This window comes from Haliotis rubra, unplaced genomic scaffold (assembly GCF_003918875.1).
Source record: "Haliotis rubra isolate DU_JTF1 unplaced genomic scaffold, ASM391887v1 Scf391, whole genome shotgun sequence".
Classification (NCBI taxonomy): Eukaryota; Metazoa; Mollusca; class Gastropoda; order Lepetellida; family Haliotidae; genus Haliotis; species Haliotis rubra.
Genome location: NW_025767070.1, coordinates 628752 through 684646, shown reverse-complemented (window position 1 = coordinate 684646; position 55895 = coordinate 628752). Strand labels below are relative to the sequence as shown.

The 55895-nt window shown below is 41.9% G+C and overlaps 1 protein-coding gene across 1 annotated transcript; it reads left to right on the top strand.

Moving 5' to 3' along the window:
- Positions 1 to 25002: 25002 nt before the first annotated feature.
- On the top strand, positions 25003 to 55084 carry LOC124286795 (cytochrome P450 3A29-like). Its single transcript, XM_046723232.1, has 14 exons — positions 25003 to 25136; positions 29204 to 29300; positions 29713 to 29762; positions 30062 to 30158; positions 30840 to 30956; positions 32028 to 32116; positions 32656 to 32807; positions 33156 to 33292; positions 34081 to 34162; positions 35120 to 35277; positions 49642 to 49730; positions 50173 to 50310; positions 50723 to 50879; positions 54682 to 55084. Exons 1-14 carry the CDS (start codon positions 25066 to 25068, stop codon positions 54757 to 54759), a joined length of 1512 nt encoding a protein of 503 aa, XP_046579188.1. The 5' UTR covers positions 25003 to 25065; the 3' UTR covers positions 54760 to 55084.
- The last annotated feature ends 811 nt before the right edge of the window (positions 55085 to 55895 follow it).

The window sequence follows — 55895 nt, the reverse complement described above, 5'->3', positions numbered from 1 at the left end:
TGTGCGTGCGTGCGTGTGCAGTGTACGTATGCGTGTGCGTGCGATGTGTGAGGGACGGTGGTGGATATATGCTCACTTCAATCTCCGACCTTAAAAGTTTTCAGAAATCCTCTTTTATTTTATAATGTGATTTATGAATGACATCGGAATTACCTACCGCTTCATTTCAACCTAAATCTTGTTAACCTTTCATTCCAATTATAGCGTCTGTACCTTAGAGAACACAGTCATCTTCATTACTGCCCTGGGAAACTTTCCACCCACTTCTTTAGCATCTCCATACAGAGGGAGGGCGAAGTCACCGATATACCCATCGTACCTGAAATTAGTGACCACAGTTCACGTGAGCATACAAAATGCTCCTGCTAGCGACAACTTTGTATATGTGCACGACCGGATAATGAATAAAATAGGAAGTCTCATATTTTCCACCCGTGTTATGTGAAAGAAAAACTCTCTCACGCTTACAAATAAACGCTGGGCACCGCCAGTGATGTTTCTACTATACCTGCTGGAGTTCCAGGTCGATGTCATTGTGAAAAGTATGGACCAGCATTCGTCAGGGACAGCCCATGTATGATACATCCAGGTCTCAACAGGGTCATATTTGCCACTGGAAGCTATCCACCACCCACGTTTGGGCAAGAGCGGTGTAAATTGACCCTCAATAACTCCAGGTGTGATATAGTCGCGGATCTCCTGATGGTATCTGCTCATATTAAGAAGCATATTAAACAGTAAGTGGATGAGTCTGGATATACCTACCGCATTTAGGGACGCAAGAAATGGGTTTCCTGCACTATGCTGATATGTGGAAATCGAACCCGAATGAAAGGATCCGCTGTAGACCACTGGTTTGTCATTTGAAGTTATACTAGCCTATTGATTGGGTAATATTACCCTTTTTGAGAGATTTGGAGAACATTGATCTATTGAATTACTGTTGATTTATTGATATATGTTTAATACAAGTAATTATGTATATTTTTGCTAATTTACCCCTACATCTTTAGTTATTAGTGCGTAAACTAAGTGATTATTTTTCCACATCCAAAACTGTCCCGGAAGCCGACATATGTAGATAGTCATACTATCTTACGCAGACACCATACACCAACTGGACCATCGCAACCAGTGCCTGCTGAGACGGACTTCTCTTGAACTTTAACGTCCATTTGATTTTGCTGAGGCGTAGTATATTTGTACAAGATGGCGAAAATATAGAATTAGTCTCTGTCATAATGTTTACTTTGATGTGTTTGATTCATTTTGTACATATTGTTCTCCTCCGATAATACATTGATTCAATCAATTACGGAATCAATCGTAGTACAGGAAATAGATAGAATACATTTGTAATAAATATATAGACATATGATTAGACGATCTTCAGAAATAACGAAAATCACTGTCATTATGTATGCTACCTCTGATGTCCCACCTGGCTGTTAGATGAATATATATGGAGACGTGGTTCGTGTACTAATAGTGGAGTGACATACCTGTGTCTTGAGGTCGCTGTACTTGGTCAAGAGGCATTTTGCACTGACTTGCTCACATTCTTTGAAACCCAGTCTACTGCTTGTCTGGGGTAGGTCAACTTTAGGACGGACCAGTTCTCCTGTGTTGTCAGTCCATGATTAACTTTTGGCATGTCTGATCTGTACAGCCGATTTAGGAATTCCAATCTTTGTATCTGTCGTTTGTTTACCATTCATTTTCAGCTTTCTCCATACCACGAAGAGCCCTTTGATGCATGGGTCTTCACTTTTTCATATTTTCCAAAATGCACCCCATTGTTGCCTGACTGGACTAACGACACTTCATCATCACTTGCTTCAACCTCCTGGGGTGTTCCATAACTGACAACAAGACATCATACTGGAGCTCCCCAAAGAAACTTCAAATCTTCCGAGTTATCTGGATCAATTGTTGTACCAGCCTTGAGTAGAGCAAAATCGAGTCGCGTCCCAAGATACTGCTCTTCAATGTCATTGAGGTGGATGTTGATTGCCTGATCTTTTTTCTTTTGTGGTTTCCTCTTGTCCCAAACTCGTGTAGATAGTGTGTGAGACGTTCGGCATATCACCCTACGTAACAGGTCACATTTCCTTGTCAACCTGACATCAAGCGTCACATCAGCTGACCTCGACGTGTTTTGTAGGATAATACAGGAACAGTGGATGGTGGGTAATCAGTCGCCATATTGCTATAACACAAACAGTACAAATCAGAAGAGTTCGCCTTTGACGGTAATTGTTGAGTAGGTGAGTGATAAAATTGCACCTTCGCTGTAGTGATTGCCTTGTACAGAGATTACTAGATACTGAAGCCTCGCCAAAGATTTTACAACAGTTAGTAAACATTTGTTTATTTACTCAATGATAATATGTGACATGATGGATTATTTCTTCTGTAAAGACGTTACGTCTTTGGGAATTTCAAGATAAGGAAGTAGAAGACGTAAGACATCTCAAAGAGCGCTAACTGTAGTGATTCTTTGCGCTGAACCTTTTCTTTATGCAAGAGACTCAATAACATATGAAAAGCATAAAGCTGCATGCAATATGTCATCCGCGGTCTGTTCCCTTATACGTTACTTACACTAGCGTTTGCTACTCACTCGAAAACTCGATAATTCCGGTTCGATGGTGTATCTTCACTCAGTCACTTATTAATGAGGAGCTACTTTAAGAGTTATTTTCAAAACTGCAGAAAACTTTTTCTGATTATGGGCCGAAACTATGGATTCCATGGCACCAGAAAGGCATATAAAGCTATATAATTATATTATTACATACTGCACATTATGTAATGTACATATATTATATAACTATGTAATAATCATGTAGTAATGTGACTTTGAGCCACACCATCTGTGGTCTGTACGATGTTCATATATCGGGGAATGGTACTGCGACAAACCCAAATTTGATTATGCGACAAAACAAAACAAGCTGTGAAGGGCAGAGTATTATGAATGTATATAAACAGGATGACACACGTATTGAGCAGCTTGTGGAGGTGAGGTGAAATTGGGTTTAACGTCGTGCTTGAGAATATTTCGCTCATATGACGACGTATTGAGCAGAAGACTGGTATAATGTTTACCTTTTGGTAACAGAGACGTGATAGTAAAGCTAACTCGCTATAGATCTTACCTTACCCAATGAAACAACACATACCATTTACCAGACTGTGTATTTATCTGCCGCCCATGACAATAACACTTCTAGGAATGTGCGTCACAGCTTCAGTTTCGTTTAAGATCAATGGAAAGGGGAAATAACTCCACACTGTCTAATTCATAACGAATGGGCGCAAACAGACCGCCCTCAGGGTTCAAGTTTTGCCTTTAACCACACTACTGTTACTACTGCTACTACTACTACTACTACTACTACTACTACTACTACTACTACTATACTACTACTACTACTACTACTACTACTACTACTACTACTACTACTACTGCATTTCTTGCTACAACTTCTCTAGTTTCTACACCTACACTGTTACATCTGCATTAACTGATGCATTGTCGACTGTATCCCGGTTGGTTGATTGTTGTTTAACGCCGCACTAAGCAATATTCCAGCTATATGGCGGCAGGTCTGTAAATAATCGAGTCTGGACCAGACAATACAGTGATCAACAGCATCAGCATCGATCTGCGCAATTGGGATGCCATGACATGTGTCCACCAAGTCAGCGAGCTGGACCACCTGACCCCGTTAGTCGCCTCTTACGACAAGCATGGGTTACTGAAGATCAATTCTAACCAAGATCTTCACGGGTAGGTTTCAACATAGACAAGTCATAAGTATATTGACCATAGGCGGCAGTCTGATTTCCCTAGTACATTCACACTGGTGCAGAAATTATGTACGTATGTGCAATGGCAGTATGTATAAATGTGTATGTATGTATGTATGTATGTAATGTAATGTAATAATGTGCAATGACATGTATGTATGTAATGTATGTAGCAATAATGTAATAACTAATGTATGTAATAATATGTATGTATGTATGTATGTAGCAATGTATGTATGTATGTATGGCAACATGTATGTATGCTTGTAATGTATGTGTATGTGTATATGTATGTATGTATGTAATGTGGCTGTATGTATGTATGATATGTGTATTATTATTGTGTGTAATGTGTGTGTGTAATGTATGTGTATGTATGTACCTTATGTATGCTTATGTATGTACTATGTGTAATGATGTATGCTTATGTATGTATGTATAACCTTCAATAGCATGCTTCTTGTGTGTGTGTGTGTGTGTGTGTGTGTGTGTGTGACAACTTCTTGTGTATGTGTATGTGTAGCTTGTATGTAACGACAACATGTATGGCTTGCATGTGTAGCATGTATGGCAATGGCAATAGCGTAACGTAGCGGCAACAACCTTGTAGCGTGTGTGCTTGTAGCGGCGGCAACGTGTATGTATGTATTGATGATGATGATGACTATTGATGACCGTATTGTTATTGATGATAATGTGTGACGTGTCTTATGTGACAATATTGTGTATGTATATAATACAATGTATGGCAATAACTTGTATGCTTAATGTAATGGCAATGGCAATAATGACTTAATGTGTATGTATGTAATGATGATGATGACGATAATAGCAATAGCTTTAATATAAGCATGTAGTAACCTTCTTGTGTGCGTGGCAATGGCAATGTATGTAATATTATGTGTGTATGTCATGTATGTATGTATGTATGTATGTATGTATGTATGTATGTGACAATGTATGTATCATGTATGTGTATGTGTGTGTGTTATTATTGTTATTGTTCATTATTATTGACAATGTATGTATTATTAATGCATGTATGTATGTATGTAACATGTATATTGCATCTATGGTAATAATATAATAATAATGTCATAACATGTATGTATGTATGTATGTATGTAATAATATGTGAAAATAGCAGCAATAACTATGCTTAATAATATTATTGTATTAGTATTATTATTGTAATAGCCATGTATGCTTAATAATATGTGTGGCGAAAACCAATATGTATGTAGCTTAATAGCAGGTTATTATTAATAGCAATAACGTATGGCAATAGCAATAACATGTGTGTGTGCAATAGCTGTGTGTGCTTCGTAGTGTATTATTATGTATGTACCTGTATGTAGATTATTGGCAATATTATTAACTAACTAATATGTATGTGTGGCAATGTATGTATAATGTGCGTAATGACAACATGTATGTATTTCTTATGTGTGTAATGTATGTGGCAATAATAATGGCAGCCCGTGTATGTATTGATGATGATATGTATGTATGTATTATTATTGTGTGTGTAATGGCTCTTGTCCAGTATATAATGACAACTAATGTATGTATTGTGTAATAATGGCAATAACTTGTGTGTGTATTATTATTGTTATTATTATTGTTGATGACATGTGTATGTATTATGTGTAACTAGTGGCAATAGCAATGTATGTATGTGCGTATTATGTATGTATGTAATAGCTTAATGTATGTCTTTGTGTATGCGGCAATGGCAATAATGACGTATGTAATGGCAATAACGGCTAATGGCAATAACCTTGTATGTATTATTATTGATATTATTATTGTGTGTGAGTTATTGTGGCAATAGCGGCGTGTAATAAGCGGCAATATGTAATAACCCGTAACTTAATAACATGTAGCAATAATAATGTAATAATGGCAATAGCCACTTGTCTTGTGGCAGCCTTCTTCAATAATGTAATAACGAAGCGTAATGGCAATAGCGTAACTTAATGTATGGCAATGGCAGTAACCGTAATATGTGTGTATGGCAATGTATGTAGCAGGTTAATGACGTAGCAATGGCAATAATATGTATGCTTAATATGTATATGTATAGCAAGGAACATTGTGGCAATAACGGCAACGTAGCGTATTGATGTGACAATGACAACCTTGTGTGAGTTATTGTGTGTGTAATGTATGGCAATAACCAACATGTGCTTGTATGTATGTAGGTAATAAATGACGTAGCAATGGCAATAACGTGTATGTATGGCAATGTATGTATGTATGTATGTATGTATGTATGTATGTGGAGGTATGTTAATATGGCAATAGCCTTGTCTTGTGGCACTACTTTATGGCAATAATAACTATGCTATGTATGTGGCATGTGTATGTATGTGACTATATGACTGACATTATTGAGCAGAAGACTGGTATAATGATGTTTGCAGCACGGTAACAGGGACGATGATGATAGATAAAGCTAACTCCGTTATAGATCTTATCTTACCTGCAATGAAAACAACACATACCATCTTTACCAGACAGTGTACATGTCTGCCACCATGACAATAACACTTCTAGGAATGTGCGCGACAGCTTCAGTTTCGTTTTAGATGAAAAGAAAGGGGAAATGAATGCATGCATTAAACGCCCAGTACATTGGCAATAAACTTCACAAGCGAGTGAACAATACATTGATCGTTACGCGGCACACAGAGTATATCAACTTTCGTGGAGAGAATGAATAACAGCAAGTGGACTGTGTGAGAAGCATCTTGATGTGCAGTTTGGATGGTAACATTATTGTGTGTGTGTGTGTGTGTGTGTGTGTGTGTTACATAGATAGATAGACAGACAGACAGACAGACAGATAGATAGATGATGTAATGGTTAATTTGGTTATGATTTTGTCTGCTGACGTGCCAAACCCAGTCACATGTCCGTTATACAAGAAACCTCAGAAACCTAGTCTTCATGTGACATTTTGCATAAAATATGTTTAAGAAATCGTACTTTCCCTGGCAAAATATGCTTATCTACGTATACCGCTCTTAGCAGTTTCTTTCTATGACGTTTGTGATAGCGTTATTATTTCATTTTAGATGAAGGAGATAATTCTACAACAACACCCTACGAATGGGTGAAAATGGATTTTCCCGTGGACCCTTGATGTATTCTTTACTGTTACTAACGACTTGGTACGTTTCTCACTTCGTTTAATGCGATATATTTAGATATATAAGAGTGATATATTATATTTGATATTTCACAGTACAAATTAATTGCATGTTGAGACGTTTATATATGTATGTATGTATGTATGTGTTCATGTATGTATGTATGCATGTATGCAATGTATGTATGTATGTATGTATGTATGTATGTATGTATGCGTGTGTGTGTATGTATGTATGTGTGTGTGTGTGTGTGTGTGTTTGTGTATTTGTGTGTGTGTTTGTGTATTTGTGTATATTTGTGTGTATATATGTGCGTGAATATTCATTCATATGCTGAACCACAAAGCGAAGGTCTCCAACTTCAAAACCAAATGCAAAATTTTGTTCTTACAAGGTGGTGTTTTATTATGCGATTGTACCGTTTTCTTTAACATGTTTTCACTCCAAATTGACAGTTATTTACCAACATCAGTGCGTTTCTTCTGATAAAAACATGTCGACCAAACACACACTCAAAAAGGCAGTGGTAAAAGGTTTCGTATGACATTCGTGAACATGAAAATGCACGCATATCGTGACAACCTTACCTATGACAGCGAGTCCCTAACTCGCCTGAAATCATTCTTGTTTTAACCTAATCGTCATGCCACGACTTACGAGTGATTAGAGGAACCAAGCCTTGGGACGACTGCAAATTAGGCCAGACTCGCATGGAGGGTAGCCATCATTTCAATGTCCATGTTAGGACAATCTACCGACAGCAGGAGCGGTACCAGGCCACTAACAGCATCCGAGACCTTCAGTAACATCACAACGTCAAGTCAGACAAATATTGTCAACTATCTGCAGGGTCGCTTCACCAGAACGACGGAAACAGCACCCCAGACCATTGGGACTCACAACAGACCCATCGGTGTCGATACACAGTGCCTTGACGTTTTCGAGGAAGAAACATCTGCTGTCACAGACCATATCGTGGTCCTGTCCTCACCGCTCGTCACGCCACAACCGATTGCGTTATCGACAACGAAGAACTGTGTTTTTTCAGATGAAAGACGATATTGTGTTTCGACAACCGATGCCAGAGTGAGAGTAGGGCAAAGGCGTGGGAACGGTTTCCCAATGGTGTATTGCTGAAAGAGACTCGTGGGTGGATCAAGCATCATAGTGTAAGGGTGCAATCGGTCTGAACCCCTTCATTAAAACTACTCTTTTCGATCTTTAATTCCCTTAAATCGACCTTTTTGACAAAGTGCACAATTCTCACCCGCGTACGAAATTTCAACCAATCAGAGCGGGACGTCTCTGTGACGTCATATGAGGAATAGATATGTACATTTCAGGGGGTATATTATCTCGTTTACAGGTTTGTATAAACCTGAAATCGTGACAACCTTTGTGAACGAAAAATGAAAGCTATATGTTCTCACAATCTACTGTCATTTATGTTTGTCTCCTGCTTTGCCTAGTTTCCGAGTTACAACTTGTTTTCATAGACGATTCTGTCAAAATCGCTTGGTGTCGCTAGGCCTTATTTGTTCGAGCCAGACGCTAGTGATAGTGAAACGATGATCAGCCTCGCTCATCACGGTTACGGTTAATTTCTTCAACCTAAACAGTGCGACATTAAGAAGGGTGGATGCCCATCAGATGCAGTTATTTGAAAATATCCCCGGTAGTTCTTGTCTGATTGTAATAAAGTATCAAAACAGTGTGGGCTTTTTCAGGTTTTCTAATGCCTGGATGGTACAATGACTGATCCAAATTGATCCCATTTCTGTTTTTTTTACCTCGATATTTAATCATGTCATGTAAAACATGACGTCTATTACGAATAATGATAATAGGTAAAATTGTTTTACATTTGAACTTATATATTTCTTATGCAACAAACCATAAGAACAATGCAGCATTACCCTACTTGGATCGGATTAACCGATGGTCAGTTAATGAATTTATAACACGCTGATTGATTCATTACGTTTATCTTGCAACAGATTTGTCATTACGTTTATCTTGCACAAAGGTCCAAAGTGTTTATGTATGTAGATTTACTAATCTATACTGAATGCACTCTGTCGTGTCTATGTAAAAACAACGTCCTTCTTTCAAAGGATTAACCGCCAATACATTGATTGATTGCTCATTATTGGCTAACGAAATAACTTTTTTTAAAGAATGGCGGACATTTTGCAATTAGTTGCCAGGTGTGCTATCTTGGGTGACCAATGAGACTATACACCAATGTGAAAACGCAGTATACAAGCCAAAATAGGAACTTGCCTTTTATTGGTTACTGCAGTGGCATTAGTCGTACCTTCGGCCTTTCTAAGGTATACGTTTTCAGGGAAGCACTCGAGGGTACAAATCTCTTCGTCGTGTGACATATTGTTAGTTGTGTGCTTGTCTAATCATAATGTGTAATCTCTACTGTACGGTCAAACGGGTGGGTGTGCTTGTCTAATCATAATGTGTAATCTCTACTGTACGGTCAAACGGGTGGGTGTGCCTGTCTAATCATAATGTGTAATCTCTACTGTACGGTCAAACGGGTGGGTGTGCTTGTCTAATCATAATGTGTAATCTCTACTGTACGGTCAAACGGGTGGGTGTGCCTGTCTAATCATAATGTGTAACTCTACTGTACGGTCAAACGGGTAGAGTGTGCCTGTCTAATCATAATGCAATCTCTACTCGTACGGTCAAACGGGTGGGTGTGCTTCTGTCTAATCATAATGTGTGTAATCTCTACTGTACGGTCAAACGGGTGGTGGTGTGCCTGTCTAATCATAATAATGTAATCTCTACTGTACGGTCAAACGGGTGGGTGTGCCTGTCTAATCATAATGTGTAATCTCTACTGTACGGTCAAACGGGTACGGGTGTGCCTGTCTAATCATAATGTGTGTAATCTCTACCGTACGGTCAAACGGGTGGGTGTGCCTGTCTAATCATAATGTGTAATCTACTGTACGGTCAAACGGGTGGGTGTGCCTGTCTAATCATAATGTGTAATCTCTACTGTACGGTCAAACGGGTGGGTGTGCCTGTCTAATCATAATGTGTAATCTCTACTGTACGGTCAAACGGGTGGGTGTGCCTGTCTAATCATAATGTGTAATCTCTACTGTACGGTCAAACGGGTGGGTGTGCCTGTCTAATCATAATGTGTAATCTCTACTGTACGGTCAAACAGGTGGGGTTGTAGTGATGCCAGTTTGTGCGAGGCCAAAAGGCTCGTCTCATCAAATTAAAGCACTGAGGAGATGTTGTTCTTCTCGCGTGTAAACCCACATCAAACTTGTGTACTCATCTATTTCCTTATTGGAATAGGGAGTGAAACTCACAACTCGAATCAACTCCGGATAAAAGCTACTGTGAACATAGGGTTGTATCTTTGAACAGTTATTTTCTGCGATTTTACTGCTTGACATCTTGGTCCTGTCCTGCATGACCCTTGTAAAAATCCTCAAGTATGGTGATGATGAACTTATAATTATAGTCATGTCTAATGAAGGATTCGAACCCAATATCATCGGTTTCATCACGGTACGCATCTGCGCGGACAAGTGGACCAGCCTTGCAGCCCCAGCTTTAAGAGGTGATATTTTAACCTCTAAAATAAACTAAACAAATGCAGCAAATGTTGGATATCAAGAAGTTAGTTCCGTTTGCTTTGTCGTGCTCAGTTGACAGTATATACAAAAGCAACATTACTCACAAAATGGTAGGAGCCAGACTGCCAGAGTCTTGATGGCAACTGAACTATCAACAATTATATATTGTTATAATCATTTCATAATTCGTCCGTGAAGAAATATGCCTCAATAACATTACGGAAACATCTCGACAAGAATAGGTCTCAGATTCGAACCCAGGCTTTCCACGTGATGATTGAAGTGTTATGACCATGAACAGACCCCGCAGTTCTCATAATAATAATGATGTCACAAATGCAGCCATCTTTGATCACAGTTTGTATGTTATTTGGGTTCAGTTGCAAAACTTGCAATATAAAACTATGAAATAAACATAATAATTCACCTGACACTGTTGACATGTGTAAGGGGCGGTGGGGTAGTCTAGTGGTTCAAGCGTTCGCTCGTCACGCCGAACACCCAGGTTCGAATTCTGGTGTTGCCCGCCGTGATATTGGGGGAATATTGTTAAAGGGGCGTAAAACTAAACTCAGTCAGTCACTGACAAATTTAAAGCTAACAGAAGACAACTTGGAAGTAAAGCTTCAATTCCACCCGTATATATATTCTACTCAAAACAAGTTAAGGGTCATGCGATATCATCATGTAATGTTACTGATGAGGTTGGCTGCATTACATATGAATGAAATTTTTACATTCCGTGTATGGTACGTCATTGAAAAACATTGCAGAACCTGGATAAAGGCTGCAGATAACCGTGGAGCCAATAGTCATCATGTAGTAGGGTTTTAAAAAATGAACAAATTGAAACATCGAGTACTTCACAAAAACGCCACCGCTGTGCATGTTCGTGGAATTAGTGCTGTGCATGCTTATTTTCCCTATAAAACTTGCAATTGTCACATTGCTATTGTCACTTGAAATTCAACAAGGGCAAGGCGTCAACTGAGCATGACAGACAGAGGAAGAGTTCTTGCCTTGCTTCAAGATGGTGAAACTCAACGCAGTGTGGCTCGGAGACTTAATGTGAGTCAGAGTGTCATTGGAAGGTTATGGCAACTGTTTCGTGTGACTGGAACTCTGAAAATCGACCACGTTCTGGCAGGTCTCCATCAACAACTCCTAGAGAAGAACGATACCTGACAAATATGGCCGTCCGACAACACAGGGTAACTGCCAGACAACTCCGTGACCAACTGAGAGCTGCCACAGGTACCCTGGTATCTGATGAGACCGTCAGGAACCGACTGAGGAGGAACAATCTCCGGGCACGACGACCAGCAGTACGACCTTCACTCCATCAGCGACACACGACGGCAAGACATGACTGGTGTAGACGCCATGTCCGTTGGCAACGTGCTCAGTGGGCATCAGTTCTTCTCTCCGACGAGTCTAGGTATACTCTACAGTTCAATATGATGGTAGAACTTGTGTGTATCGGCGTCCAGGAGAGAGGTTTGCTGACGTCAACGTCAACCAACGTTTGCCATTTGGAGGCGGGGGTATCATGGTTTTGGGTGCATTCTCCTTTCATCAAAGGACATCTCTCTATGTCATTAATGGTAACCTGACCGGAAATCGCTATCTACGGGAGATTACCAGGCCCCTTGTTTTGCCATGTTTACAACGTATCGGAGTTGGATCCATATTCCAAGATGACAATGCCCGACCACACCGTGGCCGTGTCGTGACTGACTTACTTGGACAGAACAATGTTCAGCACATGGAATGACCGGCATATTCAGAGGATTTAGCCCCTATTGAACATGATTGGCACGAGTTAGGACGTCGGCGTTGTAACAACCACGCCCCTCCAAACAACTGTGCAGAACTGGCCCAGTATCTCATTCCAGAATGGCAGGCCTTCTTGCAACGTCTGGTGAACAGTATGAGACAGAGGTGTACTGCTTGTCTTACTGCTCGAGGTGGTTACATCCGTCATTAGTCCAATGTTGGCGTTTGAATTTTCACTTCTGACAGTAGGTCACTTTGACCTTATTGATCAGCAATAACTGGCATTCCTGCTGTTTTTGTCTCCCGTTGTTGTTATCATGAAATGTTGGCTCGAGTTGTTATATGATCGCTACCTTTCACTGTTATTTATATTTGTAGTTATGGCCATTAAAAGTTGTGACCCTTAACTTGTTTTGTGTAGTATATATGTCATAACACAGCATTTTAAGCAACTAATATAGCTGGCGCCAGTACGAGCCACTAAATTACTGTAAACAATCATCACAAACACATGCAAAAGCAAGCCAATTATTCACCTGAAAATTTCACGAGAATATATGGTATAGGTCAAAATAAGGAATTGCATCGAACATCATTTTCGTCACCCAAGCATCAAATTTGGAAACGACTTGATCATATTTACAATAAAACCTTTTGAAAACTGTCATGGGACCATCAATGTTGTAGGTCAGACCACAAAACCTTTAAAGAGTATGACGCCTACGTGTATAAGAACATAGTATCTGGCAGACAAGGTGTCTACAAACAGGATATCAGACAAATATGCTGTCTACAAACAGGGTATCTGACAAATAGGGTGTCTACAAACAGGGTATCTGACAAATAGGGTGTTTACAAACAAGGTATCTGACAAATAGGGTGTCTACAAAAAGGGTATCTGACAAACAGGGTATCTGACAAACAGGTTGTCTGACAAACAGGGTATCTGACAAAAAAGGGTATCTGACAAACAGGGTATCGGACGGATAGGGTGTGCAGCAAACAGGGTACAAACAGGGTGTCTACAAAAAGGGTATCGGACAAATAGGGTATCTACAAACAGGGTATCGGACAAACAGGGTATCTGACAAACAGGGTATCTACAGACAGGGTATTGGACAAACATGGTATCTGACAAACAGGATATCGGACAAACAGGGGCAGCAGGGACAAACATGGTATCTGACAAACAGGATATCAAACGGACAAACAGGGTATCCGACAAATAGGGTATCTACAAACATGGGTATCTGACAAACAATACAGACAAACAGGGTATCTGACAAACAGGGTATCTGACAAATAGGGTACCTACAAACAGGGTACCGACAAATCGGACAAACAGGGTATCGGACAAATAGGGTATCTGACAAACAGGGTATCTACAGTCAGGGTATCGGACAAATAGGGTGTCTGACAAACAGGGTATCTACAGTCAGGGTATCTGACAAACAGGGTATCTGACAAATAGGGTGTCAACAAACAGGATATCTGACAAATAGTGTGTCTACAAACAGGGTATCGGACAAACAGGGTATCCGACAAACAGGGTATCTGACAAACAGGTATCGGACAAACAGGGTATCTGACAAATAGGGTGTCTGCAAACAGGGTATCGGACAAACAGGGTATCTGACAAGCAGCGTGTCTGACAAATAGGGTATCTACAGATAGGGTATCGGACAAATAGGGTATCGGACAAACAGGGTATCGGACAAACAGGGTATCGGACAAATAGGGTGTCTACAAACAGGGTATCTGACAAATAGGATGTCTGCAAACAGGGTATCGGACAAGCAGAGTATCTGAGAAACAGGGTATATTACAAATAGGGTATCTGTCTCGGACAAATAGGGTATCGACAAACAGGGTATCGGACAAATAGGGTGTCTACAAACAGGGTATCGGACAAACAGGGTATCTGACAAACAGGGTATCTGACAAACAGGGTATCGGACAAACAGTGTATCTGACAAATAAGGTATCGGACAAACAGGGTATCTCAAGACAGGGTATCGGACATAAGGTATCTACAGACAGGGTATCGGACAAACAGGGTATCTGATTAATAGGGTATCGGAGAAATAGGTATCTACAGACAGGGTATCGGACAAACAGGGTATATACGAATAGTGTATGGGACAAAAGGGTATCGGACAAACAGGGTATGGGACAAACAGGGTATCTGATTAATAGGGTATCTGAGAAATAGGTATCTACAGACAGGGTATCTACGAATAGTGTATGGGACAAACAGGGTATCGGACAAACAGGGTATCTACGAATAGGGTATCTGAGAAACCGGGTATCTACGAATAGTGTACGGGACAAAGAGGGTATCTGACAAATAGGGTATCTACGAATAGTGTATGGGAGAAACAGGGTATGGGACAAATAGAGTATCTGACAAACAGGGTATCTACGAATAGTGTACGGGACAAATAGGGTATCTCACAAGTAGGGTATCTGTGAAGAGAGTACCTACAAACAGGGTATCTACAAACAGGGTATCTGAAGACAGGGTATCGGACAAACAGGGTATCGGACAAATAGGGTATCGGACAAACAGGGTATCTACAGACAGGGTATCGGACAAATAAGGTATTTACAGACAGGGTATCGGACAAATAGGGTATCGGACAAATAGTGTATCGGACAAATAGGTATCTACAAGCAGGGTATCGGACATACAGGGTATCTACAAATAGTGTATCGGACAAACAGGATATCTGACAAATAGTGTATCGGACAAATAAGGTATCTACAGACAGGGTATCGGACAAATAAGGTATCTACAGACAGGGTATCGGACAAACAGGGCATCTGACAAATAGGGTATAGGATAAATAGGTATCTACAGACAGGGTATCGGACAAACAGGGTATCTACGAATAATGTATGGGACAAACAGGATATCGGACAAACAGGGTATCTACGAATAGTGTATGGGACAAAAAGGGGATCTGACAAAGAGGGTATCGGACAAACAGGGTATCTACGAATAGTGTATGGGACAAACAGGGTATCTACAGACAGGGTATGGGTGAGGTGAGGTGAAATTGGGTTTTACGTCGTACTAGAGAATATTTTGCTGATATCCCATGCATGCTTATGTATGTGTATGTGCGGCTATGTCACCCAGACTTAAGCTGGTTTTGCAGTGCTATCTCACTGAGATGCCATGCCGCAGTGAACCATGAATACCCCACTCAGACACATTATACTGACTCCGAGCCGACCAGTCCTTGTTGTACCCATTAATGCCGAGCGCCAGACAGAGACCAACAAGTACCATATTTTAACGACTTTTGGTATGACGCGACCGGGGATCGAACCCGCGACCTTCCGCTCTCCGGGCGGACGCTCTAACCACTACACCACGGAGGCGGTCAACAGGGTATGGGACAAACAGGGTATCTCACAAATAGGGTATCGGACAAACAGGGTATCTACAAACAGGGTATCGGACAAACAGGGTATCTCACAAATAGGGTATCGGACAAACAGGGTATCTACAAACAGGGTATCGGACAAACAGGGTATCCGACAAACAGGGTATCTACGAAGAGAGTATGGAACAAACAGGGTATCTACAGACAGGGTATCGGACAAACAGGGCATCGGACAAATAGGGTATCTACAGACAGGGTATCTGACAAATAGGGTATAGGACAAACAGGATATCTACGAAGAGAGTATGGGACAAACAGGGTATCTACAGACAGGGTATCGGACAAACAGGGCATCGGACAAATAGGTATCTACAGACAGGGTATCTGACAAATAGGGTATCCGACAAACAGGGTATGTTTACAAACAAGGTATCTACAAACAGGGTATCAACAGACAGGGTATCGGACAAACAGGGTATCTGACAAATAGGGTATCTACAAACAGGGTACCTACGAACAGGGTATAAAAAACAGGGTACCTACAAACAGGGTATCGGACAAACAGGGTATCTACAAACAGGGTATCGGACAAACAGGGTACCTACAGACAGGGTATCTACAAATAGTGTATCGGACAATTGGGGTATCTACAAACAGGGTACCTAGAAACTGGGTATCGGACAAACAGGGCATCTACAAACAGGGTATCTACAAACAGGGTATATTCAAACAGGGTACCTTCAAACTGGGTATCGGACAAACAGGGCATCTACAAACAGGGTATCTACAAACAGGGTATATTCAAACAGGGTATCTACAAACAGGGTACCTACAAACAGGGTATCGGACACACAGAGTATCTACAAACAGGGTATCGGACAAACAGGGTATCTACAAACAGGGTATCAGACAAACAGGGTATCTACAAACAGGGTATCAGACAAACAGGGTATCTACAAACAGGGTATTTACAAACAGGGTATCTACAAACAGGGTATCGGACAAACAGGATATCTACAAACAGGGTATCAGACAAACAGGGTATCTACAGACAGGGTATCTACAAACAGGGTATCTACGAATAGAGTATGGGACACACAGGGTATCTACAAACAGGGTATCTACGAAGAGAGTATGGGACAAACAGGGTATCTACAGACAGGGTATCGGACAAACAGGGCATCGGACAAATAGGTATGTACAGACAGGGTATCTGACAAATAGGGTATCGGACAAACAGGGTATGTTTACAAACAAGGTATCTACAAACAGGGTATCAACAGACAGGGTATCGGACAAACAGGGTATCTGACAAATAGGGTATCTACAGACAGGGTATCGGACAAATAGGGTATCGGACAAACAAGGTATCTACAAACAGGGTACCTACGAACAGGGTATAAAAAACAGGGTACCTACAAACAGGGTATCGGACAAACAGGGTATCTACAAACAGGGTATCGGACAAACAGGGTACCTACAGACAGGGTATCTACAAATAGTGTATCGGACAATTGGGGTATCTACAAACAGGGTACCTAGAAACTGGGTATCGGACAAACAGGGCATCTACAAACAGGGTATCTACAAACAGGGTATATTCAAACAGGGTACCTTCAAACTGGGTATCGGACAAACAGGGCATCTACAAACAGGGTATCTACAAACAGGGTATATTCAAACAGGGTATCTACAAACAGGGTACCTACAAACAGGGTATCGGACACACAGAGTATCTACAAACAGGGTATCGGACAAACAGGGTATCTACAAACAGGGTATCAGACAAACAGGGTATCTACAAACAGGGTATCAGACAAACAGGGTATCTACAAACAGGGTAGTTACAAACAGGGTATCTACAAACAGGGTATCGGACAAACAGGATATCTACAAACAGGGTATCAGACAAACAGGGTATCTACAGACAGGGTATCTACAAACAGGGTATCTACGAATAGAGTATGGGACACACAGGGTATCTACAAACAGGGTATCTACGAATCGAGTACGGGACAAACAGGGTATCTACAAACAGGGTATCTACGAATAGAGTATTGGACAAACAGGGTATCTACAAACAGGGTGTCGGACGACCAGGGAATCTACAAGAAAGGTATCTACAAACAGGATATCTAAAAACAAGGTATCGGACAAACAGGGTATCTACAAACAGGGTATCAGACAAACAGGGTATCTACAGACAGGGTATCTACAAACAGGGTATCTACGAATAGAGTATGGGACACACAGGGTATCTACAAACAGGGTATCTACGAATCGAGTACGGGACAAACAGGGTATCTACAAACAGGGTATCTACGAATAGAGTATGGGACAAACAGGGTATCTACAAACAGGGTGTCGGACGACCAGGGAATCTACAAGAAAGGTATCTACAAACAGGATATCTAAAAACAGGGTATCGGACAAACAGGGTGTCGGACGAACAGGGAATCTACAAGAAAGGTATCTACGCTCAGGATATCTACAAATTGGGTATCGAACAAACAGGGTACATACAAACAAGGTATCGGACAAACATTGTATTTACATTTATAACAACAGAATATCGGACAAACAGGGTATCTACAGAGTATCTACAAAGAGGGTTTGTGACCAATGGGGCGAGCCCGAACCCACACAGCAGATAAACAAGCCTGACAACGTTGCAGTTACTCCATGGTTTCCAGGCAGCTGACGACTGACCTCACGGCCGAGCGAACACGAGACTATTGTTTACAAGTGATTCGTGACGTATGAACACAAGGGGTCGTCTCAAACGTTATCTGTGCGTATTATGTCAACACACTTTGTAAATAAGTTCGTAAACAAGGACTGTGTTAGTTTGCTGAGATGAAATAACGTTCATTGTTTCACTACTATAATGACGTGCATTCACGTGTGTTTGTACAATATTAATTGTGTATAAACTCTTCGAAAATCATGTTTTTCTTTTATGCCCATAGACCGCCTCCGTGGTGTAGTGGTAAGAGCATCCGCCCGGAGAGCGGAAGGTCGCGGGTTCGATTCCCGGTCGCGTCATACCAAAAGACGTTAAAATATGGTACTTGTTGGTCCCTGCCTGGCGCTCGGCATTAATGGGTACAACAAGGACTGGCCAGCTCGGAGTCAGTATAATGTGTCTGAGTGGGGTATTCATGGTTCACTGCGGCATGGTATCTCAGTGAGCTAGCACTAGAAAACCAGCTGAAGTCTGGGCTAGTACAAGCAGCCGCACATACACGTACACACGCATGCGTATGAGCATATGAGCGGAATATTCTAAAGTACGACGTAAAACCCAATTTCACCTCACCTCACCTTTTATGCCCTAAGGGGCGGTGGGGTAGCCTAGTGGTTAAGCGTTGGCTCGTCACGCCGAGGACCCGGGTTCGATTCCCCACATGGGCACAATGTGTTAAGCCCATTTCTGGTGTCCCCCGCCGTGATATTGCTGGAATATTGCTAAAAGCGGCGTAAAACTCAACTCAGTCAGTCAGTTTTATGCCCATAATTAGAAGTTTTATGGGGAAATTACGCCACAGTGTGCGTCGGGTAATGTACATACTCCGATTATTATCAGATAGTGCAGATACTGCAGATTGCAGACAATGTGTCATACAAAAACACCCGTCAGTCAAATATTTCTACTATAATTATGTCATGACTAAATATATATCACATCAAGTTACATTCTAGTTACTTATCCCATTGCATTTGAGAGGAAGAGACTATGTTGACGCGGTTATAATACAAGCGAATAAAGCAATAGGCGGATCCAGAGTAGGTTTGGGTGTGTGGGTGTGTGTGTGCACGGGTGCGCATCCCTCCCCCTCCCCTTTGTCCTAGTTTATTAAATGACCGATGAAACTCTCATGAAAACGGGTGAAAATGAACTTACACCCCCACCCCATGAGCAAACCCATTTGGTTTGTGAAAGGTAGAGCAGATGTAGGCTAGTGCACGTGCATTACATGACGATGAAATTGCTCATAAGAATCTCACGTCGGAGTAGAAAGTCACACTCCACTTGATCGCGTACAACCTGGGGCCCTTCGCTCACAATGGCAAGCGTCAGTGGGCGGTACTCATACATGCTAATACGGGTCAATTGTCAGGTCGGTGCTCAACTCATCCTTGCCTGCCAGTAGAGGTAGATTAGCTCGTACCAATGTTGGTATATCACTGCACTAATATATATTGGCGGATCCACGCACGCACGCGCGCACGCACGGCTTTCAAACTTCCTGGATCCGCCCATGTATATGAAGAGTAAGATACCTAGTCTACTTCTTGTCTACAGGATGAAGAGTGCATTGTGAAGGTAACTGATACTATACCAGCTGTGACATCAGTGCAGCCTATACAGATTCTGTCTCACTTATGCATACTGAATTACGTAAATGTGCTTTGCCTTAAAACTTTACAAACCTCTGTGATGTGCAGAATTACAGTGTCAGTGGGACAAGGTTTGTGTTTCTGAAAAACTGTGGTTACATTGTAAGTTCCAGATTAGAATAAAATCTCTTAAATGATCGTATGTTCTGAAAGAAAATGTTTTGATAAATTGCTACGCATATACCATTATATCAGTTGACTGAGAAGTAGCGCCTCGTCGATAGTTCAAATGGATGTGGCTCCCTCAGCTTATGGCATACCGTAGGTCAGTAAAGCATTGCTAATGATAGATATAACGGTACCCATTGCACAATGGAGTGTTGCCAACGGATAGGGAGGGTGATTATAGCTTCCTCCGTCATTTCCACAAGGTATGTCGTGTGCTCGACAATAACATAGTGACGACTGTCTCCGCAATCGACACCTGTGACCTTGATTATCCAATTACTAAGACAGAGGTCGAAAACGCGGTTGCACGTGATAAACGTGGGAAGGCTGCAGGATATGACCTATTCCCAGCGGAGTCACTGAAGAATGCGAGTATGTTCCGAAATTGTATTTAGATTGTTTACATTACGGCTTGAAAACAGCGTTTCCCCTAAGACTTGGCGTAATAGTACATAGGAGGATCCAGAGCGCGTGTGCGTGCGTGCGTGCGTGCGTGCGTGCGTACGCCCACCCCCTCCCTTTTGTCCTGAAAGTTTATTAAATGACTACTGAAACTCTCGTTAAAGCGGATGAAAATGAACTGTGCATTATTTGTTTTTGATTTAGAGTGCAATTCATTGGGAAAGTTTTGAGTCAAAAGGAATATTTTTTTACTGACCATGTCCATCTTGGTTATCGGGGTATCTCTCAGCTTTCGGTACCTGGTAAGATGTATTCAGAGATACTGAATGCCAGGCTTAATAATTGGTTGGAAATCTTTAGTCTGTATGAGCAAGATGGTTTCCGTAGCACACAAGAGCACATTTATAGTGTATTTCCCTGTTATTAACAATAGATAACTGTCAAATCAGTCAGCCTTATTTTGCTACATTGATGCCATGAAAGCATTTGACAAAGTAAACCGTAACTGATTTTGGTACATATTAATAAAACTTGGCATCAATGGTAAGCTTCTTCATGCAGTTCAATCTATGCATGAAAACATTTAGTCATGAGTTCGCATTAACAACTGTAATGCTGAGCGAGGACGATTTTATGGGTATAGAACTTCTTCATTCTGTACAGGCGAGGTTTCGACATCGATTCTAATCTCGTGGTCTGGCAAGTTGCTTTACTGTCACTGACGGGGTCTTAACGTAGTACCCCGTCAGTGACAGTATATTCCTTGTTGGCAGTTTTTATAGTACTAGGAGCCCATCAGTGACAGTATATACCCCGATGGCAGTTTTTATAGTACTAGGACCCCATCAGTGACTGTATATACCCTGATGGCAGTTTTTTTATAGTACTAGGAGCCCATCAGTGACAGTATATACCCCGATGGCAGTTTTTATAGTACTAGGACCCCGTCAGTGACAGTATATTACCTTGTTGGCAGTTTTTATAGTACTAGGAGCCCATCAGTGACAGTATATACCTTGTTGGCAGTTTTTATAGTACTAGGACCCCATCAGTGACAGTATATACCTCTGATGGCAGTTTTTATAGTACTAGGACCCCGTCAGTGACAGTATATACCTTGTTGGCAGTTTTTATAGTACTAGGACCCCGTCAGTGACAGTATATACCTTGTTGGCAGTTTTTATAGTACTAGGACCCCGTCAGTGACAGTATATACCTTGTTGGCAGTTTTTATAGTACTAGGACCCCATCAGTGACAGTATATACCTTGTTGGCAGTTTTTATAGTACTAGGACCCCATCAGTGACAGTATATACCTTGTTGGCAGTTTTTATAGTACTAGGACCCCATCAGTGACAGTATATACCTTGTTGGCAGTTTTATAGTACTAGGACCCCCGTCAGTGACAGTATATACCTTGTTGGCAGTTTTATAGTACTAGGAGCCCATCAGTGACAGTATATACCTTGTTGGCAGTTTTTATAGTACTAGGACCCCGTCAGTGACAGTATATTCCTTGTTGGCAGTTTTTATAGTACTAGGAGCCCGTCAGTGACAGTATATACCTTGTTGGCAGTTTTTATAGTACTAGGACCCCATCAGTGACAGTATATACCCTGATGGCAGTTTTATAGTACTAGGACCCTGTCGTCAGTGACAGTATATTCCTTGTTGGCAGTTTTATAGTACTAGGAGCCCATCAGTGACAGTATATACCTCGATGGCAGTTTTATAGTACTAGGACCCCATCAGTGACAGTATATTCTCTTTGTTGGCAGTTTTATAGTACTAGGAGCCCATCAGTGACAGTATATACCTTGTTGGCAGTTTTATAGTACTAGGACCCCATCAGTGACAGTATATACCCCTGATGGCAGTTTTATAGTACTAGGACCCCGTCAGTGACAGTATATTCCTTTGTTGGCAGTTTTATAGTACTAGGAGCCCATCAGTGACAATACAGTATATACCTTGTTGGCAGTTTTTATAGTACTAGGACCCCATCAGTGACAGTATATACCCTGATGGCAGTTTTTATAGTACTAGGACCCCGTCAGTGACAGTATATACCTTGTTGGCAGTTTTTATAGTACTAGGAGCCCATCAGTGACAGTATATACCTTGTTGGCAGTTTTTATAGTACTAGGACCCCATCAGTGACAGTATATACCTTGTTGGCAGTTTTTATAGTACTAGGACCCCATCAGTGACAGTATATACCCTGATGGCAGTTTTTATAGTACTAGGACCCCGTCAGTGACAGTATATACCTTGTTGGCAGTTTTTATAGTACTAGGAGCCCATCAGTGACAGTATATACCTTGTTGGCAGTTTTTATAGTACTAGGACCCCGTCAGTGACAGTATATACCTTGTTGGCAGTTTTTATAGTACTAGGAGCCCATCAGTGACAGTATATACCTTGTTGGCAGTTTTTATAGTACTAGGACCCCGTCAGTGACAGTATATACCTTGTTGGCAGTTTTTATAGTACTAGGACCCCGTCAGTGACAGTATATTCCTTGATGGCAGTTTTTATAGTACTAGGACCCCGTCAGTGACAGTATATACCTCGATGGCAGTTTTTATAGTACTAGGACCCCATCAATGACAGTATATGCCTTGATGGCAGTTTTATAGTACTAGGACCCCATCAGTGACAGTATATACCCCTGATGGCAGTTTTTATAGTACTAGGACCCCGTCAGTGACAGTATATACCTCGATGGCAGTTTTTATAGTACTAGGACCCCATCAATGACAGTATATGCCTTGATGGCAGTTTTTATAGTACTAGGACCCCGTCAGTGACAGTATATACCTTGATGGCAGTTTTTATAGTACTAGGACCCCGTCAATGACAATATATACCTTGATGGCAGTTTTTATAGTACTAGGACCCCATCAATGACAGTATATACCCTGATGGCAGTTTTATAGTACTAGGACCCCGTCAGTGACAGTATGTATACCCTGATGGCAGTTTTATAGTACTAGGACCCCATCAGTGACAGTATATAAACTAATGGCAGTTTTTATAGTACTAGGACCCCGTCAGTGACAGCATATACCCTGATGGCAGTTTTATAGTACTAGGACCCCATCAGTGACAGTATATACCCTGATGGCAGTTTTATAGTACTAGGACCCCGTCAGTGACAGTATATACCCTGATGGCAGTTTTTATAGTACTAGGACCCCATCAGTGACAGTATATACCCTGATGGCAGTTTTTATAGTACTAGGACCCCGTCAGTAACAGTATATACCCTGATGGCAGTTTTATAGTACTAGGACCCCATCAGTGACAGTATATACCCTGATGGCAGTTTTTATAGTACTAGGACCCCATCAGTGACAGTATATACCTTGATGGCAGTTTTATAGTACTAGGACCCCGTCAGTGACAGTATATACCCTGATGGCAGTTTTTATAGTACTAGGACCCCGTCAGTGACAGTACATACCTCGATGGCAGTTTTTATAGTACTAGGAGCCCATCAGTGACAGTATATACCCCTATGGCAGTTTTTATAGTACTAGGACCCCGTCAGTGACAGTATATACCCTGATGGCAGTTTTTATAGTACTAGGACCCCGTCAGTGACAGTACATACCTCGATGGCAGTTTTTATAGTACTAGGAGCCCATCAGTGACTGTATATACCCCGATGGCAGTTTTTATAGTACTAGGACCCCCGTCAGCGACATATACCCTGATGGCAGTTTTATAGTACTAGGACCCCGTCAGTGACAGTATATACCCTGATGGCAGTTTTTATAGTACTAGGACCCCATCAGTGACAGTATATACCCTGATGGCAGTTTTTATAGTACTAGGACCCCATCAGTGACAGTATATACCCTGATGGCAGTTTTTATAGTACTAGGACCCCATCAGTGACAGTATATACCCTGATGGCAGTTTTTATAGTACTAGGACCCCGACAGTGACAGTACATACCTCGATGGCAGTTTTTATAGTACTAGGAGCCCATCAGTGACAGTATATACCCTGATGGCAGTTTTTATAGTACTAGGAGCCCGACAGTGACAGTACATACCTCGATGGCAGTTTTTATAGTACTAGGAGCCGATCAGTGACAGTATATACCCTGATGGCAGTTTTAAGCGTTGCAAGCTCCTGTGGCATGTTTATAGAGAACTATCCTTTCATGACCTGTTTATACAGCGCACGAGACACGTAAATAGAATGTTCTTCTTCCTAACATGACCCACTTTGAGACGACCCCGAGCTGTTGGTTCAGTGATTCACTGCGCAGCTGAAGGCTTGTGAGGAGGGCAGACAGACTGCGAGCCACCACGTACTACCCCAGCAATGGAGGTCCTGGGTGTTGATCTTACCCTGCCCCTGACTCTACTCGCGGGGTTCCTGGTGTTTGTATACATGTAAGTAATGCATCATTTGATTACAAAGTTGTCACATGATTATCAGTTGTTGTGTATGTTGGAGACAGATCACCGACTGTTGGTCGACTTGGTAAGAATAGTGTCAAGTGGCTGTGTACAATCCAACTGTGTACAGTATCGTACGATTCATGGGCCTCAAGGTGTTCAGAAATCACGTTCAAAGTTTAGTGTTGCTATAGTGGCTTGGGGAGAGAAGTATATTGCAGGTGCAGGTGTACCCGAGGTCGGATTATTGTGACGGGTGTCCAAGGCCGGGTCAGGGGTCTCTCCTCTGCTGACTCCGTCGGGATCTGGCTGGAATATTGCCATGCTATTGATATTCTCAGGTTGTGTAGTGAGATTAAGCTTTGGACGAGTACAGGTGACACAAGAGGCCATGTTGTCGGACCTGTTCAAAGATGATACGGATACAATACGAACTAGAAGCCATGATACAGGCTGAACTATTGAAGGCTGTCTGGTACAGTATATATACTGGACAAAATAAGTTAGGGATATTTGTATGTTTAAGATTGATATTTTATCAGTGTGTCAATGCATAAATAGATCATTATTCATAATTTCAAAAGTTACATATATCCCTAATTACTTTTGTTCAGTATATTAGAAGCCAGGTCAGAGGCCGACCTATTGAAGGCTGTCGGGTACAGAACATACTAGAAGCCAGGTTAGAGGCCGAACTATTGTAGGCTGTTGTTTACAAGTCTATTGTTTACAAACAATGCTTCAGAACGTACCGGCCCAAAACAGTCACACTTCATTGCTTACATTCTTGCAAACAGATGGAGTTAGACATAATATGTTTTATCTCCTTCCAAAGTCAGTCGAAATTCGCGTTTCACTTTTGAGACTTTTAAATCTTGACAGGCTATGGGAAGTACTCATATATAAGTTGTAGGAGTGATATGGGCGCGCATCTGGGCTGTCAACTCAATATCCGGGCTTTATAGAATTGGGGACTCAAGAATATTGTTATATTTAAATGGGTATGATTTTGCCTTTCTGTATATATGAAGCACTTGTGTGTATGGATAAATGGTTCATATAATGCCCACGATAATGCGACGTTATATCCTAACACACGTGATGACTAAAGTCCCTGTCGTGTTTTGATCAGATTTAGAAAGACAAACGTGTGTGTTTTTCCATCACGCCAGTACTGTATAGCGCTACGTCATGCACAGGACAAAGGAAGGCGGGCCAGTATTTACTACGCTCTCATCTGTAGCCAGCGAGTGAGTCAGTGGGCAGGTTATTGTGTTAGTACCTACACCGAAACGTCGCACTCACTGCAATGAAATAGCTGACTATCCATAGAACTTGCTTTTCCTTCACGTTTACAACTTCTAAAATGCTTATCAATGAAAAAAAACCTTTTATTGGGACAGCATTATTTGTAAACAACAGCCGATAACACCAAAGGTTACTTTGCTCTGCTCGTATTTTTCCGCGAGAGAAGTTTCTACCCCAGTATCCACAGTGAAGGTATTTCACTGTTCTAACTTTCCCATTGCTGTTAAAAAGAGTTGTAAGTGTAAACCGACGGGCCAAATACAAGCCTGTCGCTGCTGGTCACATATTGTTTACACTCGGTAGTTAGTTTATGCATGCAACCGTCAACATACTGCCTTTCTAAAGATTTCAATACGACATATATCTCATGAATAGTTCGTCCTATGCCAATGGCGCTTTACTTTTATTGTATATCTGTAATGTACTATAGAGTAAGGATGTATATAGAAATACCTGACAATGTCACCCACAACCCCTCACAAGCTTCATCGATACTTGACTGCATGAATGTTTGGTATTAATGGAAATCGGTTGGTCACTCTGTAAATGAACATATACGAACATATATAAAACGTATGTAGAATCACCAAGAAAACGATATAAATGCAGTTATTTTTATGTTTTATTTTTCTACATATTATTTGTCAAGCTCAAGCAATTTGGTTTTGCTATGTTCCAGTCTCACGATCCCCATTTTGTTTTACCTTTTATCTTGGTACCCTCAAAAACGCAAAAGCTACAATAAATGCATCAAAAACTTCAGGAAACAAAATATGCAAGAAATATTTTGTGTGTTTGAGATTGATAGAAGTCCCCTAGAATCACACTTAGATATTAAAGTTCATAAAAAAGCAATTTGAAATTACAATCGCTTGTTAAAGTGACTCCACCCCACCTTCATGTTGACTGAAAGAGCTTGTTTGGAGACACTACCCATCCCCTTTCAGATGACGTAATCATAAGGGCATAGCTTATTCTAATGTTTTCACTTATGCATACATGATGCCAAGGGTTCAAACTAAATACTGAATGGTCACACAAGTGTCAGCTCACAATATATTGTAAACAGTGCCAGCTTGAATATCTGGACACAATGTTTTTGAAAGATTAAAATGGGGTGTCCTTAAAAATAGCCCCAGACAAAATATAAATCAGGCAATCCAAATCTTTGACTGTTGATCATGACGCGAAGTCATCCAATACTATACTGAACATATTTTATATGACATTATCTGAGGGCGTACCATTATCCAAGAGGTACCAAAAAGACAAACCGTTTTTCATTTTCTGCAATTTTGTTAGAAATATTATACCCCAATGTGTTGTGATGACAAATATCTGGTTAACCACATTACCCACACATGTGAAATTTTGGATATGGGTTTGCTAACGGTTCCTTCAAAATATAATGGAAGCTTTTCAAACATTGGACATCGACAATATAGTTAGGCTACGTACTTTTTGATCGACCCTCGCATATCATAGGCGGATCCAGAAGGGGGAGTGCGCACTCCCATTCTGTCCTGAAAGTTTATTACAAGTGACAATTTATTTCGGTATGGCGGCCACATGGCCGAAAGTACATTTAAAGTACAAAGTTATTGTGCACAGAGGTACATGATAAGGTCGAGTTACAGTACTGTGGAAAATCTATAGTTCATATTGGTAGATTTCTTTTTAGATAAATACTTAAGGATAGTATATGTTCCTCATTAGTTGATGATAATAACTGATAATACTTGAAAAGTGATGGGTCCACATGATAGTAAGATGGAATAATCTTCTGACGACTTTCTGCATAATAAGGACAAATAAGCAGAAAATGATACTCATCTTCAATTTGCTGTAACTGACACTTAGAGCAGACTAATGCATTTCTATCAACATTCTTATTAAACCGATACTGCTGAATATTTAACTTATGTGAAAGACAACAAAATTTACATAACATTCTTCTCAAATCTACTTTGCAAGCAAGGGAAGATATATACATTTCTGGGGTTAACAATGATTTTAACTCTGAATATGCACTGCGGTAATGTGAATTGTTAATCTTATAATGCCAATCCTGGAACTTGATATGTTTACAAAGTTGTTGAAAGTTGATTAAATGTCCATTGAAACTGTCGTGAAAACAGGTGCACACACCACACGCACGCACGCACGCGCGCACGCACACACACACACACCACTTGCTCAGAAGCTGTGTCCGCCCCTGTATATGATCGTGTAGTTGACTGATACCTGTGTTCTTTTGGCAACAAACAGAATATAAAATGTTGGTTTTATAGGCAAACAACACCTTAAACAGATTATTAAAATTTGGACAATCTACGTTCTCTGTTCTCTGCAGATCACCCATATAGCTTACATACATTTTACACTTAGCGGAGTGTCTACTTTCTCAGGATCTCAGTATGGATCCTTGGTTATAACCATATCTGTGTTTTAATGACTTTATCAAAGGTGTAGATAGTGCTAATACCACTCAGCCGTTTAGATTACCTGACAAAGACTATATATGAGGATTACATACATTTTGTAAAAAAAGTAAGAAACGGACAGGCGCTTTGAGCAGTTCATTTCGATATATTTTGACAGCAATCGTCATTAAGACAATTCCTTTGCTTGAATCCCATTAATCACGTCGTGGTTAATCATGACTGTAGCACGATTAAATCCGGGCTGGATGCCTAAATGATATATTCCTCATTTCAATAGGAATTGATTCTGATCGTTCTTGTTTTCTCCAGATATGGTAAATGGCGGTTCCGCTTGATGAGGAACGCGGGTATTCCCGGTCCAGAACCTGACATCTACTTAGGGGATCTTCGGCGTACCATGAGAGATGTAGGCAATTAGAAGCCATAGCTCTTCGGTCTAAATATTAATATGTATATTTCAACATTTGGATATGACGGAACTTATATGCGCATATATAGTTCCCAGACATTTACTCTCCCCACCATTCCGTGGAGTGGTCAGTAAATTTTAAAGGAAAACTGGTGTAACACTGGTCCATGAATTGAAAATTTACCTTTTTATGTGAACATGTATTCCTAGAAGTTAAAAGATGACCAAGTATATTAATGGAAATAATCTCTGTACGAAATGTAGATGTTTGTGTATCAACATCAACTAAGAGGTGAGATAATTATACCGTGTCGAGCTTGAACGGCCACTACATTAAGTAGTCATCTATAGCCTGTGTGTAACCCATTGCTTGTTGTGCTAGTAGGCTTTATCTTAACTAATGTTGCAGGGTTTCGACCTGGAGAACAAACTGGGCAAGCAGTATGGAGACGTATTCGGGTATTGTATAAATCCATAAGCATAAATAACACGATTATACTGTATATTTGCTTCAATCTATACAGTTTCTTTTTTTCTACATTGTGTGTTTTGGCTAGGTGGGATGTCCATGTGGAGGAAGGGTGATTGTGAGAGGGGGTGGCGGGGGCGGGGATAACTTTTTTTGTCAGACATCTGTGTTATCATTTACTACATTTCCTTAATCATTACCCCCGTCTTAAATAGCATAAAATGGGGGATTCAAGCTCATGACTGTGTAGATTCAAAGTCAGTTGAAATGTCATCACGGTTTTTTTCAGATTCTGGTTAGGAGGCCTTCCCATGGTCAACGTGTTTGACCCCGATATCCTAAAGGAGGTCCTGGTAAAGGACTTTAAGACCTTCACTGACAGATTGGTGAGTGGCAGACACTCGGTGGTGAAAACAAACTGAACGGGTTCCTAGCAAATAGGCAATTTTGTCAACGGCATCCTCAGATTGAGATGTTGTCGGCATATACAGCAAATGCATAGATATATCCTAGGAAGCGTTCATAATTTTTGGCTAGGGGAAATCATGATAATTGTAAGGGAAGGTGGGGGCACCCATTTTGTTATGGGCAAGTAAGGGATGGGGTGGGTTTCATCAATTTTTGTACACGTCATGGAGTTTCACTAAGAGGAGGTATGGCAAAATCAGTTGTTATTGCTGTCATGTTCATATGCGGTCGTTTGCCGCTTTAAAGGAGCAATGTTCGTAGAGCTAGGGCTATAGGTACCATGTGGTCTGTTCTATTTCATGGATGATCCTTGGGTAAGACCAAACGAACAAAGCGCATTTGGGAAAATATTTTAGTCACATAAATGCATGTTGGCTTGATGTAGGAAAGTTTTGGACAGACCAAAGTGATGCATGTCTCGGACCTTTGGCTCTTTGATGAAACCCGTGAGCCAGAGTATTTCACGGACAAACATAAACTTAAAATCAGTTTGTATCGGGTTTAGATCCCACTTGGTTAGAGGCAAATAAGGTAACACGGTGTTCACATGACATGTTCAGGCTGCTGCTACCTTTAATTGTATATTTGAATATTTCCAGTCGTTTGAACTCGATGACTTCCCACTTTCCACTAATCTGTTCAATGTGCGAGGGGAAACATGGAGAAGACTACGCAACATCGTCAGTCCAACATTCAGCGGTGTCAAGCTTCGACGGGTATGTCACAACGCCAAGTCTGCGTCATTGGTGTCAGCTGATGACACAAAGTCAAGAACAGTCAGGGGCAGTGGGGTAGCCTAGTGGTTAAAGAGTATTTCTGGGTACAATGGGTGAAGACCATTTCTGGTGTCCCCTGCAGTGATTTTGGTGAAATATTGCCAAAAGCGACATACAACACAACTCACTCACTCACTCACTTAGACATTCAACGAACGTTTACGTAATTATTTATTTCTAAATCGGAAAGTGAAAGGCAACTGGCACTTCAACCGAAACTGATCATTTGCCGTATTTTCAAAACGCCACAAATATGAAAGATGCTATGGCTGAGGTAATCAAAATGCATCGTCCTTCTTTTATTAGGCAACGGTGTCGTACTTTGTCGCTCTGATCACTTCTATTGCAAGAACGTACATTTTTATTTTCTATATGTATTGAAGAAAAATATTCATATGATTTGGTGGTGAATCCATTGATGTTTCAAAGCATGTGTTATATATATATATGCCCGCAAACTGCGCATCATAATCTTCTTTTTCCATGTAGGCTGAGTATACTTTTGATCATATTAGGAAGTCATGTAAAATATGTACTTACAGAAGATGGAAGTGGTCTGTATTTGCAGATGCTTATTGCAGGTATTACCTCGCAAAAACTGGTAATATGGAATGTACCTTTGACAAAACTTGAGCATGTGTCTTTATGAAAGTGAGTGAGTTTGGTGTAACGCCACCTTTGAACAGCATTTGAGTTACATCACGGAATGGAGAGAAGGGAGGAAGGCTACAAGTGTTGAAGGGTATGACAAACCTATATTCATGCGTCTCGATCACAGATTTCAGGTACCCCCTAACTGTACTACTTTGCACAGATACGAGTAATTGCGGGGTCTCGGCAGACTGACCTACCCTTAAACTGCCTTCTAAAAAAACATTAGATCTCGTTCTCCATGTAACGGCTGAAGATCCTCTTGCCATCCTAAGCCCATATACAAGTAGGTAAAAGGGAAGCGTAATTCGCTAGCTTGTGTATGTGTTCGGTTAATAGTATAAATCTGTTTTGTTACAGATGTGTGCGGGACTTAACACATGCGCTGGAAAACTAACCGATAACTTTGCTGCCGCCGCCGAGTCAGGGGAAACCGTAGACGTGAAAACGTAAGATGTTCATCTAGATATGCTGGATGTCCTATGGTCTGTCAACCTGATGTTTGGGATCCATATTTTAGCGGTGTGTTTAGAAGCAGTATGCTTGTATGTCTGTATGTGATGCAAATGAAATATTTTTAATTTGTATCCTTCGGCATAACGAGAAAAAATATCAGTTTTAGTGTTTATCAGAGTGTTAAACTATGGACTATGAAACCAGTTTGTTCTGGAACCCCCATAAGTGGTTCAAAAGGTTCAATCATCACACAACGTCACATTATGAAAATGTAGACAAAAAACAGTCCTCCCCTACTTCCCAAGTATTACAGTCGACCATGACCAACAGGTAATGTACTGCTGTCTGTGCTAAACAATGGAGGTAGGTTGTCATTCGTCTGTCATGTCTCCAAGAATTGGTGGAACCACATTTTTCACAATCCTGACTTTCAGGAACCTGGTCAACTAGTTTCACGCAGGCGATTGGTTAAATTATACCATTGCTGTCATGCGCGTCAGTACTGGATTTGACATTGGGAATATTGTTTCAGTTACTTTGGTGCTTTTTCCATGGACTCCATCGCCAGCACCGCTTTTGGCATCGACACCCAGTCCCAAAATAACCGTGAGAGCGGTTTCATAACAGCAGCCAAGAAAGTATTTGAGACTAATGTTTTCGCAAACCCAGTGCTGTTCATTGCACGTGAGTGTCAATATTTCATTGAAAACAATTCTTGCCTGATTAAATAACGGAAAACGAAGTAATTTTCAAGTTCTAGGATTATAGTTTTTCTCGCACTGTATTCTGTGTTTTAGAAAGAAACACATGTATGTTTTTAGTTGTGAGACTGATGTTTTGGTTGCTTCCCTTAAATTCAAGGATTCGTCAACCCTTGATTTACTACGATAACCCAATAATTTAAACTGATCCTCAGTAAGCAAAATGGTCAATTTCGTCAACCACGGAAAGTATTCTACAGTCTTGTTCAGCTATTTTTACCAAACTGAAAACCTAGTTGATGAAACTGACACAGTTTTCACCTAATTTCAGTGATCTTTCCGAGTGTGCAACCACTGCTAGCAAAACTAGGGTTTTCATCGATACCTCGGGCATCTAAGAATTTTTTTGAGAACACTGCGAAAGACATAATCAAGCAAAGGCGGGCAGAACCGGAGGAAGATCGACGTGTAGGTATATTTGATCTTTCGGGTCTCCGAGATGAATATAATATTCAGCCAGTGATGGGGACAGTGCATGGGAGTCTCGTTCATCCCTTCATGCGCGTCACTAATTAGATTACTTTAAAAGAGTCATAGTGTGGATGTCTGGCACACATAAACATCTAGCCAGGATCAAATTAGAGTAAGTCTGTTCACACACTATCGGGTAGTTACAACTTGATGATGGTGATTTAGATATTATGCCAAGCACACAGGGCACAAGGGCAGCCAGACCTTCCCGAACAATGTAGAGTTTTCATTAGCGTTTGAACACGTGGCATGTACAAAGCAGACACGTGTGATATTAGCTTTGTGTTGTTAGAAATAAACTACAAAGAAATCATTTTGCAATGCTTTTGATAGTTCAAAATCGAGTTCATGCGTGTTTAAATCAAACTCAGTGAAACACTGATGCATTAGTTGTTCCCCGAACAGTGGAAGACTATGCTTTCCGAAATCCTTCTCTGCTCCCTGAGGAGTATACAACACAAACTGCCTAAGCACGCTAGTTGTTTTATATATTTGAAAATAAGGAATGCTTCCTGTCTATATTTGCATACACTGACAAATGTCACCGTTTCGTGTAATGTTTTCAGCAAATTAAAGAACCAGTTGCTTAAATACAAATATATACACAGAAATTCTGCTCGGATCCGTCTTTAATTATCGAAAGCAGTGTCATTTTCCATCTAATGTAATATACCCGTGTCTGTTACTTACAGTCAGCTTAACAGCTGTTTGTCTTCCTCTTACAGCGGAGGGGTGACTTCCTCCAGCTGATGCTGAATGCTGAGAGTGACGTCACAGAAAACGGGAACAATGACAAATCACATAAGAGTATGTTCATGACGTACAGTCAGTACATATTTAGTATGTAAGGATTGGTTTAAATGGTACAGACGTGTAACGAAGACCCTCGATTGTTAAAAAAGGTTTGCGAACGAAACAGAAGGATGTTATTTACTGACAGCTAATTCGGATCCAAGTAACAAGACATCTATCAATTGGCCATTAGCCATTGGACAGAGGGTTAGGGACCGTTCACAATTTATGTGGTGTGTGTGTGTGTGTGTGTGTGTGTGTGTGTGTGTGTGTGTGTGTGTGTGTGTGTGTGTGTGTGTGTGTGTGTGTGTGTGTGTGTGTGTGTGTGAGATGTTGATTTTAAGGGGGGTCACCCATTTTGTTCTGGGGAGGTAGAGGGGTCATCAATTTTATACACGTTTCTAGAGGGTCATCAATAAAAATTTTAACTTTGTACATGAGATGCAGGAGGGTCACTTATTTTGTACATAAATAGGGGGTCATTCACATTGTACATGATTCTGTACACACACACATGCAGGAGGGGTCACTATACTTATGTACATAAATTTGAAGCATGGGACTCAACTCAACAAAGTACTAGAATCTGTACTTTACTGAGAAAGTGATTGTGTAATCTCAAATATAACATATGTTATAAATGAAATCAAACAAGTGAGCGGAATCCAGGTCATGTATATTTGTATTCATTTTACCCGTGAAAGGTTCAAAGTGCAGAAAGAAAGACAAGTCGTTTTGTTTCGGTGTAATTCTTCTCACAATATGCGCATGCTTTATAACTTCACATGCTTCAAGTTCATTCTCTAAAGGCCACAGGGGGCCCCAGCGTATTTTACTGACTTGACAGTGGTAGCATTGGTTCTATCTCCGTGACATGTATGGAGAAATAGTTCAAACATTTACTGCTGCCTACTCAGAATGGCATTTTGAACTATATTTCCGTACTCTACTCATTTCTTAATTTTATGTCAGAAATGTCAACCGATGAAATGATTGGCCAAGCATTCATGTTCTTTCTCGCTGGATACGAAACTACGGCGAGCACTCTCCAGTACGTGGCGTACATTTTGGCAACTCACCCCGACGTTCAACAGAAGATGTCAGAAGAGATAGATTCAGTCCTCGGAGATGTAAGTCCCACTTCTGTGTGTTGTTCGATCATTTGTCTCCCTGTGATGTAAGTCTCACCTCTGTGTGTTGTGTCATCATTTGTCTCTCGGAGATGTAAGTCTCACCTCTGTGTGTTGTGTCATCATTTGTCTCTCGGAGATAAAAGTCTCACCTCTGTGTGTTGTGTCATCATTTGTCTCTCGGAGATGTAAGTCTCACCTCTGTGTGTGTTGTGTCATCATTTGTCTCTCGGAGATGAAAGTCTCACCTCTGTGTGTTGTGTCATCATTTGTCTCTCGGAGATGAAAGTCTCACCTCTGTGTGTTGTGTCATCATTTGTCTCTCGGAGATGTAAGTCTCACCTCTGTGTGTTGTGTCATCATTTGTCTCTCGGAGATGTAAGTCTCACCTCTGTGTGTTGTGTCATCATTTGTCTCTCGGAGATGTAAGTCTCACCTCTGTGTGTTGTGTCATCATTTGTCTCTCGGAGATGTAAGTCTCACCTCTGTGTGTTGTGTCATCATTTGTCTCGGAGATGTAAGTCTCACCTCTGTGTGTTGTGTCATCATTTGTCTCTCTTTTGAGATGTAAGTCTCACCTCTGTGTGTTGTGTCATCATTTGTCTCTCGGAGATGTAAGTCTCACCTCTGTGTGTTGTGTCATCATTTGTCTCTCGGAGATGTAAGTCTCACCTCTGTGTGTTGTGTCATCATTTGTCTCTCGGAGATGTAAGTCTCACTTCTGTGTGTTGTGTCATCATTTGTCTCTCGGAGATGTAAGTCCCACCTCTGTGTGTTGTGTCATCATTTGTCTCTCGGAGATGTAAGTCTCACCTCTGTGTGTTGTGTCATCATTTGTCTCTCGGAGATGTAAGTCTCACCTCTGTGTGTTGTGTCATCATTTGTCTCTCGGAGATGTAAGTCTCACCTCTGTGTGTTGTGTCATCATTTGTCTCTCGGAGATGTAAGTCTCACCTCTGTGTGTTGTGTCATCATTTGTCTCTCGGAGATGTAAGTCTCACCTCTGTGTGTTGTGTCATCATTTGTCTCGGAGATGTAAGTCTCACCTCTGTGTGTTGTGTCATCATTTGTCTCTCGAGAGATGAAAGTCTCACCTCTGTGTGTTGTGTCATCATTTGTCTCTCGGAGATGTAAGTCTCACCTCTGTGTGTTGTGTCATCATTTGTCTCTCGGAGATGTAAGTCTCACCTCTGTGTGTTGTGTCATCATTTGTCTCTCGGAGATGTAAGTCTCACCTCTGTGTGTTGTGTCATCATTTGTCTCTCGGAGATGTAAGTCTCACCTCTGTGTGTTGTGTCATCATTTGTCTCTCGGAGATGTAAGTCTCACCTCTGTGTGTTGTGTCATCATTTGTCTTTCGGAGATGTAAGTCTCACCTCTGTGTGTTGTGTCATCATTTGTCTTTCGAAGATGTAAGTCTCACCTCTGTGTGTTGTGTCATCATTTGTCTCTCGGAGATGTAAGTCTCACCTCTGTGTGTTGTGTCATCATTTGTCTCTCGGAGATGTAAGTCTCACCTCTGTGTGTTGTGTCATCATTTGTCTCTCGGAGATGTAAGTCTCTCCTCTGTGTGTTGTGTCATCATTTGTCTCTCGGAGATGTAAGTCTCACCTCTGTGTGTTGTGTCATCATTTGTCTCTCGGAGATGTAAGTCTCACCTCTGTGTGTTGTGTCATCATTTGTCTCTCGGAGATGTAAGTCTCACCCCTGTGTGTTGTGTCATCATTTGTCTTTCGAAGATGTAAGTCTCACCTCTGTGTGTTGTGTCATCATTTGTCTCTCGGAGATGTAAGTCTCACCTCTGTGTGTTGTGTCATCATTTGTCTCTCGGAGATGTAAGTCTCACCTCTGTGTGTTGTGTCATCATTTGTCTCTCGGAGATGTAAGTCTCACCTCTGTGTGTTGTGTCATCATTTGTCTCTCGGAGATGTAAGTCTCACCTCTGTGTGTTGTGTCATCATTTGTCTCTGGAGATGTAAGTCTCACCTCTGTGTGTGTTGTGTCATCATTTGTCTCTCGGAGATGTAAGTCTCACCTCTGTGTGTTGTGTCATCATTTGTCTCTCGGAGATGTAAGTCTCACCTCTGTGTGTTGTGTCATCATTTGTCTCTCGGAGATGTAAGTCTCACCTCTGTGTGTTGTGTCATCATTTGTCTCTCGGAGATGTAAGTCTCACCTCTGTGTGTTGTGTCATCATTTGTCTCTCGGAGATGTAAGTCTCACCTCTGTGTGTTGTGTCATCATTTGTCTCTCGGAGATGTAAGTCTCATCTCTGTGTGTTGTGTCATCATTTGTCTCTCGGAGATGTAAGTCTCACCTCTGTGTGTTGTGTCATCATTTGTCTCTCGGAGATGTAAGTCTCACCTCTGTGTGTTGTGTCATCATTTGTCTCTCGGAGATGAAAGTCTCACCTCTGTGTGTTGTGTCATCATTTGTCTCTCGGAGATGTAAGTCTCACCTCTGTGTGTTGTGTCATCATTTGTCTCTCGGAGATGTAAGTCTCACCTCTGTGTGTTGTGTCATCATTTGTCTCTCGGAGATGTAAGTCCCACCTCTGTGTGTTGTGTCATCATTTGTCTCTCGGAGATGTAAGTCTCACCTCTGTGTGTTGTGTCATCATTTGTCTCTCGGAGATGTAAGTCTCACCTCTGTGTGTTGTGTCATCATTTGTCTCTCGGAGATGTAAGTCTCACCCCTGTGTGTTGTGTCATCATTTGTCTCGGAGATGTAAGTCTCACCTCTCTGTGTGTTGTGTCATCATTTGTCTCTCGGAGATGTAAGTCTCACCTCTGTGTGTTGTGTCATCATTTGTCTCTCGGAGATGTAAGTCTCACCTCTGTGTGTTGTGTCATCATTTGTCTCTCGGAGATGTAAGTCTCACCTCTGTGTGTTGTGTCATCATTTGTCTCGGAGATGTAAGTCTCACCTCTGTGTGTTGTGTCATCATTTGTCTCTCGGAGATGTAAGTCTCACCTCTGTGTGTTGTGTCATCATTTGTCTCTCGGAGATGTAAGTCTCACCTCTGTGTGTTGTGTCATCATTTGTCTCTCGGAGATGTAAGTCTCACCTCTGTGTGTTGTGTCATCATTTGTCTCTCGGAGATGTAAGTCTCACCTCTGTGTGTTGTGTCATCATTTGTCTCCCTGTGATGTAAGTCTCACCTCTGTGTGTTGTGTCATCATTTGTCTCTCGGAGATGTAAGTCTCACCTCTGTGTGTTGTGTCATCATTTGTCTCTCGGAGATGTAAGTCTCACCTCTGTGTGTTGTGTCATCATTTGTCTCTCGGAGATGTAAGTCTCACCTCTGTGTGTTGTGTCATCATTTGTCTCTCGAAGATGTAAGTCTCACCTCTGTGTGTTGTGTCATCATTTGTCTCTCGGAGATGTAAGTCTCACCTCTGTGTGTTGTGTCATCATTTGTCTCGGAGATGTAAGTCTCACCTCTGTGTGTTGTGTCATCATTTGTCTCTCGGAGATGTAAGTCTCACCTCTGTGTGTTGTGTCATCTTTTGTCTCTCGGAGATGTAAGTCTCACCTCTGTGTGTCTCCCTGTGATGTAAGTCTCACCTCTGTGTGTTGTGTCATCATTTGTCTCGGAGATGTAAGTCTCACCTCTGTGTGTTGTCATCATTTGTCTCTCGGAGATGTAAGTCTCACCTCTGTGTGTTGTCTCTCATTGGAGATGTAAGTCTCACCTCTGTGTGTTGTGTCATCATTTGTCTCTCGAGATGTAAGTCTCACCTCTGTGTGTTGTGTCATCATTTGTCTCTCGGAGATGTAAGTCTCACCTCTGTGTGTTGTGTCATCATTTGTCTCTCGGAGATGTAAGTCTCACCTCTGTGTGTTGTGTCATCATTTGTCTCTCGGAGATGTAAGTCTCACCTCTGTGTGTTGTGTCATCATTTGTCTCGGAGATGTAAGTCTCACCACTGTGTGTGTGTCATCATCATTTGTCTCTCGGAGATGTAAGTCTCATCTCATTGTGTCTCTTGTAAGTCTCGGAGATGTAAGTCTCACCTCTGTGTGTTGTGTCATCATTTGTCTCTCGGAGATGTAAGTCTCCATCTCTGTGTGTTGTGTCATCATTTGTCTCGAGGAGATGTGTTGTGTCATCATTTGTCTCTGAGATGAAAGTCTCATCCTCTGTGTGTTGTGTCATCATTTGTCTCCCTCGGAGATGTAAGTCTCACCTCTGTGTGTTGGCCCCAGTCATCATTTGTCTCTGAGATGTAAGTCCCCACCTCTGTGTGTTGTTCCATCATTTGTCTCCGGAGATGTAAGTCTCACTCCTCTGTGTGTTGTGTCATCATTTGTCTCTCTCGGAGATGTAAGTCTCACTCTCTGTGTGTTGTCCTGTCATCCTAAAGTTTGTCATCCCTGTCTCGAGATGTAAGTCTCACCTCTGTGTGTTGTGTCATCATTTGTCTCTCGGAGATGTAAGTCTCACCTCTCTGTGTTGTGTCATCATTTGTCTCTCGAGATGTAAGTCTCACCTCTGTGTGTTGTGTCATCATTTGTCTCTCGGAGATGTAAGTCTCATCTCTGTGTGTTGTGTCATCATTTGTCTCTCGGAGATGTAAGTCTCACATCTGTGTGTGTTGAGTCATCATTTGTCTCTTGAGATGTAAGTCTCACCCTGTGTGTTGTGTCATCATTTGTCTCTCGGAGATGTAAGTCTCACCTCTGTGTGTTGTGTCATCATTTGTCTCTCGAAGATGTAAGTCTCACCTCTGTGTGTTGTGTCATCATTTGTCTCTCGGAGATGTAAGTCTCACCTCTGTGTGTTGTGTCATCATTTGTCTCTCGGAGATGTAAGTCTCACCTCTGTGTGTTGTGTCATCATTTGTCTCTCGGAGATGTAAGTCTCACCTCTGTGTGTGTTGTGTCATCATTTGTCTCTCTCGGAGATGTAAGTCTCACCTCTGTGTGTTGTGTCATCATTTGTCTCGGAGATGTAAGTCTCACCTCTGTGTGTTGTGTCATCATTTGTCTCTCGGAGATGTAAGTCTCACCTCTGTGTGTTGTGTCATCATTTGTCTCCTCGGAGATGTAAGTCTCACCTCTGTGTGTTGTGTCATCATTTGTCTCTCGAGATGTAAGTCTCACCTCTGTGTGTTGTGTCATCATTTGTCTCTCGGAGATGTAAGTCTCACCTCTGTGTGTTGTGTCATCATTTGTCTCTCGAGATGTAAGTCTCACCTCTGTGTGTTGTGTCATCATTTGTCTCTCGGAGATGTAAGTCTCACCTCTGTGTGTTGTGTCATCATTTGTCTCTCGAGATGTAAGTCTCACCTCTGTGTGTTGTGTCATCATTTGTCTCTCGAAGATGTAAGTCTCACCTCTGTGTGTTGTGTCATCATTTGTCTCTCGGAGATGTAAGTCTCACCTCTGTGTGTTGTGTCATCATTTGTCTCTCGGAGATGTAAGTCTCACCTCTGTGTGTTGTGTCATCATTTGTCTCCTCGGAGATGTAAGTCTCACCTCTGTGTGTTGTGTCATCATTTGTCTCCTCGGAGATGTAAGTCTCACCTCTGTGTGTTGTGTCATCATTTGTCTCTCGGAGATGTAAGTCTCACCTCTGTGTGTTGTGTCATCATTTGTCTCTCGGAGATGTAAGTCTCACCTCTGTGTGTTGTGTCATCATTTGTCTCTCGGAGATGTAAGTCTCACCTCTGTGTGTTGTGTCATCATTTGTCTCTCGGAGATGTAAGTCTCACCTCTGTGTGTTGTGTCATCATTTGTCTCTCGGAGATGTAAGTCTCACCTCTGTGTGTTGTGTCATCATTTGTCTCTCGGAGATGTAAGTCTCACCTCTGTGTGTTGTGTCATCATTTGTCTCTCGGAGATGTAAGTCTCCACCTCTGTGTGTTGTGTCATCATTTGTCTCTCGAGATGTAAGTCTCATCTCTGTGTGTTGTGTCATGTTTGTCTCTCGGAGATGTAAGTCATCTCTTGTGTCATCATTTGTCTCTCGGAGATGTAAGTCCCACCTCTGTGTGTTGTCATCATTTGTCTCTCTGGAGATTAAGTCTCTTGGAGATGTAAGTGTCTCAGATCTAAGTGTGTTGTGTCATCATTTGTCTCTCGGAGATGTAAGTCTCACCTCTGTGTGTTGTGTCATCATTTTGTCTCGGAGATGTAAGTCTCTCACCTCTGTGTGTTGTGTCATCATTTGTCTCTCGGAGATGTAAGTCTCACCTCTGTGTGTTGTGTCATCATTTGTCTCTCGGAGATGTAAGTCTCACCTCTGTGTGTTGTGTCATCATTTGTCTCTCGGAGATGTAAGTCTCACCTCTGTGTGTTGTGTCATCATTTGTCTCTCGGAGATGTAAGTCTCACCTCTGTGTGTTGTGTCATCATTTGTCTCTCGGAGATGTAAGTCTCACCTCTGTGTGTTGTGTCATCATTTGTCTCTCGGAGATGTAAGTCTCACCTCTGTGTGTTGTGTCATCATTTGTCTCTCGGAGATGTAAGTCTCACCTCTGTGTGTTGTGTCATCATTTGTCACTCATTTGTCTCGGAGATGTAAGTCTCACCTCTGTGTGTTGTGTCATCATTTGTCTCTCGGAGATGTAAGTCTCACCTCTGTGTGTTGTGTCATCATTTGTCTCTCGGAGATGTAAGTCTCACCTCTGTGTGTTGTGTCATCATTTGTCTCTCGGAGATGTAAGTCTCACCTCTGTGTGTTGTGTCATCATTTGTCTCTCTGAGATGTAAGTCTCACCTCTGTGTGTTGTGTCATCATTTGTCTCTCGGAGATGTAAGTCTCACCTCTGTGTGTTGTGTCATCATTTGTCTCCTCGGAGATGTAAGTCTCACCTCTGTGTGTTGTGTCATCATTTGTCTCTCGAGATGTAAGTCTCACCTCTGTGTGTTGTGTCATCATTTGTCTCTCGGAGATGTAAGTCTCACCTCTGTGTGTTGTGTCATCATTTTGTCTCTCGGAGATGTAAGTCTCACCTCTGTGTGTTGTGTCATCATTTGTCTCTCGGAGATGTAAGTCTCACCTCTGTGTGTTGTGTCATCATTTGTCTCTCGGAGATGTAAGTCTCACCTCTGTGTGTTGTGTCATCATTTGTCTCTCGAGATGTAAGTCTCACCTCTGTGTGTTGTGTCATCATTTGTCTCTCATCTCGAGATGTAAGTCTCACCTCTGTGTGTTGTGTCATCATTTGTCTCTCGGAGATGTAAGTCTCACCTCTGTGTGTTGTGTCATCATTTGTCTCTCGAGATGTAAGTCTCACCTCTGTGTGTTGTGTCATCATTTGTCTCGGAGATGTAAGTCTCACCTCTGTGTGTTGTGTCATCATTTGTCTCTCGGAGATGTAAGTCTCACCTCTGTGTGTTGTGTCATCATTTGTCTCTCGGAGATGTAAGTCTCACCTCTGTGTGTTGTGTCATCATTTGTCTCTCGGAGATGTAAGTCTCACCTCTGTGTGTTGTGTCATCATTTGTCTCTCGGAGATGTAAGTCTCACCTCTGTGTGTTGTGTCATCATTTGTCTCTCGGAGATGTAAGTCTCACCTCTGTGTGTTGTGTCATCATTTGTCTCTGAGAGATGTAAGTCTCACCTCTGTGTGTTGTGTCATCATTTGTCTCTCGGAGATGTAAGTCTCACCTCTGTGTGTTGTGTCATCATTTGTCTCTCGGAGATGTAAGTCTCACCTCTGTGTGTTGTGTCATCATTTGTCTCTCGGAGATGTAAGTCTCACCTCTGTGTGTTGTGTCATCATTTGTCTCGGAGATGTAAGTCTCACCTCTGTGTGTTGTGTCATCATTTGTCTCTCGGAGATGTAAGTCTCACCTCTGTGTGTTGTGTCATCATTTGTCTCTCGGAGATGTAAGTCTCACCTCTGTGTGTTGTGTCATCATTTGTCTCTCGGAGATGTAAGTCTCACCCTGTGTGTTGTGTCATCATTTGTCTCTCGAAGATGTAAGTCTCACCTCTGTGTGTTGTGTCATCATTTGTCTCTCGGAGATGTAAGTCTCACCTCTGTGTGTTGTGTCATCATTTGTCTCTCGGAGATGTAAGTCTCACCTCTGTGTGTTGTGTCATCATTTGTCTCTCGGAGATGTAAGTCTCACCTCTGTGTGTTGTGTCATCATTTGTCTCTGGAGATGTAAGTCTCACCTCTGTGTGTTGTGTCATCATTTGTCTCCTCGGAGATGTAAGTCTCACCTCTGTGTGTGTTGTGTCATCATTTGTCTCTCGGAGATGTAAGTCTCACCTCTGTGTGTTGTGTCATCATTTGTCTCGGAGATGTAAGTCTCACCTCTGTGTGTTGTGTCATCATTTGTCTCTCGAGATGTAAGTCTCACCTCTGTGTGTTGTGTCATCATTTGTCTCTCGGAGATGTAAGTCTCACCTCTGTGTGTTGTGTCATCATTTGTCTCTCGGAGATGTAAGTCTCACCTCTGTGTGTTGTGTCATCATTTGTCTCTCTCGGATGTAAGTCTCACCTCTCTGTGTGTTGTGTCATCATTTGTCTCTCGGAGATGTAAGTCTCACCTCTGTGTGTTGTGTCATCATTTGTCTCTCGGAGATGTAAGTCTCACCTCTGTGTGTTGTGTCATCATTTGTCTCGGAGATGTAAGTCTCACCTCTGTGTGTTGTGTCATCATTTGTCTCTCGGAGATGTAAGTCTCACCTCTGTGTGTTGTGTCATCATTTGTCTCTCGGAGATGTAAGTCTCACCTCTGTGTGTTGTGTCATCATTTGTCTCTCGGAGATGTAAGTCTCATCTCTGTGTGTTGTGTCATCATTTGTCTCTCGGAGATGTAAGTCTCACCTCTGTGTGTTGTGTCATCATTTGTCTCTCGGAGATGTAAGTCTCACCTCTGTGTGTTGTGTCATCATTTGTCTCGGAGATGTAAGTCTCACCTCTGTGTGTTGTGTCATCATTTGTCTCTCGGAGATGTAAGTCTCACCCTCTGTGTGTTGTGTCATCATTTGTCTCTCGGAGATGTAAGTCTCACCTCTGTGTGTTGTGTCATCATTTGTCTCTCGGAGATGTAAGTCTCACCTCTGTGTGTTGTGTCATCATTTGTCTCTCGGAGATGTAAGTCTCACCTCTGTGTGTTGTGTCATCATTTGTCTCTCGGAGATGTAAGTCTCACCTCTGTGTGTGTTGTGTCATCATTTGTCTCCCTCATTTGGAGATGTAAGTCTCATCTGTGTGTTGTGTCATCATTTGTCTCGGAGATGTAAGTCTCACCTCTGTGTGTTGTGTCATCATTTGTCTCTCGGAGATGTAAGTCTCACCTCTGTGTGTTGTGTCATCATTTGTCTCGGAGATGTAAGTCCAATTCTCTGTGTGTTGTGTCATTTGATCATTTGTCTCTCGAGATGTAAGTCTCACCTCTGTGTGTTGTGTCATCATTTGTCTCTCGGAGATGTAAGTCTCACCTCTGTGTGTTGTGTCATCATTTGTCTCTCGGAGATGTAAGTCTCACCTCTGTGTGTTGTGTCATCATTTGTCTCTCGGAGATGTAAGTCTCACCTCTGTGTGTTGTGTCATCATTTCTCTCGGAGATGTAAGTCTCACCTCTGTGTGTTGTGTCATCATTTGTCTCTCAGGAGATGTAAGTCTCCACCTCTGTGTGTTGTGTCATCATTTGTCTCTCGGAGATGTAAGTCTCACCTCTGTGTGTTGTGTCATCATTTGTCTCTCGGAGATGTAAGTCTCACCTCTGTGTGTTGTGTCATCATTTGTCTCTCGGAGATGTAAGTCTCACCTCTGTGTGTTGTGTCATCATTTGTCTCTCGGAGATGTAAGTCTCACCTCTGTGTGTTGTGTCATCATTTGTCTCGAGAGATGTAAGTCTCCTCTGTGTGTTGTGTCATCATTTGTCTCTCGGAGATGTAAGTCTCACCTCTGTGTGTTGTGTCATCATTTGTCTCTCGGAGATGTAAGTCTCACCTCTGTGTGTCATCATTTGTCTGTGTCATCATGTTGTGTCATCATTTGAGATGTAAGTCTCACCTCTGTGTGTTGTGTCATCATTTGTCTCCTCGGAGATGTAAGTCTCACCTCTGTGTGTTGTGTCATCATTTGTCTCTCGGAGATGTAAGTCTCACCTCTGTGTGTTGTGTCATCATTTGTCTCTCGGAGATGTAAGTCTCACCTCTGTGTGTTGTGTCATCATTTGTCTCTCGGAGATGTAAGTCTCACCTCTGTGTGTTGTGTCATCATTTGTCTCTCGAGATGTAAGTCTCACCTCTGTGTGTTGTGTCATCATTTGTCTCCTCGAGATGTAAGTCTCACTCTGTGTGTGTTGTCATCATTTGTCTCTCGGAGATGTAAGTCTCACCTCTGTGTGTTGTGTCATCATTTGTCTCTCGGAGATGTAAGTCTCACCTCTGTGTGTTGTGTCATCATTTGTCTCTCGGAGATGTAAGTCTCACCTCTGTGTGTTGTGTCATCATTTCTCGGAGATGTAAGTCTCACCTCTGTGTGTTGTGTCATCATTTGTCTCTCGGAGATGTAAGTCTCACCTCTGTGTGTTGTGTCATCATTTGTCTCTCGGAGATGTAAGTCTCACCTCTGTGTGTTGTGTCATCATTTGTCTCTCGGAGATGTAAGTCTCACCTCTGTGTGTTGTGTCATCATTTGTCTCTCGGAGATGTAAGTCTCACCTCTGTGTGTTGTGTCATCATTTGTCTCTCGGAGATGTAAGTCTCACCTCTGTGTGTTGTGTCATCATTTGTCTCTCGGAGATGTAAGTCTCACCTCTGTGTGTTGTGTCATCATTTGTCTCTCGGAGATGTAAGTCTCACCTCTGTGTGTTGTGTCATCATTTGTCTCTCGGAGATGTAAGTCTCACCTCTGTGTGTTGTGTCATCATTTGTCTCTCGGAGATGTAAGTCTCACCTCTGTGTGTTGTGTCATCATTTGTCTCTCTGAGATGTAAGTCTCACCTCTGTGTGTTGTGTCATCATTTGTCTCGGAGATGTAAGTCTCACCTCTGTGTGTTGTGTCATCATTTGTCTCTCGGAGATGTAAGTCTCACCTCTGTGTGTTGTGTCATCATTTGTCTCTCGGAGATGTAAGTCTCACCTCTGTGTGTTGTGTCATCATTTGTCTCTCGGAGATGAAAGTCTCACCTCTGTGTGTTGTGTCATCATTTGTCTCTCGGAGATGTAAGTCTCACCTCTGTGTGTTGTGTCATCATTTGTCTCTCGGAGATGTAAGTCTCACCTCTGTGTGTTGTGTCATCATTTGTGTCTCGGAGATGTAAGTCTCACCTCTGTGTGTTGTGTCATCATTTGTCTCGGAGATGTAAGTCTCACCTCTGTGTGTTGTGTCATCATTTGTCTCTCGGAGATGTAAGTCTCACCTCTGTGTGTTGTGTCATCATTTGTCTCTCGGAGATGTAAGTCTCACCTCTGTGTGTTGTGTCATCATTTGTCTCGGAGATGTAAGTCTCACCTCTGTGTGTTGTGTCATCATTTGTCTCTCGGAGATGTAAGTCTCACCTCTGTGTGTTGTGTCATCATTTGTCTCTCTGAGATGTAAGTCTCACCTCTGTGTGTTGTGTCATCATTTGTCTCTCGGAGATGTAAGTCTCACCTCTGTGTGTTGTGTCATCATTTGTCTCTCGGAGATGTAAGTCTCACCTCTGTGTGTTGTGTCATCATTTGTCTCTCGGAGATGTAAGTCTCACCTCTGTGTGTTGTGTCATCATTTGTCTCTCGGAGATGTAAGTCTCACCTCTGTGTGTTGTGTCATCATTTGTCTCGGAGATGTAAGTCTCACCTCTGTGTGTTGTGTCATCATTTGTCTCTCGGAGATGTAAGTCTCACCTCTGTGTGTTGTGTCATCATTTGTCTCTCGGAGATGTAAGTCTCACCTCTGTGTGTGTTGTGTCATCATTTGTCTCTCTGGAGATGTAAGTCTCACCTCTGTGTGTTGTGTCATCATTTGTCTCTCGGAGATGTAAGTCTCACCTCTGTGTGTTGTGTCATCATTTGTCTCCTCGGAGATGTAAGTCTCCACCTCTGTGTGTTGTGTCATCATTTGTCTCCTCTGAGATGTAAGTCTCACCTCTGTGTGTTGTGTCATCATTTGTCTCTCGGAGATGTAAGTCTCACCTCTGTGTGTTTTGTCATCATTTGTCTCTCGGAGATGTAAGTCTCACCTCTGTGTGTTGTGTCATCATTTGTCTCTCGGAGATGTAAGTCTCACCTCTGTGTGTTGTGTCATCATTTGTCTCTCGGAGATGTAAGTCTCACCTCTGTGTGTTGTGTCATCATTTGTCTCTCGGAGATGTAAGTCTCACCTCTGTGTGTTGTGTCATCATTTGTCTCTCGGAGATGTAAGTCTCACCTCTGTGTGTTGTGTCATCATTTGTCTCTCGGAGATGTAAGTCTCACCTCTGTGTGTTGTGTCATCATTTGTCTCTCGGAGATGTAAGTCTCACCTCTGTGTGTTGTGTCATCATTTGTCTCGGAGATGTAAGTCTCACCTCTGTGTGTTGTGTCATCATTTGTCTCCTCGGAGATGTAAGTCTCACCTCTGTGTGTTGTGTCATCATTTGTCTCGGAGATGTAAGTCTCACCTCTGTGTGTTGTGTCATCATTTGTCTCTCGGAGATGTAAGTCTCACCTCTGTGTGTTGTGTCATCATTTGTCTCTCTCGGAGATGTAAGTCTCACCTCTGTGTGTTGTGTCATCATTTGTCTTTCGGAGATGTAAGTCTCACCTCTGTGTGTTGTGTCATCATTTGTCTCTCGGAGATGTAAGTCTCACCTCTGTGTGTTGTGTCATCATTTGTCTCTCGGAGATGTAAGTCTCACCTCTGTGTGTTGTGTCATCATTTGTCTCTCGGAGATGTAAGTCTCACCTCTGTGTGTTGTGTCATCATTTTTCTCTCGGAGATGTAAGTCTCACCTCTGTGTGTTGTGTCATCATTTGTCTCTCGGAGATGTAAGTCTCACCTCTGTGTGTTGTGTCATCATTTGTCTCTCGGAGATGTAAGTCTCACCTCTGTGTGTTGTGTCATCATTTGTCTCTCGGAGATGTAAGTCTCACCTCTGTGTGTTGTGTCATCATTTGTCTCTCGGAGATGTAAGTCTCACCTCTCTGTGTGTTGTGTCATCATTTGTCTCTCGGAGATGTAAGTCTCACCTCTGTGTGTTGTGTCATCATTTGTCTTTCGGAGATGTAAGTCTCTCCTCTCTGAGATGTCATCATTTTGTCTCGGAGATGTAAGTCTCACCTCTGTGTGTTGTGTCATCATTTGTCTCTCGGAGATGTAAGTCTCACCTCTGTGTGTTGTGTCATCATTTGTCTCTGAGATGTAAGTCTCACCTCTGTGTGTTGTGTCATCATTTGTCTCCCTGAGATGTAAGTCTCACCTCTGTGTGTTGTGTCATCATTTGTCTCTCGGAGATGTAAGTCTCACCTCTGTGTGTTGTGTCATCATTTGTCTCTCGGAGATGTAAGTCTCACCTCTGTGTGTTGTGTCATCATTTGTCTCTCGGAGATGTAAGTCTCACCTCTGTGTGTTGTGTCATCATTTGTCTCGGAGATGTAAGTCTCACCTCTGTGTGTTGTGTCATCATTTGTCTCTCGGTGATGTAAGTCTCACCTCTGTGTGTTGTGTCATCATTTGTCTCTCGGAGATGTAAGTCTCACCTCTGTGTGTTGTGTCATCATTTGTCTCTCGGAGATGTAAGTCTCACCTCTGTGTGTTGTGTCATCATTTGTCTCGGAGATGTAAGTCTCACCTCTGTGTGTTGTGTCATCATTTGTCTCTCGGTGATGTAAGTCTCACCTCTGTGTGTTGTGTCATCATTTGTCTCTCGGAGATGTAAGTCTCACCTCTGTGTGTTGTGTCATCATTTGTCTCTCGGAGATGTAAGTCTCACCTCTGTGTGTTGTGTCATCATTTGTCTCTCGGTGATGTAAGTCTCACCTCTGTGTGTTGTGTCATCATTTGTCTCTCGGAGATGTAAGTCTCACCTCTGTGTGTTGTGTCATCATTTGTCTCTCGGAGATGTAAGTCTCACCTCTGTGTGTTGTGTCATCATTTGTCTCTCTCGGTGATGTAAGTCTCACCTCTGTGTGTTGTGTCATCATTTGTTTCTCGGTGATGTAAGTCTCACCTATGTGTGTTGTGTCATCCTTTGTCTCTCGGAGATGTAAGTCTCATCGCTGTGTGTTGTGTCATCATCTGTCTCCGTTTTGGTATCTCCAGATGACGTTTGATATAGATACATAAACACGTGAAACATGGAAGTATACGACCAGAAAATGTAGTTCGGTAATGGACACTGAAAACTGACAAAAAAAGTGGTTAGAAATAGGTGAACTTAGATTTGGCTTATAATTAGATATTTCAATATTTTCTCTTACCTTTTTAGAAAGAACCGGACTATGACAGCATCCATAACTTGGTGTATATGGATCTAGTGGTGACCGAAACCCTGCGACTGTATCCAGTTATAGCAGAGTACGTCATTCCATCCTCTTCCGGTCGGTTCTGCTAAAATGTGGAGCTCAATTTCTTCCGGAACAAACATTATTTATTCCGAAGACTACAATTTAATATCGTAGAATGTCTTTGCTGTAGATGAATATTGTCTTTGTTGCAAATATGATACATACAACTTGATAATTGTACGATGTAGTGTTAATAGAATGTGTTGATGTGACAATGATCGTTTACTGTGTTCAGTATTCAATATCAAACCATAGGGGCGTGTTTCGCTTAGAAACAGCGTTAGAAAGACATATAGGTTATAGACCCGATCCTTTTATATAGTAATAGGATTGGGTCTAACACCTATATGTCTTTCTAACGCTGTTTCTAAGCGAGACACGCCCCTATGTATCAAACAGGGCTTCAATGTTCGGCTCCCCAAGAATATGCGATATGTGTATTGTGTTTGCAGTTTGCAACGCTATGTGCCTGAGACAACAACAATCAAAGGCTGGACGTTCCCGAAGGGTGTCTACATCAACGTCCCTGTTGTCCAGATACACAGGAACCCGGACATCTACCCAGAACCCTTGAAGTTCAAACCTGAAAGGTCAGGTTACTTCTCTTTGATCGTTGTAGGAAATTATAAGCAACAAATAATCAACACCACGCGATCGCCTTACATAATTTGTTGAAAGATGGTTGGAGCAATCTTGATAGTCACCGCAAAATGGACTTCCGACAACTGGTAGTCTAGAACCCGTGGTGGCTGAGTGGGTTAGACGGCTGACTTTGTGTGCTGGCGATTAAGTGCCTGACTCTGAGGGTGTGGGTTCGAATCCCAGATGAGACTCAACCCAATAAACGTACTAGAATCTGTACTTTAAGTGTTATCCCAAATATGCGTGTGTTTTTTCCCCTGTTTTGATGCTAGTAAATCTTTACGTTGGTTACTGAAACGTTTAATTATTCACGGGAATCGTTTTTGCGAGAAGTATGACATGGCGTATAACTATTTACAGATGGGAGAAAAAATCTGAGATGAATCCGATTTACTACCTGCCGTTTGGTCAAGGTCCACGTCAGTGTGTGGGAATGAGGCTTGCCCTGGTGGAGGTCAAGGTCGCACTGGCTCGCCTCCTCAAGAGACTCCACTTTGTCCGACTGGCGGACACCCCGGTAGGTTTACACGTGATGAGCATATAAACACACTGACCGCATTGTCACTGGAGGGGTTTGACTAGACACGTTAACATTCAGCACACATTTCCCATTGCAAACTGTCACTGACTGCTCTGTTCTGGCGATCAACACACCATATGGAGCTCAGACATTGTTTCAGCGTCTCAGTTAACCCACCTGGTATGGTCACAACCGCACCACCCTACATCGGAATGCTAGAAAAGGCTCTGGGGGTGTTGGTTTCTTGATAAAGAACAAGCTTTAAGATATGTTTAATGTGTATGTTTTAGACACATCATATGAAGGTATTATGTGGGTGAAACTCGCGCGTAAGGTTTCAACAAACTCCGTGTACACGTTTTGTGTATGCTATTTACCGCCAGAACATGCTACAGGAAATGTGGATGCAGCTGACTTTTTTGACACGTTACTGTCGCAGATATACCAGTATCGTGATATAAATATTGTGTGCATTTGTGGAGACTTTAACAGCAGATGCGGTGGTTTCCTGGATTTTACTGAAGGTGTTGATGTTTTACCTGTGAGAAATGTTGTTGACAATGTCGTGAACAACCATGGTCGTATGTTTATTGATTTTTTTATTAATGCTAATTTGTGTATGGTTAATGGGCGTTGTGAACCCGATGGTTGTACGCTTGTTTCCACGAGGGGTGTGTCAGTGGTGGATTACTGCCTGTGTTATTATGAAAACATAAACAGTTTTTAAGACTTCCGTGTGATGAGGCCCAGTGAACTTGTGGGTAAACTTAATCTGTCGGGGGTGGTCGATGCCGAGGGAGTGTGTAAACTTGACCATTCAGTATTGACATGGTGTATAGAGCTTCGTACCTTCAGTGAGACTCTTAGTGACGTAACAGAGATGAATGATAATATCCGAAAACATTACATTTAAAGAGTGATTCTACAAATGTTCCTAATGAGTTTATAGCGGACCCCATATGTATCACCAGTATCCAAGACATTATCAAGAACATTGAGACATCAAACGGGAATCAAGTCGATGTTGATTTGGCTTTCCGTGACTTTGAAGAGACTGTTAAGACGAAATTGAAAGACAAACTTCCTACAGGTCGTATACCACTGAACTCGTGTTGGAGTAATAAACCGAAGATACCCAAGAAAGCATAGTGGAATGAAATTTTGACCGAAAAGTGGAATGACCTATGTTCAGCAGAGAAAGACTGGTGTAAGTGCAAGGACAATCATAAGGAGGAGCTAAAACGCATCTACTTACAGAGAAGGAAAGTGTTGGACCGTCAAGTTGAGAGAGCGAGGAGTTGTGTGATAAGAGTAGTTGCGACTTCTGGAAGGAGATTGGTCATATTGGTATCGCTACTGAGAGAAAGAAGAGGATTCCAATGGAGGTTACACTAGATGACGGCACAGTCTTCTCTGACATGACGACGGTCCTTAGTGCATGGAAGGAAGCTTACTCCACTCTATTGAGCTGTAACATGGATGAAACAGAGTTCCACCCTATTGATGACGTCAGACCTCTGGATGACGTAACAGACCTGAGCTCCTTGAAAGCGGAAATCACACTGGAGGAGGTGCACCATGCACTAGTTCAAGCCAAGAGAGGGAAAGCAACTGGATGTGATGAAATACCAGTCGAAGTTTTAAAGAACCATTCCTGCCTTTACTTTTTTACCTCATCTTTTTAATGCCTATTTTGCTTTAGGGAAGGTACCAGCCGAATGGAGGGATAATCAACCCGATACCGAAATCCTCCACTGATGACCCAAGGGGTCAACTGTCTTACAGAGGAATACACTTTCAACTTCCACTTACAAGCTGTATTGCAGTGTACTGAACGTCAGACTTAGTTATTATGCTGAACTTAACAATCTCTTAGCGGACGAACAGAATGGCTTCCGAAAGAAAAGATCAACAACAGAACATATTTACTCCCTTACATCTATTATTGAGACCAGGAAGAGTATGGGAAAGGGGACTTTTACTGCTTTTATCGATTTTAAAAAGGCCTATGATTGTATCGATAGAGGGATTATGTGGAACAAGCTTGAAGATATCGGCATTAGTGGTAACATGTTCAGTGCTTTGATGTCTCTGTATGTCTGTGCGGTGCAGTGTTCGACTTAACGGACTCACAACAGAATGGTTTGACGTGAACTGCGGTTTGAGACAAGGATGTCTTTTATCACCCCTTCTTTTTAACTTATTCATAAACGACCTGATTCAGCAAGTAAATGCCCTCAACATCGGCGTCCAAGTAGATGATCTGAAGATAAGCATCCTCGCATATGCCGACGACGTTGTCCTTCTGGCTGACACGGAAGAAGATTTGAATATTTTATTGGATGCTCTGAACTGTTGATATCTAGTTAACAAGATGTCGGTAAACCCAAGCAAATCCAAAGTAGTGCATTTTCGGAAGACTGGTGCAGATACGACAACAAGTAGTGCATACGGTCCCCAGATAGCTGCTCCATATGAAATAGTTGGCCAGATCTTGCAGTCATATAACTTAGTGAAGGTTTCATATCCCATTCCTCCGAGGATCTTGAACTTGGAGATGAGAAGTCCTAGAGCCCGACTAGCAGAATTAGCAGCAGTTTTCCCCATTCTGGTATAGTCTAGCGACTCTGTGAGTAGAAGTCCAAGATAAGTGTACAAGTCTACGATATCGAGCTCCATGTCTCCACACTTGAAAGTACTGGCAGGTCTAAGGGGCGCAACTCTGTACAGCGAATTGCAGCACTATAGACTACTGTGCCTCATCACCCAAAACTACTGAATTGTGCAAACGTTAAGTACCACAAAGCTGAGTGAAACGGGCACGTTATCTAATATAGATGTTCACCGAAGAGAGCTCTGTGGATATACAACTTCTTTATTGTGAATGTGAGCAACGTTTCACTGTAGTTACTACCACCGTTATCAAGCAAGTGAGTAGCTACACCGAAACGTCGCGCACACCTATAATAAAGAACCGCCTCCGTGGTGTAGTGGTTAGAGCGTCCGCCCGGAGAGCGGAAGGTCGCAGGTTCGATTCCCGGTCGCGTCATACAAAAGACGTTAAGATATGGTACTTGTTGGTCCCTGCCTGGCGCTCGGCATTAATGGGTACAACAAGGACTGGTCGGCTCGGAGTCAATATAATGTGTCTGAGTGGGTTATTCATGCTTCACTGCGGCATGGTATCTCAGTGGGCTAGCACTATAAAACCAGCTTCAGTCTGGGCTAGTACAAGCAGCCGCAGATACACATACACACGCATGCACGTCGTCATATGAGCGAAATATTCTCAAGCACGACGTAAAACCCAGTTTCACCCTCACCTATAATAAAGAAGTTGTATATCCATAGAACTCTCTCCGTTGTTCATCACATCAACTTCTAAATGCCACTCAAAGAAGTTAATATAGATCTGATAATTTAATTAATCAATAGTATTATGTATTTATGATAATATGATTTATCTACATGTATTTTGTCTGAAGAGGGGCGGTGGGGTAGCCTAGTGGTTAAAGCGTTGGCTCGTCACGCCGAAGACCCGGGTTCGAATCCCCACATGGGTACAATGTGTGAAGCCCATTTCTTGTGTCCCCCGCCGTCATGTTGCTGGAATATTGCTAAAAGAGGCGTAAAACCAAACTCAGTCAGTCAGTTGTCTGAAGAGTTAGAGCAGTCTGATGTTTAATTATGCTGAAGATTGGCCCCTAAAGAACAATTTAAAAGCAATCACACACATGTCTCCATTTATATGAATTTCCATGTACATTACCTGTAGTAACTATGTCTACCTCTATTACAGGATATACTGACAGAGTTCAAGGTCCTTGATGTTTTTGCTCCAAAGAAGCCGATCGAGTTGAAAGTGAAATTCCGTTGATCGGGATATAGTGAATCCCAACATCTACTGGAGTCACTAACACACAGTCCGCCTGTACAGACGTTTGTCGTAACCGGAGCTAGTTAAACATATTGTGCTCTATCAGTCAATGAAAGGGTTGGCTACTAGACATTATAATCCCTCAGATTTACATGTATCCTTATTTACAGTTTACACAATGACAGACGGAAATGAAAGAATGTAGATAGTGAAATATGTACACTTAAATTTTGTTGTCTAAGTATGTACATTCTTATGGATACTTTCGTTTTCGATGACGGTAAAGCGATATGTTTATGTATGTGCTTGTGGCTTGACTATTGACTATTCACACAAAAAACAACCAAAAATAGTGAACGGGGTGAACGTTATTGTTTACGAAAACCCCTCCCGGGGTCGCCGAATGTGTGATCCTCATTTACTTCATTGGGAGTAGTTGACTAAACTTCATTTATTGAAACAGTTGAATTTCTAAGGTAAGAAGTCATTATAACGATACCATTTTACACGCATGACCTTGATTCTGACAAGAGGTCTCCCGTGTTGACGATGGCCCTGGATAAACAGACATGGTTGTACAGAAGGACTTCACTTTGGCTAGCTCGTGTAATGCTTGGCCAATGATGTGTTTGTTTGTTTGTTTGATATATATTGTTGGATCAATATTGGATTGTGTGGAAAAGCTCTATCCTGATATGTAAATATACCTTTACCTCTGTTTCGAAGATTTTGATTTTATAGACATCAATACAAGATGTCTCTCTTGGCGTACTCATTGCATAAACTTTGATGATACACGAACAGTATATTATATGTATTGAGTAAAAAGAATGAAGTACTAACAAGTATATAAGTAAACGTTGTTTAGCACACACGAACACCCATGTACGCATTCGCAACCCCACGCACATGTACGCACGCGCAAACACTCTCAGCTTTAAACACCCGTACACACAAGCGGAGACTCTGACGCAGTAGCACTCTTATACACTCATAAACTCACAAACACGCTCACTTCCGACCGCACATTCATGAACTACCACAGGTCACACTGAATCATTAAACATGTATTTTGAAGCTGCCGAATGTGTTTCTTTGTCCATACCAAGATAGTGGATACAGTACTTACCTGTCGT

Excerpts from the sequence above, each read along its gene's own strand:
- LOC124286795 (XM_046723232.1), top strand. The coding sequence starts at position 25,066 with ATGGAGGTCCTGGGTGTTGATCTTACCCTGCCCCTGACTCTACTCGCG. Across the intron at positions 32,117-32,655 it reads GAAACCGTAGACGTGAAAAC|TTACTTTGGTGCTTTTTCCA; the intron begins GTAAGATGTTCA and ends ATATTGTTTCAG. Across the intron at positions 35,278-49,641 it reads TAGATTCAGTCCTCGGAGAT|AAAGAACCGGACTATGACAG; the intron begins GTAAGTCCCACT and ends TTACCTTTTTAG.